Here is a 71,278-nt window from a genome sequence, read left to right on the forward strand (position 1 = left end):
ACTAGTCCGTATGAAGTTCTTTAATTTAATTGCTTCTTATCCACAATTTTTGTCCCAAAATAGTATTACGTGTAAAACATAATTAATAGCGATACGACATTTTATAACCAAATTAATCAAATGAATGTTTATGATTTAAATACTTCTTCCGCTTTCCCGCGTATGAATATGTCCAATATCGAGTTACAGTTTTGATCTTAACCTCTAGGTTTAAAATTTTGTATTAAAACTTCATCGAACCCTTCGTTGTGTGTTCCTTACTTCCTTGTAACTCTTTTTTTTTTTTTTTTTTTTTTGGCAACAATAAAGAAAGGTTCCTTACACAATGTGTAGCTGACTCTCCGAGCTAAACTTTATTATTACATTATTTGAAAAAGAATGGGGTTAGCAAATAGAAAAGACTTCTTGAGGGGACGACCTGAGTTTGCCAAATGAGCGAATTATTTCCTTGTAACTCATTATGGTGCAATTCTATAAATTATGAGTATTGTGTATTTGTGTGTAGTACTTGAAATAGCTTGAATTATTTAACATAAAAATGCTTGCATGATATCGACGTTTAGATGTCAGCTAATTAAGCAAGTAATGTCATTGACATGTGATCAAAGTTTAAAATTTGCTTCCCTTAATACTTGTAAGTTGTAACCATGAAATATACATGACCGAACTTGTTTTGTCATCGGTTTTTAAAAATTAACATAATTCAAATAGGAAAGGTATTGTCCGTGTTTATGACTAAAACAACAACAATGACCAAGACACTACAACCAAATTACAATAATAAAAAACCAAAAAAAAAAACAAAAAAAAATCCCATGAACACAATAATACTGCATATACTCAGTGTGTTCATACACGGTACGTACTATTTGTCTTAAATTATTATCAAATCAAGCATAATAATTTTATACTATGATTTGCAATGCGTAAGGTAAGCTAATTATAGGATTCTCTTAATCAATCCAAATACTTGATTTTCCATGTCATTTTCATTAACCCCACAATAAACACGGGTAACCCCGACCCGGCCCTATTCTAAACATAAATAAGTGGGTAATTTACCAAAATTATAAACAATAGATAAAGGTAAAAAATGTTGGGTAGTCAATTTCGTGCAAACGACAAATAATAATCGACCAAATATTAAAGTATTAATACTTCATATTTTTATAATTAAGGGTATTGTTGTGTTATTATATACGGAGTATATCTTAATGGTCTCGTATTAGGTACGATCTAGCTAATCATGTAAATCGATTTATTTTATTGTTTTTTTTTTGTCAAATAAGTCGCAAGGGCTATACTTTATCTGGGGTGTGGGGATTCGAATCAGCTGGTATCTATTGTCGATTATATCTCCATTTTAACCACTAAGCTAAAACATCCTTTATTAAACCGGTTTGTTTAAAACCCACAACCATGTATCTTAGACATTTCAATTGCCACATATACTAAATTATAATTGGTGACATGTGAAGCAACCATTGATATAACTAAATGACATCATACTCAAACCCTTTTCCTACTTTAAGGTGGAATATAAGCACATAATAACCTCATATAAACCTAAGGGTAGAGATAGGAGCTTTGCTTCTATTATCATGTAAATAACATGGATTTGTGCTTTGATGAAGCTCCAACCTTCATTGAATGGCTCAAGCCATCTCCACCATTAGAAGATCATCAACATAATCAATCACCATCATCATCATCAACATCACCACCAAGTGATTCATCTTCACCTTCCTCTTCTACTAATTCACCTACCATAACCCAAGAAATCACAAACCCTACTATTACAATGATGGAATTTCCTCTCTTCTACAAACACCATCAAGACGACGAGGAGGAAGAAGAAGATGATTGCGAGACGACCTTGCCTCTACTAAGTAGACTTAGTGAGGCAAGGCCAATGAAGGAAGAAGAGGGTAATGATGGAATTTACAAGGAAGATAGGGTTACAATTGCTTTACACATAGGGTTACCTAATAGTAATGGTAAAAATGGTAATAATTCCATTAATTACCATGATCAAGAGTACTCTAATGATGAAGATGATGGGGTAGTTGAAGCCAAGCCTAATTATTTGAGTTTAAAAGAAGAGAAAAAAAGTATGATGATGATGATTAATCATGATGATCATAAGGATGCATATAACATGGATTATGATTACTCATCATCATCATCATTTAACATAGATAGTGGTAGGTTTTGGATACCAACTCAAGCACAAATTCTTATTGGTCCCATGCAATTTGCTTGCTCCATTTGTAGCAAGACTTTCAACCGCTACAACAACATGCAGGTACGTTCTCTCATGCCTTCACTCTTATTATTAATCTCTTTTCATATATATACTACCACTCTATCAGCAGCGGAACCAGAATTTGAAGTTACAAGAGCGAATAATCAAAGATATGATTAAGCTATTAGGGAATAATTTGGGCTTATGTTTTAAATCGTATTAGAATCTATGTGCTAAATACCACTTCTGTAAGACTATACTGATTAAGTTAGCCGACATCTAGAAACAATTGAAAATATTTGGAAAATTTAAAGCAAATTATTCAATATGATGGTAAGTCAATTAGCATACGAAGCACCATGTAAATACGTACTCAAATTATATTTGAAATTTCCCTAGACTTAAATAGATTATTTCAGAAAAAAAAATAAAGGAAAATGTTTGAGTGAATATTTGTGACTTAGCAAAGTCGGACATATAAAACAAAACAAAAAAAGTAATATCTCTAGGTAGTACTATTAGACTCATCATGCATTCATGCTCACATACCTTACTTTTATTTTCTTGCTTTCACACAGCTTTTATGATCCTCATATGATCTTATAGAGAAATGTAACATAACATTGTATTTTATGATCTTAACCATATGTAATAATCACATCACTCTCTTTTTAATTCGCAAATAAAACATTTCTCGATTTTCAAAGGATAAATAACCTTAATTAGTTGGTCTTGTGTATGGCTATTATCATTGTTATTATTGTTACCAGTAAATAAATACGTAAATGTGCAAGATTGTCGTACACTGTATTACGTTTTTATCTGAGTAATAATTATAAATCTTAATAAATTATGAAATTATTATATACTACAAATAACAGGTTTGAACGTTTAACGTAAAAACGTAATATTATTTCAAATTTTTGCTCATTTGTATCCCCTCTTAATTAAAAATTATGTAATTGCACGTGATCTAAACTAGTTATCAATTTATTGCTGAATTTCCATTAATTATGGCAGATGCATATGTGGGGTCATGGCTCAGAGTATAGGAAGGGACCTCATTCACTAAGAGGTGCACAACCAGCAGCAATGCTAAGGCTACCATGCTTTTGTTGTGCACAAGGGTGCAAGAACAACATTAACCACCCACGGGCGAAACCGTTAAAGGACTTTCGGACCCTCCAAACCCATTTCAAGAGAAAACATGGTATAAAAGGCTTCATGTGTAGAAAATGTAGTAAAGCATTTGCAGTTAAAGGAGATTGGAGAACACATGAGAAAAACTGTGGCAAGCTCTGGTATTGCACTTGTGGCTCCGATTTCAAGCACAAGAGATCCCTTAAGGACCATATTAGGTCTTTCGGTATGGGTCATTCCCCCCACCCGTCCCTTATAGGGTTCGAGAAGGAGAGGGGTTGTGCTACTACTGGCTCTGAAGATGATTAGCTAGGGCAATTGCTAGTTTATCAGCAAAAGGAAAATGAGATAGCGCCACCAGGTGGTACTAAGTTGTAAGGTCCACGTACTGCATGTGACTTGTGAGAGAGTACAACAGTATTAGTACTGGTACAGAAACTTAGTACCACCAGGTGACGCCCTTTCATTGTTCTTGACAGAAGTTTATCATTAGTTCGATATTTGCATAATTAAGGGTTTGATGTTAAGTTTTTTAGGTTTATATATATATATATATCGATATCAAGGCTTGTGCTCTGCAACAAAAAATTTCTCGACAAGGAAGAGGAGCGGTTTGTTTCAGAGCATTTGCCTATGATGAGTTTGCTAATTATTAAGGAGTGTTTTTGTTGTTAATTAATCAATAAAGTTTTGGATTAATGCAAAATGATGAAGCAGATGAATTTTCTTTTAAGGTTTTTTCTACAAAAATGGAGAAAATTTATCCGCTTCATCAACATTTTGCATTAACCCTAACTAGCTAGCTAAAAATGTTAACGCAAAGTTGTATCTTTGTTCTTATGTATTTCTTCAAAGACCGTTTATATATGAAATGGATTTTATTATGATTTTTATTATTCTTGCTTGCATATGGAAAAATATTACATTTTCAAGTAATTTGTATAAGCGACTCAATTCGACAAACTGTTACAATGTTTCAATCAAATTCTAGTATCATCGGGTGGTTCAAATTCAACTTCCTTTACATATCGAGAATAAGTTCTTTTTATAATTGGGTTACGATAAATAAGTTCATCCAAATAAAACTAAATTTTAGAAGTTGATATCTTAAAACTTTAAAAGCGAGTGTCTTTTATTCAATATTATGATGATTTATGAGGTAATAGTGATATTAAAATTTATGCACAAATAGATTAATAATACTTCTAGAGGTATAAAGTATATTTACTACCGATTCAAAGTCTAATGTTGTTGAGGATTTTAAATATTATTACACATATAGTCGTATAATACTCTGAAGTCGATATATCATAGAAATATACTAATTGATGTTTATAATCCTTATAGACCTCTTTTTTTCTAAGGAGTAAAGTAAGAAATGAGAAATGGGACAATTTTTTTTTTTTTTTTTTTTTTGAATTTCAGTAGGTTTGCGTTCATATTTTTCATGTAATGATTGTTGTTATGATGTACTCCGTATGAAATTCTAAAGTCCTTCACAAAGTAAAGGCACAAGTCAATCACTTTGGGAAAGTCAATATGGCCACAACATCAAAACTTCAAAAGCGTGTTTTCAATTCTTACCCCTAATTCAAGCTTCATTCTGGACCAATTTTCACATCACATATGCTTAGTGCTTTCTTAGAGCATGAATATGGTCAATCCGGAGTATGATTTTACACCTTATATTCTAAACCTGTGACGAAACGAAAAAAAAAAAATTCGTTAATGAATCACTAACAACCAGTTTAATGAATCATTTTACTAGGTAATTTTTCTACAAATGACATCATTGGCGACATTGGAGTACCAAGGATCACATTTATCGCACACTACCTAATAATCGGCTATCACAACTAGGGACGATACATGTTGACATGTTGTGCACAAATAGGATTATACATTCAGTTGTACCATAAGCATGGTACAACCAAGATATAAGAATACGAGCTTATATGTATTCTTTCTGAGCTAATTTAAAGTTTATGTTTTTAATGTGTGAATGGATGAGTTCAATACTTTTTAATAAAGTTCATATTCTTTAACATAAAGCTCGGATACTTTTTCACAAAGCTCAGATTCTACACCGTACAACATATACAACTGGTTGTATAGTCCATGAATTGCATATTGTGGTTCATTCATTAATTAAATGATGAATCACTAATGCATATAGTGAGAGATTGACACCTAATTTCTCGCTTAATTAATAGACAGTTTAATAAATCATTTTACTTTTTTATTTATTTTTTTTACAAATGAAATCATGACAACAATGGAGCGAGGGCCAATATTCATCATACAACTACCTAATAATTAATCAGCTATCAGAATTAGGGACGATAACTCATTAATATCATCTTTTATAATTTTACCAAGTTAGTTGAAATGTTCGATACACAGGGTAAATTAATGAGTATGATGATGAATTAGTAGGTTTGCTTTGATAATCCACTTAACTTAAACAACACTTTTAATTAAGATGATTAAACTAATAGTAATTAATCTATCCAAAATCCAAAATGTAGTAGCTTTAGCTAGAAAAGAAGGGTACCCGAGGGAGAAGTTGGGAAAAAGTCCAAAAGGGAGGCTCCAACAACTCCCAACACTGTGAAATCACACACCCTCGATCTCAACTTAGTTACCTGAGGAATGATTGTTTACTTGAACTCATTAGACAAACTACCATCACTTTAGTCTTCCTTTTTACCCTTTTTTCTTTTCAAAAAAAATAAAATTAATTAATTAATTATGCGAAAATCGAGTCGTGTACAAATGCGTTATCTCAAAGTGATGTTGCTATTGTGGATTTGTGGATAATAAATTGCAGGTTTGAATAACCTCCTCTTTATACTGTTGTGTTACTCTTGTAACTCAGGTGACACCAGATGGAAGAGGCGAAACATATAATGGATATAACTATGGATTCTATCATACCAAGTACTCACACGAAATGTAAATAATTTCTATACGTTTTTATCGACCAATGATGTGACCAATTGTGACGCTAGGATAATCTCCGTTTACAAGAGAGAAAAAAAGTAATGTTATAATAAATCAGCTAGTTCAGTTATTAAAATAACACATACGTGTGATATGACACTGTCGTCAATTTTCAAAAACCATATCAAGTTTCAAATACCATTGGCATTTCTTAACACCATTTTGAATTCATTAAAAAATATCAATATTATTGACAAAGATCCATCAAAAAAACATAAAAAGCCAAGACTCAAGAATGAGGACAATCAAATTCTAGTACTCTACTATAAAATGAGAAAATAAAACAAAATAAAAAAGGTTGAAAAAAGAGTGAAATGAACACAAAGAGTCAACTAAGAGGGATCCGCCACTAAATAATGTCGGAAATATAGAAAAGTATGTAAAAAAGATGAAAATCAAAGCCTATCAATCTAACATTTTTCCCAAATTCTTGTTTCATACGAACCCTTTTCGTTTGAAGCTTCAGACAGAGATATATAACCATTTTATAATTAAATGTAACCACAATGGAACAATCAGTGTTACAACTTATAATATCTTATTTTTCAATAGTGGTCACATGTGACTGTAAAATGGTTATAAAATCCTGATTTATTGCTTCAGACCAAAATAACCCGTCTAAAGCAAGACCAAGTAAACATTTTTTGTAAGGGGTTAGAAAACAAGAAAAAATAAAGTGATGAAGGTCTTACTTTACATGCAACAAACTCTTAGTTGAAAATGATGAAAATAGAAAAGTAAAATCAAGCTACTTTTTATTCACTTTTCTTGCTTTTTCTTTGTAATTATAATGATTATAAACAGGAAAAAAAAAAGTTTAGTTACCTTGATTTTCAATTAAGGGAATATATGGGGATGTTGGGCGTGGTCTACACACTTATAGACGTGTATAACATGGTAGGAGAAATTGACTTAGAAATTATAGTCGGATTAGCTAATATTAACTAGCTTAATTAATAAAGTCGAGGTTGCACTTTGAATTCGAGTCAGCATAAAAATTACCCTTGTAACTCACTGTACACCAAAAAAATATTATAAAAATAGAATCAGATTAGTAGCATAAGCAAGATCGTCCGTTCAACGAATCTTGAAGATCGGTTCGGTCAAATCTCACCTCGAACTTAGAAATTAGAATCAGACTAATAGCATATAAGTAAGATAGTCCGTTCGAGGAATCTTAAAGATTAGTTCGGTCAAATCTTAGCTCGAGTTTGATCAAAACGATTTCTAATTCGGTTCGAGTTGACTTGGGTCAGAAAGGCTAATTTTGGTAGTGTATTTGCTTCCAATCATTCAACTTCTGAGTTTGTGTTTCCTTGCAAACTTTTTACAAGAAACAAAGAAGCCAAAATCGACAAGAATTTTCTACAATTTTCGAGTCAATATGAACTCGGGTTTTGGCTTTTCCAAGCCAAATATAGACTTCAAACTTTTAGGCTTGACGAGTTTTGAGGCGAATCGTCTTCAAATTCAACATTCCGAGACAATCATAAATTCATAAGCCAAAGACCGGACTATTGATCACGGTTCATGATACACAGTTGAAACTTTGATAGAAGAATCATCAATTGACAAATGCAATGGCCATTAACCCATAAAAGTACCAAAACAAATGACCAGGGCAACTGAGTCCGAACCGGTTCCAAGGAACAACAAGAGCGCAATCTGAATATGTTCTAATCAGTCCGGACTAGATTATGCACACCCCTACATACCAAGGCACTATGACCAGTGATAGATTTTGAAGCAAAAAACTAGGATGGGCCAAGGTTCGAACTATTAACCTCGTCTTTAAAATATTTATAATTCAACGTCGAGCAGACATCAAAAAAAAAAACCATTGAGCTAAGGGGGGGTAAACTAAACTACCAATTTATGTACAAAATGTACAGAGCAACAGAGTCTACAGAACATATAAAAACTTGCAAATGTCAAAATTAACGATGACACGGAACACAAATACCACATACAAGAAAAACCTCGACATAGGAGGATGCACCTCATTCATGCTGCTTGTCCGGCTTTAATGGGCGTTTCTTGTCGATCAAAGGGCTGTAATTTCTCTTGCCCGGAGGTTGTAATATAAATCCCAGGCATATATAGGGGTCGTGATTCTCGTGATACAACTAACGTTGCAGGTGTTTCTCTTGCCATGTGCTATGATACTGCGTTGGTGTTGGCCCTTGAAATACACTTGGTACTACATTGTGAAAATGTACAGGGAACATATTATGTAAATGAGCAGGCCTTGTATTTTGAGTTTCCTGTAGTGTTGAGTGAGTCTTGATGAGAAAGGCAATCGTAAAAAAAATCACAAAGACCACTTTCTGTGCCCTCGCCTCTAGCATGAAAAATATGGTTTTGCGGCTAACCTAAGCCTTTTAAGACTAAAAAATCAAGAAATAATACACCTCTATACTCCCATCATTCATATGGATTCAGTACATTTCCGCAAGGCATGAGTTTTAAAAGAGAGGCAAGTGAGAAGGGTATGTTTTTTTTGGTGACAAGGGAATCCGCAGCCGCTACCTTCGGTGCGCACTGGGTAAACACGTGATAGCCTGCAAACCACGTATACCTGGTAGCCACCCAAGGGTGACAGGCTCAAAGTCTATTAGGCATGGACTCAGGCCAAGAATGCTTCACAAGATTTTGCTCTTGGGGAGGCTTGAACCCAGGTCTCCTGAGAATTTCACCCAAGTTTTAACCACTAGACTCCACACTTGCGGGCGAGAAGGGTATGTTTGTCAAGTGGATTTAGAGCATAAGTAAAAGTTAAGTGAATAAATAGCGGATCTTATAAACTTTAAAAGTGGTATTTTTGTCTTTGTCAAAGTATATTAAAAAAGGGAAATGCAGTGAATTGGTCGAAAATGCACTGAAACCAAATGCATGGAGTCATGGACAGAGGTATAGAACAACACAAGTATATAGGTCCGTCTGACATACCATTTGAGTAAAGCCGTCTTGTGATTCAACAGTCGCTTTATCTTTGTGCACTGATCCCTGCAAAATACAAAAATCAGCATTTAGGATTCACTAACAAATCCAGATTGAAATTTATAGGTTAAGTAAGAACATACTAATTTTTTTATAAAACTCACCCTCACGGGCCCCACTCTGGTGTTTACGTTAATCCTGTCACTAACAACCTCGTTTCCAACCTCAGGTCTCCCTGAAACTACACAAGCCTCATTCATTCCAATATATGGATCCCTGACAGATATCCTTGAATGGCTAGCTTGAATATCTTCCTCGTCATGATGAATGAAGAAAGAGTCGGATCTCAAATCTTTTTCAAAACAACTATTTGCACTAGTGCACCGCTGAAACGCATCTCTTATGGCAGATACTGCCGCATTATAACTCTCTGTAGATAATGAGCCTTCTTCAGCCAAGATTATGGCTCTTCGACAAAGATCATTGTACCTACGAACTTTAGCCTGAACTTCATCCAACTTTTCACTGATGACATGCCTACTCCAAGCAGCATTTGTCCAGCGCTGTAATACATATTTAAACGGAATGCTAAACACACCTGAAACGGAATTGAGCAAAATTGACTCATGGGAATAGGCAATGCATATATAAAGTAAAAACCATACTACCCAGTGTTTTAAAGGCTGGTTTCAGCTGTGTTATTCAGACTCGTTTAGGAGTATCTGATATAGAACCGTGCTCAAGGGTTGGGCACGGATCATTTTCATGAAAACATCAGCCACGGGTACACGAAGAAATAAAAAGAGTTGGAGTAACATAGGTTTTCAGATGACCCGTTATGAAAATTGCGGCAAAAATGCATCAAAAACTACTTCATGTCATAAGAAGCGGCAAGCACATAGAGAGTATTGAGTCATTCTGCTTTATTCCATCTTGCTCTAAAGCCAAACTATATGAGTCTCTGACTCCATTAAAAATAGAAAAATACATAAGTAGTTTGCAGTTACATCTTGCACTATAGAATCTGTTTATATGCATGAAAAATTATCATACAGCCGCTGCACAACGTCACGGACTCACGGCGTCACATACACCATATCCAATGAGAAGCCTCCTTTTTCATTTCACTTGGATATCATTTTGTTACGTGTGCGAATTCTTGTAAATCAAATATTCTCATTGGCTAAGGCCCTAAGGGTGTATAATGACGCCAGACACTAGGTGGACTTAAAAATCTCTCTAGTAAACATATATTCTGCGTAAATAGTGTTGACGAAGCACTAGAAGTTTTGAGCATCAATGAAAAGCATATATTTACATTTAAAAAATTAAATACACATACCTGACATCTGAAGAACAACAATAGCATGTCGACAAAGATAGCCTTGGTACTCAAACAAACGGCACAAGCAACTGATATCTGAATTTGACTCGTTCCATTCCACCGTAAATTCTTGATCTTTCTCAAAATCTTTAACAGTATATGTTACAATGTTGATGTCTTCATTCTCTTTCTTAAGATGGCATGCCGCAGCTCCTAATACCTCTACTTGGAACTTCTTGAAGATTTCATGTGTGTACACCCACGCCATTTGCTTCTCAAAGGGCGAAGGTGATTTAAACTCAGGAGCTTCATGCCATGCTTCAAACTCCGCCTTTGCCTCTTCTTCAAATCTATTACCCAAAAGGACCTTATATTGTTCAATAAACTCTCTTACAGAAGTCTCGGGATTGACAAATTTATCAAAATAAGAGTTCACAGAATCACATCGTGATGAAGTGGACAACGCTGCAAAAGATACACCCTGTGTAAATACAGGCACCCAGTGCATGCGAGCTTCATAAATAGATCTTAGCCATTCATTGTCTTGAAGCTTAAACTTCTCAAGCAACTTCCACCATCTCTTTTCAAATATCTCTTCCGTCCACGATCGACACATGCACTTGCTAAATTTCTTCATGAAATCTTCAAGCCAAACGCTTATTGCTTCTAAACGCTTTGGAATCTTTTCCAAAATATGCCACAAGCAAAAATAATGACGACTCTCAGGCATAATTTCTCTAACAGCCGTTTTCAACGCCTTACTTTCATCAGTAAGGACGACTTGAGGAGGTCGACCACCCATTGCTATGAGCCATGTTTGCAATACCCAGAGAAAAGTATGTACTGTGTCATTCGCAATCAGTGCGCATCCAAGTAATGTTGGTTGAATATGATGGTTGACTCCAACAAAAAGAAGTAGTGGGCTCTTATACTTGTTTGCGAAGTATGTTGTGTCAATAGATACGACATCGCCAAAGTAAGTGTAATCAGTTAAGGCTTTCGTATCAACCCACAACACATTTCTCAGTCGTTGCTCCTCATTCAAATCAACAGCATAAAAAAATCTCGGATCATCTTCCTGCATTTGCATAAAAAGGTCTAGCAGTTGTTGTGCATCTCCATATTCTAAAGACAAGCTTTGGCCCTTGTTATGCTGACTTCTCATAAAACTATCCGAACACCCGACATTTTGATAGCTACTAAACTGTTTGGACAGAGAAGCTAAAATTTTGCGTTTCCGAGCACGGACATCGTTGTTAAGCGAATCGCTATTCCTATGGCTTCGGAAGAAATGAGCTTGCTCGGGTAGTAGTTCATGATTATGCTCCTTAATAAATTTATACACATACCACTTCCCATTTGGTTTTCGTTTAACATGCAAGCTTGCCTTGCAACCTATCTTTGGAGAAGGTCGCGGATTTATGGCATCATCAGACTGTTGCTTGTTTCCATACCGAATACATGAAAACTTTGCATCTATAAATTCCTTTGAAGCTCGAGAACGACGACTGCTCAGCTTAGCAGTTCCAAACCCCACAGACTTGGCATATTCTTTATAAAACTCATATGCAGCCTCATGGGACTCAAATTCCATGTCTGAACCAGGCTCAAAGTCTCCATTAATCGCTACGAAATTTGAATCCATTTAGCATCTGAAATCCAAGCCCGCCCAGTAGTACACCGTTAATCCGTTATCAATCAACCTAAAAGGTGTATCAGATAACAGCAACTTCCTTGGACCATAATCTTTCTACTGGAGTTCCACAATCGTCATAAATTTCTTCCCATGACCAAGCTGAAAGAGGGAAGGGGAAAAGAGAGGCGTATTTAATTAAGATATGAAACAGATAGAATAGGTACTCACACAAGTTCAGAAACGAGAAATAGTAAATTTATCGGAGAAACAACAGAAACAGAAGGTCCATGTATTTCTAAGAAAAACTAAAGCAACAGTATAATAAGTCCACAAAAATGGGGACATCAAGCAGAAGATAACAGCGTCACAAGAAGCTATCAAAGCTCACCAACTAACAGCCGTTGATTTAGCACTAGTACTGTTGAATGGTTCACTCGTTCGCTTAATAAGTACTCCGTCCTTTAGTTTTGGCACAAAGACCAAGGAAAGGGGAAGGAACCAATTATAAGATGACAAGTGGACCAAATTGAGTGTGAATGATCAAATTGCTCATCAAATGCAATCTCAAAATAGAAAGGACAACAATTGACTGAAACACCTCAAAATGGAAAAGGACAACAAATGTCCTGACCGTGACCGGGACAGGGACAGGGACAGGGACAGGGGGAATACATCTTTTCTCCCTCCACAGGCATGGAATGGGAGAGACATGTTTGCAATTGATGTACGAAAAGAAGGTCGTACATAACTTTAGATAGATGCTACAGTTTTACCACTCATCCCATAGAGCAATTGAACACCTTAACGGCTCACCATCGAAAATATTTCTCCATACTTCCAACAACTACGGATCTTCCTCCATTCCTCCACCAATTGACCGCCTCAAGATCAGAAATAACTGCAGTGTCCATACTACCCCTACACAGCCCCCTCCACCTCCCCCTCCCCCCAACTCTGACATTCACCGCAAAGTAGACAAATTATCGATTAGCGACAACTTTGCAAGGGGAGCAAATAAAATAAAAGCTATTATACTCTACTTCTTGTCCAGTTTTCCCCTATATTGATCATTTGAAACGAACCCGAAAAAACAATGGCATATAAAATCAAATCACCCATTCTGATATACCTCACTTGTCTAACTCATTCAAGCAACGACATGAACAATTGAACACAAAGAAACTATCTTTTCAAAATCACCAATAAATCAAATTGATCACAAATTTAACCACATAAGCTAATTCATCAATCATACATAATGCTCCATATACTTCCATATATTACTTCCGTCCCAATCATTTGTTTACCTTTTTATTCTTTGGGGATGGGGGTATTTTAATCAAAGGTAAAAAAATGACTGGGACGACCCGGAACATAAATTGTAAGTTTAAGCACTTGAACTCAAGCTTTTGCTCAGGAATCATGATAATTGATTTACAATAACTATTCAATAACATTAAACTTTAAAAAAAACATAAAAAAAATGATCAAAGGAGAGAGGAAGGAAATACCTAGTGAGAGCATTGTTGAGAGGTTTTGGGGACAAAATTGGAGGAAAGTGGGAAAACTGGAATCTCAGATGGGTTAAGGTCGTTTGCGGGTAAAACGGGTTCGGGTCGGATTATGAATGAGCTGACTGTGAAAATTAAAAAAGAGAGGGGTTTTGTTCGGGGAATTGAACCCGACGTGAATCGAACACGCAACCTTCTGATCTGGAGTCAGACGCGCTACCATTGCGCCACGGATCCCTCTTGCTTATCTCTCAGCAATATAAATATTAGAACCTTCGTACATAATATCTTAAAGAGCTGAAACTGCATACTTGCATATTGCATACAGGCATACAGTGATACAGCACACATTGTGTGACGAACTCCGGAGTCCGGACCATGGGAGTATTTTTATTTTCTTTTTTCTTTCGGAAATGATATTGTAGCTACTATCGACTTTACCGAGTGTTTTAAAGGGCCATAAAAATCGAATATATTTTCATCGAGGAAAAATGACATATCAATGGCTTTTAGTTTTTTTTTCATAATAACGAAACAAATTAAAATGACTTACCAGGTGGATAAATTGGGTGCGTTTCATATCTTATAAATCATAATGTCAAGTAGGTCGATCACTTGATCCAGTTTTCACTACTATTTTTATTATTTAAGAATTTCAACCATTTTAACGGCAAGTCTTTATATATTGACAGCATTTGTGATAGGGACTTGCTAAATCCCGCACACCAATTTACTCAATCCCGCACATTTTTTCCCTTTATTCCGAATATACCCCTCTCATTTCTCGCCCAAACAAGAGATAAACAAGAGAGAATGAAAAACCAAAAAAATGAGAAACGCCAATTTAGTGAATCCTTCATCGCCTCCCAATCACGACTTTTACCGATTATAATATAATCAAACAAGACAATCATGATTAGACCTTTCTCCTTCTCCTCTGAAACTATCACACAACCTTCATTAATGTGAAGTGCAAGCAATTTAAGAACACAATTCAATGAACTGGAAAACAAAATTAAAGGATGAATCCTCTAGATATTCATTAATTAATTATCGTTATCGAAAGACGAGTACAAATTGTCGTCGCTCCATTTACCGCAGCCTCCAAAGGTCCAATTACACCTGCTGTAAAAGCCACCGAGAAAGTGATCGCCGTCGTCGGAAGAGGGAGGAGGAGATCGGCGGCGACGTTTGAGGAGGGCGACGACCGGAGGCAACGTAGCGGGATTAGATGTTACATTGTTCACGGAACCCAATAACCCATGATTTAGGTTTTTTTTGGGAGAAATGAGAGGGGCAAAGTCGGAAAATCGGGAAATTTTGTGTAGGATTAAGTAAAAATGTGTGTAGGAAATAGCAATTACGTTGTGATATGAAATGTATCGTTAGAGAAAAATTGCTTAATATGATCGGTGGAAGTGAAAATGTAAAAACAAAAAGAAAATGTAGTCCGCAATTATTTGTCAGGTTTACTCAGGTATCGTATAACGGATCTCAAGCGTTTGCAAACCAACACAACCAATGCCGGACTAAGAGCTACTGTCTATGACTGCTAACCATAATAAGCTACAATTCGAAGTTAGATCAGGCACGACACGAGTTGCACAAAATCGTACATGAAACTGTAACTTGAGAACATCATAATTATTTGCAATTCATATAATTAAATGAGATCTGCAACCGATTCTCCAATATAGTATCGCGACTCCATGGGGATCCTGACCCTAGCAATTGGCAATGGTCATTTCTAAAGAAAGAAGTCTCGTATGGAGCACAAAAAAAACTACAATGAAACGCTCGTAACATGTGAGACCGTTTCATCCAACACCCCACTTGGCACTAGTAATGCTGCAACCGGTACATCCGAGGGAGAAGATCCTAGCTCTTCACGAGGCTTTATGAAGTGAGCAAACTTTTACACTGCCAACATATAAAAAACTAATCTTACAACCGTTCCGTGACATGGGGTTCTAACATACATTCGGCAAAGATGACATAAAATCATTGAAACAATCGACCTACCAGTTGCTACATCAAATGTATTGAACTTCCATTCATGCAGGAACTGCTACTTTCTCCTCTTTCTTAGCAGATGTTTTCGACGACTTTCCAAGTAATGGTGCTTCTGCCTTGTCAACCCCTTGGATGTTGGTAATTCTCAAACGGGTTAATTCCTGTAGAATCGTTTGTGGGTTAGCAAGTAAAGGATTGTGGAAAGACTTTGAGAGTAAATGAATTTCATGGTTGGTGCCTTACCTGACGGTGACCTTTTGTCCTCCGGTAATTCTTTCTCCTCTTCTTTTTAAATATTATCACCTTGGCATCTAAAGCCTGAAAAAAAGGCATGACTTGAGCTATTTAGTACTCGTAATGTAATTTTGTTGCACAATTTGAGATTCTCCAGGCACAAACATTGCTAATTAAAAAAAAAATCGCTCGTTTTGTGGGCTAAAACTTCATCAAAACCACAAGTGTTTCTATTATATACTCTGTAGTAGTTTCTGATAAATTTGTGAAAATGACCAAACATGCAACGTTTGAGCTAGAACAGAAACTGCTTCGAGCAGAAAAAAAAATTGAAAGAACAAAACGTCCACGAAAGATCTTACATGTTCCTCCACAATAGCATGAACTTCCGCCTCTGGCAAGATAGGCCTGCCAATGATGGTCTGAGTCGGTGAACCCACCATCATCACCTTCTTTAGGATCAGCTGAAACGCACCAATGTATAAAAAAGGCAACTTATTAACAGACTCAAGTTTTGATTCAATGAAGACAAAAGTAAATACAGAAATTACTAGAGTAATGTTAAAAAAAGAAGAGGGGTGGGGGGACACATGCGCAGAATGGTCTAAAATGTTCGTCACAAGGCTAGCATAGTAGCATATGCATGCAAACGAGAGAAGTTAAAGGCAGACCTGTTAGCGAGGTTTTGCCAGCTAGGAAAAAGTAAGGCTTTGAGGTTAAAGACACAATTTTCGTCTTCAAGACATGATTTTTATGTTGAGGAAGCTCACTAGCATCTCATTTCCACAGGTTACTCACAACTTGAAAACGTAAATAAGTGACTAGTTCATATCAAGCTATAAGGAAGATCATTAAATGCAACAGAAACTTATACCAAAAATGGACCACTGGCCAGTATGCCAAGTTTATAGCACTACAAACAGCTAGTTTCATCTGTTGCCAGATGCAAACACTGCGTTACTACACAACCAAATAGAGAACAAAAATGGTGTAACGCCTAAATTATATACTCCGTACCTCCCAATCTCCTACTCAGAAAACTGAAAACAATCTCGTTTAGAAGCAAACGGACCTATCAGAATCTTTGTTTCTGTTTAGAATTAGACTCGTATCCCCTCCTTAGTTTGAGAAGGCACAAGGCGCACTGATGGGATGGGGTCTCAAAGGGATAAGGCGCAAGGCGCAAGGCGCAAGGCGCAAGGCGCGAGGCGAAGGCACACTGATTTTTCAAAAGAACCTCATATTTTACAATCAAATTTTGGGCGAGAATAGTCCCTTTTTTGTTTTAAAGAGGGCTAACATGTTTTTAAAAGTGAAAATTAAGGATAAGGGGGAGAAAAGAAGGGTAAAATAAAAGAATTTTGAAAAACAATATGGAATTGCACACTAATGCGCCTTGGGTGCGCCTCATGCACCTTAGGTGCGCCTTTTGCACTACATGCGCCTCATGATGCGATCTTCTGACGCTATCTGGTTGGCGTCTCACTGCGCCTTGCGCCTCAGGCGCGCTTTTTTAAACTAAGATCCCCTCGCCAAGTCTTTTTGCATCCATGGCTGAATGGTCATAGACCAAAGAAAGGGATATCACACTATGAACGAAAAGATGCACAAGCTAGATCCATTATCCAATCCCTTCACTGTTTCTTAAGTCATAGCACTATAATGTCACGCTTAACTTTCCTAGTAACTCAGCGGCCAGGGCACATTTCAACCAGGAACTACAATACAACATACTAAACCATGTATCAAAGCAATTATTTTTTTCCTGGAAACTTCTTAGTCTCGGATAAAATGCTACAAACTAAACTGAAATCACAATGTCAAAGCAAGTCAAAATAATGGTCAACAGAAAGCGAAAACACTGGCCACTGATCAGATGGTATCATGGTATCGGAACACAGAAAAAACAGTGTCATCTAAAAACTGACTAGTTCATTAGTAAACAACCCGGTACCATCCACAATCCATGCCTCCAATACTACATTGATCTAACAACAATAGCAACAGCAAAAACAGTAAGGGAGTCGAATGTACATTGATCCTCGGATAAAAGTCTTAACTTATTCAAATCATGCCAATCCAAAGAACATCACAACCATAACCAAAATGAAGCTAACCAATTTCGAAAAAAGCGCAATGCTTATATTATTCGAACAAGAAATACCTTATCATTAACCTCGCAATACTTGAGCTTCTCAACATAAATGACATCTCCATTGCTCACCTTAAACTGATGCGACCCAACCTACAATCACAATTCACAATCCACACATTACCAACATCAAAAATCAATCCGACAAAAAACAAAAACTCGAAACTCAAGACCGTATTTATTACTATCATTAAATGAGGTGTAAAAGGCGAAGTAACGGCCCATACACTATACAATACATTATATTACGGAATCAAAGGTAAACAAATGATTGGGACGAACTCGGTATTAATTACTTCGGAAAGACGGACCCACCTGAACAATAGCAAAAGCAGCCTCATAATGCTTAAACACACGATCATCAGGTTTTAACGGCCCAATAACCTTGTACCCAATATCAGCAGCTTCAAGAAGCTTATCTTCGACATAATACGATCTCTCCTCGAGCCGAGCCGGTTCATTTACGCTTCGTTTTCCGACATTTCCGTCAATTTCTTCTTCCTCAGCACTCGAATAATCTTCCTCGTCATCGTCATCCTCGTCCCCATCCTCATCATCATCATCCTCATCGAGGATTTGGGTACGATTGATTCTAGGGTTTTCAGGGGGTTGGGATGAGAATAACCGGAATTGTAAAGGGTAAAATTGGAAATTGGGGGGAAGATGTTGGAGCGAAGAGAGGGATGGAATTAGGGTTTTGAGGGATTGAGAATAATGTGTTGAAGTTGATGATGATGAGAGGAAGGAAATGGAGCTATGGCGTTTGAGTGTAGTGAGCAATCTTCTACACGCCATTTTTAGAGATCTTTGATTCTTCTTTGTTGTTGTTCTTCAAATTGGGGATTTTTTTAGGGGGTTTAGTTGATGGTAGTAGGGTTTAGGGTTCTTGGACTTGTTTAGTTGTTTGGGCCAACATGATGTTGGCAGGGGTGGTAAATGGGTTATTCGAATTCGGACCGAGTGATTTGGACCGAGCGATTTTGGGTTAGTTTAGGTCATTTCAAGTTAAGAACTTGCCTTAGAGGCTAGGGCATTCGCAAAGGTGGGAAGTTAACCTCCCCATATACCCTCTCTCTCTCCTCAAATGGGGAACCCCGTTATTGCACACACCCTCCCAACAAATGGGGCTCCTCTATTTGTAGGGAAGATCCCCAAAGAAAAAGTAAGGTCTTTTGAGTTGTTTTTGGGAAGCCTCCCAAATTTTTGGGTGTGAATTAATATTGTTGGGGAACCTCATTGTTGCATAGATGTAGATATAAATTGGGGAGTGTAAATGGAAAAGCTAGTGGAAAATGAGGTGGACGAATAAGAGAAGGAAAGAGAAAATATAGGGAGCTTCACCTTTGCGGATGCTCTTAAGACTCTATTAAGTCATTTCGGATCACATAAGTCATTTAGGTTTGTCTATTGGGTCACTTCGAGCCAGTCACTTTCGGATCGGATTACAATTCAGGTATATCCGTCAAGTTCGAGTCATTTTTGTGTCTCGGGTCAAGTTTACTGGGTTGACACTTTTACCAGCTCATTTATTGAAAAGACAATGTTTTTTAAAGGTCCTTGCATAAAAGAGGATAAATCAAATAGAAAAAAAAATGAGAATGAATTGTATTATTATAAAACTTGTTTGCTTTCAGTTAAGAACCTATATATTATGAAAATGAGTGAATACAAAGAGATGTTAGACCAACTAACTAGTGTAATTCGTTTCTCTAGTGAAGTTGTAAAAGGAAAAGGAATGATCATCGTATATGGAGAGATTGTTTGAGGGCTTTTTTAGGATCGATTATCTAAAAATATGGCAATTGATTTGCTGAGTATGATTGTTGTTGGTTGGTGAAAATGAAAACAAGGTCTTATGATGAACCATCATATATCATAGATTGAAGGATAAAATATATTCGACGGTATATTTAGAGTATGTTTGGTTGTGAGTCTTTAATAAAAGCAAGGAAAATAGGGGAATGAAAGTAATGATTTCGTTTGTCGGCTCTTGTTTGCCTATTTCAATCAAATCTCTTTACTCCTTTCTGATCTGCAAATTACTTTAACTCCTTACTCTTGAGCTCTTTCACCCACCAGCCAATTTCACTCATTATCACTACCCACTCGTCAACATGCGATCACCACTACTATGATTGCCTCACCATTGTCGGCCAATAACTCCTCTCTACCTCCCTGTAGCTACCTCTCACCACCCATTATCAATTGGACCCATCACAACCACCAACATCGCTACCAGTACCATCCTACCACCCTGCAACTGATGATGTGCCGTCGAAATGACTTTGATGATGATGGTGGCGACAATGATAGGCCTAATTCTACTCCTATCACCTTATTCACTCCCGTGCATTGATTAGTAGTTATTAGTTGGTTTATGGACTTATTTAACTTTATTTGTTGAACACGTATTTAGTTTAAGTTTGTTGTGTACTAAACTTATTTAAACCTTTTATTTTAAGGTTATGAGAAAACGTTGTTTGGAAATCTCGTCTTGAACGAGTTGTGAATTTGTCGAATGCTGGAATTTTCTGTGTGTTTGCAGGAACCGTATGTAATTGATTTTGAAGCTTTTTGGGGGAGCTGAAATGGTTGTGAACCACCTGGAACATTTTATCTTGCGACGGAAAATCCGTCGCAAATATTGACTTTTAGTTTGACCTAGACAACCACGTGGCTTCTATGAACAGTAACTTGCGACGGAAAATCCGTCGCATATATTGACTTTAGGTTTGACCCGACAACATGGTGTGGGCCCCATGTACAGTGCGTTGAGACGGAATTTCCGTCGCAGGATAACATTTTGTGACGGAGTTTTGCGACGCCTCTGTCCGTCGCAAGAATTTATTTGCTACGGAATTTCCGTCGCAGGATTTGATTTTGCGACGATTATTTGCGACGGTTGAATTACGTCGCAAGTCCGTCGCAAATTCTATATTTGAAACGGTATATCGGTATTTGCGACGGATTCCGCCGTCGCTATGAAACCTTTTTTTTGTAGTGGTCAATACGACCAACCTACCATCAACAATACTCTTTATGCCCACCTGCATACAACCCTCGTTCCATAACTTTGAAACCCTAGCCTCATCACCATAACCACCACTTTAAACCCCTAACAAACCTCCCTCTTCCTTAAGAAAAAAAGAAATTCCCGCCGCTTGTCAACATCCATCCTTTGTTACCACGCTTTCCAGATCATATTCCTCCTTCCTCACATCAATTATCAAGCAAATAAATCGCACCCTTTATGATTTAACCACAACCAATCAGTGGCGTTTCTAGGACTCCAATAAAGGAGGTTCGAGTTTGACTTATACTTTTTCTATGAAAAATTTATATTGCACTTACAAGTCTATGTTACTCCGAGTCTCCGACACGTCTAATTTCCTCGCGTACCCGTGTCCGACACTTGACACTCGGACATCTCATTTTACACTAAAATATGCATATTTTTCAAAAATATAGCCGAGTCCAACACTTGGGCTCGCACCCGTGTTGGATACTCCTAAACGAGTCCGAGTAACATATCTTACAATTTTTTTTTTTTGTAATGATGGTAGTTTTATAAATTTATAGGTAGGAGATAATAAAATGAAATAAATAGAGTAAGTTATAAGGTCAAATATCGAGAAAACTAAAACAATAACACGTTGACGAATTGACGGAAAACTAACAAAAGTATGGGGAAAAAAGAACACTAAAAAAGAGATAAGGGATTGAACCCCTAGACCTTCATAAGGAAATACCTAATCTTTACCAACAAACCAAGCTGTATCTAGTGAAAAGAACACCAAAAAAAGAACACTAAAAAAGAGATAAGGGATTGAACCCCTAGACCTTCATAAGGAAATACCTAATCTTTACCAACAAACCAAGCTGTATCTAGTGAAAACTATTTAACATATATTCTCTATATATTTTCTAACGAGGGTTCAATTGAATCCCATAAACCCCCGTTGAAAACGCCACTGCAACCAATCCCTATATCTATAACCAATCACTAGCCACCTAAACTTTGACATCAGCCGAACACGACCAACACTTTTGGTACACCTCCTCCCCATAAAATGTTCACCAATTATCTCCTAATCTTCCCTAATACCTTTCGTTTAGGATCCAATAACTACGCCAATAAAATCACTCGATAAAAAACCCAGGTATATAAATTTTTTGACATGTTTTACATTTTTCACTTTGCCCACTTTCCCATTTCTCCTTTCACCTTACATTTTTTCACCCTTTTTTTTACCTCCTTCACCTACACATTTCACCTTGACACTTCCTAGTTCCTAGTAGTCAATCCTTGATCAAACACAAAATCTCATTGAAGACGGGCGATATCCGTCACAAGCTTGTGACGGATACCGTTTTCTCTCACAAAATACCCATTGAGAGGTGAGTGAGAAGCACACGAGGGGTGCCCCACCTTGTCCCCTCTCCCTTTTTTGTGAGAGGTCTTCAGCTTGTGACGAGATTAGCCCGTCACAAGCAAGACGCTTTGTCAAACACAAAATCTCATTGAAGACGGGCGATATCCGTCACAAGCTTGTGACGGATACCTGATCAAAACATGAAAAGTTGAACGGTAAAACAAATTCCACACCCCCTCATTTTCCCCCACTCTTTCCTAATACCACCACTAATTTATTCCCCACTAACCCCAAAGAACCTTCCTCCTTAATCCCCAATTTCCCGATCTCTAACCCCCGTCTTCATCATCATCATCATCAAAATCCCCAATTCCTCTAACCCTAACCCTAATTCTCCAAATCAAACCCCAATTATGTACAGCAACTTCAAAGAACAAGCAATCGAATACGTTAAACAAGCCGTAACCGAAGACAATGCCGGAAACTACGCTAAAGCTTTTCCTCTTTACATGAACGCTCTCGAATACTTCAAAACCCATCTCAAATACGAGAAAAACCCTAAAATCCGCGACGCAATTACTCAAAAATTCACCGAATATCTCCGTCGGGCCGAAGAAATCCGAACCGCTCTCGATAACGGTGATGCAGGGACTGGGTCGGGTAACGGACCGGCTGGAGTTGATGCCGCTGTCCAGGCCCGGCCCAAGGGGAAGCCGAAGGACGGTGGTGGGGATGATGCGGAGAAGGAGAAGCTTCGGGCCGGGCTTGATTCGGCGATTGTTAGGGAAAAGCCGAATGTGAAGTGGAATGATGTTGCTGGGTTGGAAAGTGCTAAGCAAGCTCTTCAGGAAGCTGTTATTTTGCCTGTCAAGTTTCCGCAGTTTTTTACTGGTATAATTGTGAATTCATTACTTTATGTTGTGAGAATTGTTGATTGGTTTGTTGAATTTTGATGCAGTTTGTCGGGTTTCGATGAATTTAGCTTAATTGTAACATATTTGTGTTTCTGTGATTGCGAGATAGTTGATTGGGTTGTTGAATTTTGATGAATTTAGCTGAATGTGTGTTTTTGTGACTGTGATGGTGTGTTAGATGGAATTAAGGGCGAAATAGGGACAAAAATTTGCTATTTATTGGTATTGGATTATGTTGGAACAATGCAAAATGACTCGCTAAATTAGCTTTCTTGTGATCTGTGAGATAAGACTGAGATTGTTGGTTGGTTTGTGGAATTTCGATGAATTTTGATGAATTTTGTGTGTATGTGTGATTGTGATGGTATGTTAGATGGAATTAAGGGCGAAATAGAGGCAAAGATTTGATATTTATTGGTTTTGGATTGTGTTGGCACAATGCAAAATGACGCGCTAAATTAGATTTATTGTGATTTGTGAAGTAGTGGTCTTTCGATACAATTCATGATGCAATTTTTATTATGGGTTGATAAGGTCATCCTGAAAGAGCGTTTATGTGTTGCAACTCTTGTAAATACAGAGATAAGACTGCGTACATGACCTACGATACAATGCCATTTGTAGGAGCCCTTGAGGAACTAGGTTAATAGATGACTTAGCTTCGGGGGATTACCTTACGACCAAAACTTGACTGAATCTTTGAGTAGACTACTTCCATGGACTCTTTGTTTAGCGATTTTGTGGGTGATGATGCCTAGTCTTGCCCTGTGTGTTGGTATTCTTCCTTGTCCCAAAAGGTTGGGTGTGTGCTTTTAGACAGGAATTTCCTGTAAAAAGAAAGCTGTAACTGTTTTTTGGTAGCTTGTATTGTTTTTCTGTTGCATTGGTGTGGTCAATGTCATTTTCTTTTCAAGAGCAAGATTAATTTTGACAATATTTTTTTAATTGCCAAGCGTTAGGGCATGCACCCTCGTTGAAAAACTCATTGTCCAATTAACATCTATTGAATACAGATGATTCTTTTTCTTCACAAGCTGTTATTAAAAGTCCAAAGTCGAATTTAAAAGAATGTGTAATTGGACTTTTTGCAGTCTCAGCAATTTCTATTGCTATATCATTAACCCCGTTACCCCACGAACCTTCCTCCTTAATCCCCCAACTCATCTTTTCAATCTTCCTCCTCCTTTTCATCATCATCTTCACAATCCCCAATTCCTCTAACCCTAACCCTAATTCCCCATATCAAACCCCAATTGTGTACAGCAACTTCAAAGAACAAGCAATCAAATACGTAAAACAAGCCGTAATCGAAGACAATGCCGGAAACTACGCTAAAGCCTTCCCTCTTTACATGAACGCTCTCGAATACTTCCGAACCCATCTCAAATACGAGAAAAACCCTAAAATCCGCGACGCGATTACTCAAAAATTCACCGAATACCTCCGCCGGGCCGAAAAAATCCGAACCGCCCTAGATAATGGTGCGCGTAAGGTCAGGTCGGGTAACGGACCGGCCGCTGTCCAAGCCCGGCTCAAGGGGAAGCCGAAGGTCGGTGGTGAGGATGATGCAGATAAGGAGAAGCTTCGGGCTGGGCTTGATTCGGCGATTGTTAGAGAAAAGCCGAATGTGAAGTGGAATGATGTTGCTGGGTTGGAGAGTGCTAAGCAAGCTCTTCAGGAGGCGGTTTTTTTGCCGGTCAAGTTTCCGCAGTTTTTTACTGGTATAATTGTGAATTTATTACTTTATATTGTGTGATTGTTGATGGGTTTATTGAATTTCGATGAATTTAGCTGAATTTTGGGTTTGTTGTAATGTTTGTGTGTTTTTGTGATTGTGATTGTATGTTAGATAGAATTAAGGGCAAAATAGACACAAAGATTTGATATTTATTGGTTTTGGACTGTGTTGGAACAATGCAAAATGACTCGCTAAGTTTGCTTTATTGTGATTTGTGAAGTAGTGGTCATGCAATTTTTATCATGGGTTAGTAAGGTCATCGTGAAAGAGCGTTTATGTGTTGTAATTACAGAGATAAGAATGTGTACATCACCTCCGAACAATGCTGTTTGTACGAGTCCTTGAGGTATTAGGTTGATAGATGACTAACAGACTAACCTTTACTTAGTTTTGGAATGTTACTTTACTGGATGTCGATTGCTTCTGGATACTTCTGTTTAACATTCTTGTGGGCTATGTTTCTCTCACTCGTTTAGAAGTTTTCGACACGGGTGCATGTCCAAGTGTTGGACTTGGCTATGTTTATGGAAAATATGCATATTTTGCTTTTAAGGTGATGTGTCCAAGTGTCGTACCCATGTTCGAGTGTTAGACACGGGTACGCGAGAGAATACAAGAGAGAATCAGAAGAGTCCGAGTAACATATCTTGTGGGTGCTGATACCTAGTTTTACACTTTTACCTTGTATGTTGGTATTCCTTCTTGTGCCCGGCACGCTGGATGTGCTCTAGAGCCACCAATTCGTGTAAGAAAAAGCTATAATTATTTTGGTAGCTTGGTGCAAATCTACTTAAATGTATTGAATTCTGTTGAAATAAGGTGGCCAAAAACCTAGTTTTACCTTGTATGTTGGTATTCCTTCTTGTGCCCGGCACGCTGAAAGATTAATATTGACAATATATTTTTACAATTGCCAAGAAACAGGGCATGCACCGTTGTTGAAAGCTCGTAGTAGAGTCCAATTAACATCTATTTGAATACAGATCCTATTTTTTCTTCACACGTAATTGAAAGTCCAAAATCCAATTTAAAGTAGCGTGTAATTTGAATTTTTGCAGTCTCTGTTGTTTCAAATACCGTTCTATTGACCAATGGTTGTCCATGGTAAATATACTGAATTCTGCTATTCATTTCATCAACTTGAGGGTTTCTATGATTTGCATGTTTGCACATTCAACAGGGTGTATTTCACATCATAATGTGTCTTTCCAAATACAATGAAAGCATTTTTTTTTCCTGCTTGATTTTTCAGACATTTTAGTTATAACATGGTCGGCATTGCTCAGGTAAGAGACGACCATGGAGGGCATTTCTTCTGTATGGACCACCAGGAACCGGAAAATCTTACTTGGCCAAAGCTGTGGCAACTGAAGCAGATTCTACATTTTTTAGGTGAATGTGTATGGTGCATTCTCTTATAGGTTAAGTGTTATTTCTGCTACATAGATAGGTAGTTACTGATGCAGCGTTGTGTTGCTAATAGTATTGAATGGCGTAACCTTGAGTAAATCTTTACTGATGCCAGCCTAGTGTTGCTAATAATGTTGAATGCCGTAACCTTGAGTAAATCTATAGGATTCATGTAGGACATTTGGCAGCTTAGCTCTTTGCAAGTCAATTTTTGTGTTCTCGAATGGGCATGGGCACGGAAAAATAGGTTTTTATCTGTAAAATATAGTCAGGCACAAACATCTGTAATGTTATCGAAGGATCAACTAACACATGGAATAGTATCACTACTTGGGGGAACTGGCATAGGCACTCATTCACTGTACAGGGAGCGCTAGTCTGCAGTTGTATGCTTCTGTTTTTGGCCGTCTTTGTATTACGGTGGTTCAAATTTTCTTATTGGATTCAGCAATGAGGAGAAGCCTTAATAAGAACTTGTGGTCTATTATCATGAACAAAATCAGACACGAGGAAAAAAGAAAGAGGTGCGAGGAAAATTTGAACATAAAACAAAGGGAAAAAAGAAAAAGATTCGTATATGTTCATGCTGTATAACCAGATTAGCAGTTTTTTTTTTTTTTTTTTTTTTTTTTTCCCTTTTCGTTTTTCATTTTCTTCTTTTGTCATGCCCTCTTTTTTCTGTGGAACATATATTTGAAATTTTTTCCATCCTCTCATGACCTTCAACTCTTCATTGCTGTTCTTTTCAGTGTTTCTTCTTCAGACTTGGTCTCAAAGTGGATGGGTGAAAGTGAAAAGTTAGTTTCCAACCTTTTTCAGATGGCTCGGGAAAGTGCCCCTTCAATTATTTTTGTTGATGAAATCGATTCATTATGTGGTCAGCGAGGAGAAGGGAATGAAAGTGAAGCTTCCAGGCGTATCAAGACAGAGCTCTTAGTTCAAATGCAGGTGAGCTCGCTATAGTTTGAGCTGGGTAGATTGTTCAATAGCTTTGCAGTTTGGTAGTCATATGTGTAATTTCCCATTTTCAGAGACGGTTGACCTTTCTCATGCTAATATGATCAGACTATATTGTATGGGATGCATGTGCTTACTGCTCCAGGTTTTGGAGCGTTTTCCTTGGAATGGTCTCAATTGTTTGACTACAATTTTAATTATTACATGCATATCTCTTTTGACCGTGAAAGCTCAAAATTCGTGTTTATCTCATCGGCTTTTTGTCTAATAGATTATTTAGTAAGTCTTTTCAGCAAGCTTTTGATCTGCTAACATGTGATCTTTGCCTTTTGAATCTTTGGCTTAAACAAGGATAAATAATATAACACCTTTTCATGGATTTCCTGTATTTTAGTTTTCCGTTTGCTTCCCAATTTGCTGGAAAAGTTCTGGATAAGGGAAATGGATTTTTATCACATTCTTTTCTACTGATATTTGTTTTTTGTTTATTTATCTTATAGTTTCTGACCTTATACCTCTTTAGGGTGTTGGACACAATGATGAGAAAGTTCTTGTTCTTGCAGCAACAAACACACCGTATGCTCTAGATCAGGTAAATTTTCCCAAAAGACAATTTCTTTTCACAACCTGAATAATATCCCTTTTGTTTTTTATGTAAGCTGCTCTTAATTCGAGACACTCTCTTCAATCTTTAATATCTCTTGAAGTATATGAAAATATTATAAAAGTATACTCTTATAAAACTTTGCTCACTATTTATCTAATGATAGAAGTTTTAACAATTGTCCTCAAAACTAACAACCCCCTTGAAAAGCAAAAGCAGCATATATAAAACCGAGGTAGTTCATTGCTGGATAAGCGTATGGTTGTCATGTGCAGGCCATCAGACGACGTTTTGACAAGCGAATATATATTCCACTACCAGATCAAAAGGCTCGGCAACATATGTTCAAGGTTTTTGATTGTTATGATTTTCGTCTTCTCATCTATTCTTCTCATGTGGGGATAATCAACGTATTTATTGAAAATTTTTGTTCTCCATCATTCAGGTTCATCTTGGAGATACGCCTCACGACTTGACTGAAAGCGACTTTGAATTCTTAGGTTCGAAAACGGAAGGGTTCTCTGGGTCAGACATATCAGTTTGTGTAAGTGTGCTATATATATTGCTTTAGACCTTTGGCTATGCACCCTCTTACACACTTTTTGGAGTTGTGTAGAAACTTAACAAGTACTTAATCTGATTCTCTGTGTTATGGTTTTTTCAAAATCCCTTCATTGAATCAAAGTTCTAAATCCTCGCAGGTCAAAGATGTGCTTTTTGAACCTGTTCGTAAAACCCAAGATGCCATGTTTTTCATTAAGACGAAAGACGATATTTGGATGCCCTGTGGACCCAGGCAGCCAGGTGCTGTGCAAACTACCATGCAAGAGCTTGCAACAAAAGGACTCGCTGCTAAGGTATGTAGGCTCTCATTCTCACCAGGCCTGTGTATGCATGTATGTACATAGATAAATGTCATTCATAGCTGATTTTCTCTTCATAACCATGAATTATCTGCCACCGTGTTGCTATCTTAGTTCCCCTGGATCTGCAATCGATTGTATCAGTCATACCAGCCGGGAGTTTTGTGCCATTTTTGATAATCCTAACTTCTAGCACCTTTATTGATGATTTTGTGCATGAAATGATTGCACACGGTACTCACTCATCTATTAAAATGTGCTATATATCGTGGTTGTGGTGTAAGGAACGTGAAATATAGCTGGTATTAAAATTTGGTACCTATCACGGTTGTGGTAGGGGACGTGAAATATATGTATTCGGACATCCTGGTTGTAATGTCATGCATCTGTGCTCTCTTATCGAGTGCTATATAGCTGTGATGGCATAATGGCAGCTTTGAATTATGTTACATTACATAATGGTAGCATTTTCCTATCATGAACTAACTTGACAAGTAACAAAATTTATATGGTTCCTGTGGTCCACACACCAGAAAAACAGAGGGTTGGAAGATACTGTAACATAGTTTATGGGATGGGTTCGGTTGGATCATTTTCGGTTTGGATGTGTTTCGGGTGCGTGTTTATCTGGTCATTTTGCATTCAATTCGCTCTGGGTCGGCTCATTTTTGGGTTTATTGGTATGAATTAGATCATACGAAGTCTTGGACTCTTGTTTTTTTTTTTTTTTTTTTTTTTTTTTACTCTATAAGTAGATAGTTTTTTATGAGATTCAAATTTGCCATTTTAGATCAGGTCGAGTGCACTCGGTCAGGTGATTTGAATCACTTTAATATTAGGCCTGTGTTCGGGTCATTTTGTGTTCAAGTCATACTTGGGTTGTTCTTTTGAAGTCTATTTAAGGCCTTAGATTCTAAGGTAGGCTCTTTGGGCTTGTAAATCTAGCCAATTATAGATTGGAATATATGGAATTTCCAAACTTCTGATTTCCGGTATTTACGTCTATGGTTCTCTCATCTACCCCCTTATACCCGCTTCTTTTTCTTCAGTGTTAATCAGTCTCTGACTTGTAATGCGGTTAGCTAGTTGCTTGGAAAATCTTTCCATTGTTTGCAAAGCATTTATAAATTTTTAATTATGTCTTTCTCATCTAATATTTCAATGTACATTAATAATCTGTACAGATTGTTCCACCCCCGATTGCAAGAATCGACTTTGAGAAGGTACTTGCTCGGCAGAGGCCTACAGTGAGCAAATCTGACCTTGGAGTACACGAGAGATTCACACAAGAGTTCGGAGAAGAAGGCTAAAAGTTTTCTCACCTTGCTATCCTGTATTGCTCTAGTACAAAAGGCTTGATATGTAAATCAATATTGTTTGTCTTTCCTCTAACTTGGCCAAAAACAGAGCTCTATTCTTATGCATTCTATAAAATTTTCGTGTACCTTACGTTTCAAAAGCCGCCTGCTTCCACTTCATGATACATTGTATATGTAATCTATACCAATTTTAGTTTTGAAAATTTTCCATTTGTGCTCGTTTTCACGCTGTTCGGATTGATTCCATTGTGGCGCCCAATCGCCCATACACATCACGAAGCCAATAATTGAAATACAGATGTGCAGGTGCAGCACACGGAAGACATACAGGTCCGCTAACATTGTACTATACAGGTACTTGATTTTGTCGTTGTCTTCTACTCGGACAGTATGATTGATAGCTACTTGTTTTCAAGCATCTCTACGACCTTGGTCGTAGAGATGATCACCTTATTTTATTATAGGCGAGAATGTTTGAACCGTACAGAGACGTTCTGATTTGGGTGTGAACGGAAAGAGAGGCGCGACAAGATTTGTAAACCAACTACGCGATTTTGTATGTTATTTTGACTCGACTTGTCGCGAAGGATAGCACGCTAACAAATTGAGTGCCTCAAGTGTATGCATATAAAAGTCATATGGAAGAGCTTCACTAACACATATATGTAGGTTAACATTATTTGTTGATTGAAATTTGGAACTGTCTCATTCTATTTGACCACCAACTCCCTTTATTTGGGTACTTTTTTATACTTAAAAAGGAGTTAAAAGAGTACAAGAAATCACCTATGAAGATTAGAAATTATAATGCAGTAAATCAAAAGCATCTCTACAGTAATATTTTCATCTTTGAAACTTTCTTTCTTTTTGGTGTAAAGAAATCCGCAAGGGCGAATAATAATGTTGACCAGGTTTGAACTTACCCAGGTCATGAGTACTGTCTCTCATGACATTACTACTTAAGTTAGCTGACATTTGCAATAATGTACCCTAAAAAGGGTGTTTATTTAAGAAGTCGGACATTTTCAAATAATTTCGCGGACTCGTAACTAACGTGACTTTTACATTTACTACTTTAGTTTCATCATATTATATTATATACTCTCTTCGTCCAGGTCATTTGTTGTTCTTTGTTTTTGGCACAAAGACTAAGGAAAGAGAAGCGAGTCAATTATAAGATGATAAGTTGGACCAAATTGAGTAGCATTACTTATTTGACCACAATAATATCAAGTTATCATTATTATACCCTTTTGATATTTGCATAAAATGGATTACATACCCACCTATCAACCCACAATTAAACCCATAATTACATATTCCATCTAATTTATTCCCTTTTTACCCCTATTTTTACCCTCTTTTTTTAAAAACTCTATTTTTTTTACCATGTTATAATTGATCTGGTATGAAAAGAGTATGAGTATTTAACAAGTTTTGTAGTGTTATATACTCCGTATATATAGTCATTGACCAACCTACGAGCACATAAAATACAGGTGGGTAGTATATGGTATTGGTGAGGGTTTGGTGAGCAGTTATATGGTTAACGAGCTACTGGTTTAATTTTAGATTCTAGTGCTTTACCGGTCAAAATTAAGATAAACAAAAATCCTTATTGCTTTGTACGTAGGATAAGAGTTCGAAATTTCGAATACATGTACTTGCTTTGTTTAAGTTAATTTCATATGTTTTATTCAATATTCACATTATATATACAGTATGCTAAACAAATATAAAGATAATAATACATCTTTCGTCCTGATCATTTATTATTGATTGCTTTTTACACAAAACCAAGTAAGGAAAAGAAAAGGGATGAAAAGTTATCGTAAAATAATTACCTCAATCACATAAAAATATCCAATTACCAAATTATCTAAAACTTACTCCGTACTAAATATAAAAATAGATAACAATTAATTGATTAATACACCTTAAATTAAAAATAGATAACCATCTGAATTATGGACAAGGTAGGTTTTTGGACAAAGACTCCACTTTGATCCCATGTGCGTAAAATAAATACTTGTACGAGTACATTGTATATATCATATATATGTGTGTCTGAAAATATAAAGCAAAATCAATAATTTTTCTTGGATAATTTCAATTTCTGCATTGAAATTGTGTGATTCAAACTAGTTTTGTACCAAATATTAGGTGCATTAAATGAATACTCGTACATACATTGTTATGTGGACGAGCAATTTCGACTTTTATTTGTCCACATGGCGAATTTAGAACTATTTCTCACTTTAGTTATCTGAATATTTTTCGTGTCTAATAAACGACAAAGACAATTTAATATAGTAACGGAATATTCAAACCTGAGAGTTATCATTGTTCACAGTATTTTCATTAGACTAAGACATCCTCCCTAATAGTTATCTATATTTCACGACCCATTTCCATGTTTTGGTATCCGTTTTACTTTATATTAACATAAAACAATCCATTGTGCCAACACAACATTCATCTATTCTAATTACCAAATTCATCTATAATAAAGTGTAAAACTAAAATAACTTTGGGATTTTCTACGATCTACCCTTATATTTTCTCAAATTCTAACATATATTGTTATAAAAATAAGGATTATATTGTTGGATTTACGAATTTTGGTTGAGTAATCAACAAAAACTGCTCAAATATAATATTTAAAATCGTAAAATTTTAGCATTTAGAGCATTTGTAAAACAATTTATTGAGTTTAGGGATATCTAGTGTAAATCGAGGGTATATCGCAGAATCAAGTGATACACACAGGACTACATCGTAGAAAAACCAATAATTTAATATGGCTTTCACAAAGAGTAGGTCAAACAAAATACCTAATTAATAAATCTATCAATTAATAATACTTAATATATGCACCCATGATAAGTCATTCCTTACCAACTTTTTACCAAATAGGATCATAGCTATTTAATCATAACATAAATTATATGCATACTCCCTGTATCAAGGATTATTGTATGGACCATGATCATATCTGACCACCTCACCTCTTCCTTAAGAAGGAACAATAATATATAAGTGTTGAAAAGTTTTGAAGTCGGTGAAATAATTCATCCGACAAAAATCTAACTCAAATTATCAAGAAAACAACACTCTATGCCCTAAACCATAATCTTGCATATAATCCATTGACTAAACAAGTTTTCATATGTCGAGACACCGTAAAGTTTACCTTTTTTTTTTTTTTTTAATTTTTTTTTGTCTCAGTCATTTATTCATTTTTGGCTGAAATTGAGTAATTTGGAGATGTTTGGTAAACGGCACATTGACCGATTTTTAATATATTCAAGGGCTTAACATATTGGTTAACATATTCTAAAATAATTTTTTTTACTCCATTTTACAAAAAAAAAATAACAAATTACTAATTTGCCAGTTACCAAACACCCAAACACCCAAACTAATTTACCTAATTATAATATGCTATTCAAACTTTCTGATAAAATCTGTCATTTATAATAATTTGCAATCTACTCATACTGAAACTGACCCGCCTTTTACCAAACAGGGCGATTAGGGTATCTATTATCGAGTAAATCCATAAATGGCGAAAGTTCTGAACAGGAAGACCTTTCAATTTTCATGATCAAACGGGGACATTATACTTTCTTGCATAGTTTTGCATTAATTATGGTACGTAAAAATTATTAAATTGATAAGTCTATAGTTTGAGACTCTTAAGTCTAAATTGATAGGTCGTGGAGGGGATAAAGTTTTTAGGGTCGAATGCTTTTATATTTGGTCTGATGTTGTATGGCTGCTTGTAGCTCTATTTTGTTTTTTCTTTTTGGGACTCTACTCGCTGTAGGTCTTCGAGTTAATCCCCTTTTTTATCAAAAAAAAAAGTTTATAGTTTGAAATATTGACTAGAGGGTAATAATTAGAACTTAATCATATATATGAGATACTTGAATTTTTTGAAAATTTTGCATAAATGCAACAATAATAATTCGTATTATTATTCAAAGTATTTCAACAAAATAATGTTTTCGGGGAAAAAAAACATATATAATGGGAATGAAAAACGGTCAAAGAATGCCAATAGAGACCGCAGAAAATGAAATGAAAAGAAAAAGATGTAACATCGGAGTATTGTTTATGAGTTCAAACATGACAGAGACCACATAAATTGTTGTGTGTAATTATTTTTTTCGTAAGTCCAGGTCTTTATATCGCGGAAAATGAAATAAAAAGAAAAAGATGTAACATCATCGGATTATTGTTTGAGTTCAAACATAACATTGACCTCGTAAATTGTCTCCTGACGAATTTACCATGAATAAGTCTTTATATATAATTTCTTTTGACATACAATAATTTCACCTAACTATCCCTTCAAAAGAAAGTAATATTACATGCAATTCCAAAAAATTAGCCAACCAACTTATATCAATCTATCTATCTATTCCCTAAAATTAATCCACCAATTTTACTAGCGTGTACTCTACCATATCTTATAAAGAAATTTAATTTTAACTAGTTACGTACTACGTGTACCTCTCTATATATGCATGCATTTCATATGATCATATAGTTTCATAAACCCCATATTATTTCTACTTAAACACTTCATTCTCTAGCTTCAACACATACCCTTTTCATATTTTTTACAAAAATATTTTTGTACTTTTTATTTAATTTTGCGAGCTATTACTACGATAATGGAGTCGAGTAGTCTTGTTAAGTTTTTGGAAAATAAGGCTATTTTAGTCACAGGAGGAGCTGGATTTTTAGCAAAGAGTAAGTAATTTATTTATATCTTTTCCATAACATGATTTTAATTTGATGTTGAAAATCTTAAGTAATGTATAAATGTATGATAATGAATTTATTGATGTAATTTTTGAATAGTTTTCGCGGAGAAGGTATTGAGATCGCAACCAAAAGTGAAGAAGGTTTACCTACTGCTTAGAGCAGATGATGATAAGGCAGCTTCTCTAAGGTTGCAAAATGAGGTATATATGATCCCTAAATCAGCTTCTACTCTTTGAAGGTAGCGGCTGTAGATTTCTTCGTCATTATAAAACCTGTTTTTCTAACACGTGCCCTAAGAATATACGATAAGAAGCCATTTAAGGAAATAAATTTTAAGCTTTAATCAAATTGAAAAATATATTCATTCTGACCATTTTAGTGAAGGAATCTTAAAAATATTGCCTTATACTCCCTCCAAGTTTCTTATATCTTCCCCTTTCTTTTGGGCACAAAAATTAAGAAATGGGAAGAAAGAAGGAATAAAGTAGAATAAATTATTGTAAGTTGTGAAATTTATAGGTGAGAGAAAATAATAAAGAATGAATGATGAATAAAGAATAGATAAAGTAATGAGAGTTGTTGATTTTTTAGGAGAGAGAAATTAATAAAAAATGAATGAAACTTACCAAAAAAGGAAAGAGGGAAGATAATCAAACTTGTGTGAAAAAGGAAAGAGGGAAGATATAAGAAAATTGGAGGGAGTATATATTTCCTATCATGTCCCTTTAGGGCACAGGTTAAGAAGACCGTTATAAATAATTCAGAAGTCTATATTTGTATACTTCCATTTATAAAGGGCAGAAAAACAACATGAAAAGGTCTCAGTTTAACTTCCTAAATTAAACCTTGTTGAGAATTCTATAGTTTTTTTTTTGGTTCAAAGGAACGCATTATGTCGCGTGTAAGAATCAAACCCCCAATTTCATAACATGTTATGGTATATTGGTATGTTAATAGATATTAGGGAAGGATTTGTTCAAAGTATTGAAGCAAAAGATGGGAGCAAACTTCAATTCCTTCATATCAGAAAAGGTAACCGTTGTGCCTGGTGACATTACTTTGGAAGACATGGCAATCAAAGACCTTAAATTGAAGGAAGAATTATTAAGTGACATTGATGTCATTGTTAATTTGGCTGCAAACACCAATTTTGATGAAAGGTACGCGTTCTAGCCATACGTAGGTACAACTAGATAGCTTAGCTGGTTAAGTCATGAGCTAGGTGTTCGTGGTATTACTGACCTCTGTTCAAACCTAGTCGGTATTATCTGCCCACATACACACAAAAAAAAAAGCAATACGACGTACATAATAATAATAATAATAATAATAATAATAATAATAATAATAATAATAATAATAATGATAGGTCGCTACTGTGTGATAATTAAGTTTTTCTTATAGGTTCAAAAACCTTATAGTTATATACTTATATTCAATATTATTCCGTATATGATAGTGATAGTACTGATTCAGTATCATCCGATGATGTCCTATTATTTTCGAGCACAGGTATGATGTCTCATTATCTCTTAACACTTTCGGAGCTAAGCATGTATTGGACTTTGCCAAGAAATGTAACAAGTTAAAGGTGCTCATCCAAGTATCAACTGGTTAGTGAACACGAATATTCTTCCGATTACAATTATAATACTTATGCGATCAATCAATATGACCGGTAAATAACATCGAGTATTATGTATGTTGTTATTTCAGCTTATGTATCGGGTGAAACGGCTGGACTAGTAAAGGAGGTGCCTTATGACATGGGAGAGTCTCTTAATGGAAGACCTGGCCTTGATATTCAACTAGAGGATAAACTTATTAAGGACAAATTAGAGGAGCTTCATTCCGAAGGTGCCTCTCAAGATGTCATTAAGCTTACTATGAAGGATTTGGCCATTGAGAGGTATACATAAATTTGTATTTACATTTAATTTAACGGGTTTATAGCGAGACCAATCAAAAGCCTGATAAAATTGAGTTAGTAGCTCGAAATTCGTTAACTTATTATGATAAAAGCGAGTTTTATAAGAGACTGTCTTCGGTTAGTTGTTTAGTTATCAACTCTTACATATTCGTAGATGCTACGAGTATTATATACTTTTTAAATTTGAACTAGGTGTAAAAATTTAAAATATTTATGAGAATAATATGCATGACTTACAAATGCGGGTGCTAATTAGAATAGTTGACATATTTAAAATCGAATATGCTGAAAATTTGTCAATCAGGTCAAAATAGAGCGTCATCTATTCAATAACAAAGTCAAAATTTATGCCGTATTAGATTTGTAGGTAATCTTTGCTAAAAGTTGGTCAGCTGCCCATAAGTACTCAGATCATCTCTCAAAGGCTCAAAGCAATTGATTGATAAAATTGTGTAATGATGTATTGATGTCTACCAACTATATACAATTGTCAACTTCATGATTTGTGTAACTCTATTAATTAATTTCAAAGGCCAAAAAGAAAACTTAATGGTAATAGATTTACGTCTTTTTCGTTACGAGATTTAAGAAAATGTATAAGTTCTCTAAATTCCGCAAAGAAAAGATTATAGCATGACTTAAATAGTTATATCCGAGTCGTTACTTTTGTCTTAGGTTTAATTTGAATTACGAGTAACAATAATAATAATAATACGGAGTAATAATTATATACTCGTATTATTTTCCCCGTAAACTATAAAAGGAGTCACAATAAGTCAATAACAAATATATTCTTAACAAGATTTGGACTTAAGTCACGAATATAATTTCTCATAACTTTATCGGCTAAGCTGAGTAACATTTGCTCATCTTTATATATTTAATAAAAACACTTTCAAAATATAGGGCAAATCATTGGGGATGGCCAAATGTATATGTGTTCACAAAGGCACTAGGAGAAATGTTGCTAATGCAAGAAAAAGAAGACATTCCTCTTGTCTTTCTTCGTCCTACCATTGTCACTAGCACTTTCAAAGAACCCGTTCCCGGTTGGGTTGAAGGCATCAGGTATTTGTTTATCTATTCTATTTTTTACAAGACGTGTTTTAGTTAAAGATAAATAAATAGATATATGGGAGAAAAGGAGTGCCTTGTAATTTATTCGGATGGTTAGTTTATCAATCTCACCTGTAAGACCGTCTTACATAATATGATTGGACCGATTGCAGAACAATTGACAGTTTAGCCGTTGCTTATGGCAAAGGAAGATTGCCATGCTTCCTTGGTGACCCTAATTCAGTTGTTGACCTGGTAATTAATACTCTTCATTTCTTACGCAAAACTACTTCTCTAAAGATTAGTCTACGTAAACGTTTTTTAAAATACGTATGCATGGGAGTAATTTAAGTCGTATTAAACACAATATATTAACGTGTATGAAAAAAGTTTACATGGTCCAACTTTAACTTGTAGGTTAAAATCTTACGTATCTTAAGGTTAAAATCTTACGTATGTTATTAACTTTATTAGCAAAAGACGGGTTAAATAGCAATAAATAAATCAAATGCAGAATGTCTAAATATTACGAGTACAAAAAAAAAAAAAATTAAGATGTATATATCTGTTTTAAGAGAGACTAATCAATTTATTACGAAATATAATATAATCTGAAAAATCGAAATGTCGAAAATTTACTGGCCTAGCAGATTCCAGCTGATATGGTAGTGAATGCAATTCTAGTAGCAGCAATGGCTCATGCAAATGACAAAGGTAATCTGACGATTTACCATGTTGGTTCCTCGGTAAAAAATCCGGTGAATTTTAATTCACTGCATGAGGTTACCTACCAATACTTCAAGAATCATCCATGTATCAACAAAGATGGAACTCCTGTTATTGTTGGACATGTCAAGGTCTTAGGCTCCATGGCTAGCTTCAAAACTTACCTTTCTCTTCATTATTTACTGCCCTTAAAGGTAAATAATCCTTGTAAAAGCTTTTTCTACGTACCATTAATATTAATTGTTCATTTAGTATTTAATTTTCATAATGTTAATTAGTGATATGAGATTTTATGTATAAATCATGATAAAATTAGAATCAGACCGAAAATGTCTCAACTTGGTGGTTCGAATCCCCACGCCTGATATTACACTGCCCTTGTGCTATTGTTGGTTCATAGTCGTTCCTAGAGTTTTTTTCCTACTAAATATTAACGTTTCAGTCAAAATGTATATACTCCCTCTGTCCCAATCATTAAAAAATGCTTGTTTAGTGGGAAATTGTTTATATTATCCGTTAATTGTAATTCTTAAAAACCCGTCTTTAATTAGTTGAACTAACCTTGCTTGGTTATTTAAATTTATTTATGTTTTATAAAGGGATTAGAGATTGCCAACATGATGTTATTCCAGTACTTTAAAGGGACGTGCATGGACATGAGAAGGAAGTTAAATCATCTGATGCGGTTGATTGAGATTTACCGACCATATTTGTTTTACAAGGGCATGTAAGTTTGCTGAACACTTACTAATCCTAGGTTTTACTATAAACAATTTGAGCAAATTTCCTGTAAAATGGTTTTATAATATTATCTTGTAAAATTATATAACGAAAGAACTTACTGCCTTTCTCATGGAAATTGGTAATTGGCAGAAATTATTTTAGTGAGATTTTTTAGGTAAATAATCACTTGGTTTTACAATAATAATGCTTATTATGTAAAACGGTTTTATATAAAAAATTGTTATTTCAACATATGGATTAGAGTGTATGTCGCCTTTTAAACCAGAGTTTAAAACCCGTCTAGTTCTACAACTATGACCTTATTTGGTAATCAGCGTAATTTCAGCAGAAATAGATTGTAAAAGTAAATTATAGCTGACAAATTTTATTAGAAGGTTTGACAAACATATTATAATTAGCAGAATTAGTTGAAGTGTTTTGTAGTTAGCAGATTAAGATTAGTAGTTAACAGTTTTCTTTGTAAAATAGGGTAAATTTTCCTATTTTAAAATACGTTAACCAATATGCTTGCGTAAGCAACATATAAATTGTAAAACAACATATTAACTCGAAATATGTTGTTTTAATATGCTGTTTACCAAAAATACTAAAATTAACATATTGATTGGTCAACATGTTAAAACCCTTGAATATGCTAAAAATCGGCTAATATACCCTTTACCAAACAACCCATATATATGGCTCCTTTTAAACCACAATATTGATTATTATTGGGCATATTATCTCACATATAATTTGCTTATATGATTATTGTAGATATGATGACACAAACACTGAGAAGTTAAGGATGACATCGAGAGAAAGAGGAGTAGAGACGGATATGTTCTACTTTGATCCTAAGACCGTTGATTGGAAAGACTACTTCATGAACACTCATCTCCCAGGAGTTGTTAAATACGTTTTGAAGTGATAGATCATATAACACCAAGAACAAACAAAATTTGATTTAATAACTCTCAAATGAGTTAATCAATAAAGATAATATTCATTTCTTATACTTATATTTTTAAGCTTCTAATTTATTGTGTGTTCATTTTTATAATTATTAGATTAAGGTTGTAATTAAGTTGTAATTCTATCTTTCTTGCAATGTCTTCACAGCCTGATCAATTCAATTATATATATTTAGTTTGAAAAATATATATTAATGTAATTATTTCCCGAATGAGTATGTATATGAACCACATCAAGCTGTCAACGGTACTCCCTCCGTCCCGGTCATTTGTTGTCCTTTTCCATTTTGGGTGTCTCAGTCATTTGTTGTCCTTTCTTTATTAGGAATGCATTTGATTAACAATTTGGTCATTCACACTCAATTTGGTCCACATGTCATTTAGTAATTGGCTCTCTCCTCTTTTCTTGGTCTTTGTGCCAAAACCAAAGGACAACAAATGACCAAGACGGAGGGAGTATTTGATTAATTAATTATGCAATCAAATTTGGTTTGAACTTTATCGTTGATGGGTTGGAGTCAGAATTTTTTGGCTACATAGGGTTATTTAACAAATTACTTAGATATTTGGGGTTGGTTTCAAAGTATTTGGGACGAATGGGTCTACATCATCATATTTACGGAATATTTATTTTTCCATTTTTTATATGAAGCCGCTAAACTCCTCAGCGGCTTGTGTCTTTGGCCAAAAGAAAGCTGCGGGTCGCCCCAACGGCTTTGTTCATTGCAATTTTCAGAAACATGCATGCTCTAACTTGTAGAAAATAGAGGATGGGAGATGCCGCTTGTCTCCTCAGCAGTTTTACGCCTTGAAATTTTCAGAAACATACTATAACTTTTATAGTTTTATATGATAGAGAAACCACTAGATTTTCAAGCGGCTTATTAGGCCAACACATTGAAGATTTTATAGACGCTACTGGTCTTGAGTAACTAGTAAAGCCACCAAGTACTGAAGCGGCTTCTTCTAAAACACGAAAAAAAATTAAACCGATGACGTGGATCCATTGACGTCAAATACTTTAAAATCAACCCCAAATGTCTAATTAATTTGTTAAATAGCCCTGTTTAACCAAAAAATTCGCTTTAGTGCCCTCTTCTAGATTAGGATTGTGGATTGTTTGTTGCTAGATTAATATTTTGTCATTATTGATTAGTGGCTAGATCTCCTTTTTATATCATTTAAGATTCAAACTTTATCCAAAATTATGCTAGGATTTTATTATTGGGAAATGATAATTACAACCCAATGGATTGTATTTATCATTTCCCTTATTATTTCCCCGAATTTAGTTTGATTATTGATCCAATAACGAGTAGGATAATTAATCTTTGTTCACTAACTCGTGAGTAGAGCTGGCCATCAGCACGGGCTGACCCGGCCCGGCCCGCCTTCACCCGTTATTTTATGCAACTTGGCCTGACCTGGCCCGGGTCCTGAAATTCCAGCCCGGCCCGCCATTTTAGCAAAAATAAAAAATAAAAAAATTAAATGGTAAGGTCAGCCAGCCCAGCCCGCCACTAGCCCGGATCAAGCATGTCTCAGCCCGGGCCGGGCCCGGCCAAGCCCGCCCCTCCCCTTGGCTTGGCCCGGGTCTGATTAGGAGAGCCCGACCCGCTCCCTGGCCAGCCCGGCCTGACCCTAGCCCGACCCGAGTACAGGTCTACTCGTGAGAGAATAAATCCAGAGTTGTATTGACTTATTTAGGGAGTGACTCACATCCTTTTTTACATCATGAAAATGGGTAGATATGGGGTTGGTTAAGTTGATTGACTGAGCTCTTGACCCAATTGAACCTTACCCAGCCATTAATTTAGTGGAAACAACCTTCTACTCTTAGACCATCCCCAAGCAAAGGTCACGCTAACTAGGCCACGATCCGATTTTACTCTTAATCCCACCTTATTAACCTTGACCCATTTTCACCCTCCCAAGCAGAAGGTCGTGACTTAGGTCATCAACCCAATCATTAGAGTTGTCCTTTTTTGTATCCAACAAATCAGAAATTGACACCTACTGGGTCATGGAAGAGGTCACAAGAATGAAGCAGAGGTCACAAATTGACCTGCAAAGGTCACAAATTGACCTTTGGTCACAAATTAGCAATTTTGGTCACCAATTAAGTAGCTTAATTAAGTTACTAACCATGACCAAGCAAGGTCATGACCAAGCAATTGACCTTGCTTGGGGATGGTCTTAGGAACCGCGTCAGAACCCTTGTCTCATAAGCTACCTACCGATTTTTCCTTCATATTTACCTCGTTAACAGCTAGTTATCGATATTTACTTTTACATTATTGTATCTAGTCTACTCTTCATTTTAGACTTTTAGTTTCAAAAAGTCAACATATTTTGATCCAACCAACTAGACATAGCATACACATCCCCATGACCGTCCCCGTGGACCGACCTCTTTACCACTACTGCATGTAGGTATCGAGATTCATAAATCTTCTTTGATAGAGGTTAGATGACTAAACCTCGTTATCATTCATTCATTCATCATGTTTTAATTTGTGTAGAGTTCATCTTAATTTGGGCTCATTTTAATTATTCTGGGCTTATTTTTTTAAGTATGGTTGTTTAGAGTAGGCATTGTATTAATTTTGTTGTCCAACCCTATTTTAATTTTGGCTAATGAGGGTGTTTTGGGCTTATGTGCATTTCATTGTTGAGCTTTAATGCTTTGTCAGTTTTTCTACTATGGTCAACAATAATATCGCGTTATTTCATTCTCGTCTATGTTTAGTTTACAAAATTTATCTTTCTTCTTTATATCGATTTAAGTTTAATATTAAAATATTGTTATTTTCAGTAAATATATACAACTTCAATTAATTTTACTTATAACTGTTGTAAATTATACGAAAGGGTGTATTACCCTATCACCCCGAAAAAAGGTGTTGGTTGGGGTGAATTTATACCTCCGTTGTAAATAATAACGGATGTAAACAAGAATTTGTGATACAACTTTAAATTGGTATTAAAATTGTTTATAATATTGTTTTGATCAATGAGCTATGGAATTATTTAATATACATTTTTTAAAAATAGTTTACACAATTCAACTAGACGTAAGAAATTATTTACTATTTGTAATTTTTTTTATATTACTCGTATAATTTGTAACATGAATTTCATCAGCTCATATAGTCATATTGATAAGTACGTTAACTTATATTTAAGTGAAATTTATTTTTCAATACTTTTGAATTTAACAATTGCGAAATATCTAATCCTGCAAAATTATATTCACAAGGAGTTAACCTATAACAATGATATTGTTATTTATACATCGTATTATTCTATTATTACTTAATAATATTACCTCTTGTTATATTCACATTAGTTAAACACAATTTTAATATCATAATTTTTAAACAACTTGTATATTTTTGCCCGGTCTAAAACGAGTAAAATAAAAAAGGAAGTTAATAATATTCAAGACTATGGTTTATGAATTTATGATAGGCAATTAGTCACTCTTAAGACAAATATATGCTTACGAGAATTGACATATTGGGAATCATGAATCGCCATGGATTCAATGATAGCATGAGCAATATCCGTATCAATTTGATCAAATCTCCTGTTGTTAGCGGAATCCAAGACGCGAGGGGATTCGGGACAACAACTATTGTAGAATGTAATAGCAAGAAACCATGGGTCCAACCCACGATAAGGATATTCTCTTTGCAACTCCTTGTATCTTTCCCATGTTTCATACAAGCTTTCATCTCCATTTTGACGGAACCCCGTGATTTGGCTTCGTAATAAAGCGGTTTTCTCCGGTGGAAAATACTTTGATAGAAGGCAAGAGCCAAAGAATCTCAATCGGTGATACCCATAACAACTCTGTCGAGGCTATTGATCAATAATTTTGCCTTATCCTCCAAAGAGAAAGAGAAGAGCGTCTCCCTAATTTGAGCTTGTGTGATCTCCGTTTGCCTAGTCATAGAACAATAATCACAAAAAATTCTGGATATGCAAGTTAGGATCTTCCAATGGACCCTCGCCGAATTGATGTCTCTAAACAAGGCTTTTGAAAGTCGGCTTGATCTCAAAGTCTCCCGCTTTCAATATGGATAGAAGTTAAGGATTGCATCAAGAGAAAGAGGAGGAGAGACATTTGTTGTACTTTGATCCCAAGGACATTGACTGAAATGATTACTTCATGAACACTCATCTCCTAGAAATTGTTAAATACGTTTTAAAGCGATAAATCACACTCTTGGCTATAACATTAAGAGAAAACAAAATTTTAACTTAACTCTCAAATGAGTTAATAAAGATATGTTATTAATTTGCATATGTATTTGCATGTGTATTCTTTTTATTTTGATATAAATTTGTAATCAAGTTGTAATTGTATCTTTCTTGCAATGTGATCACAACCTGATCAAGACAAATATATTTAGTTTGAAGAATATATATTAACAAATAGAGAGGAAGTGTTCCTCTTTTTTTTTTTTTTTTTTTACATTAACCGCAACACTATAACCTTCAATATAAAGAAAAAATAAAAGAAATTGATATTATATGACAAATATTGATTGATTGAATGACACAATTGCACAAGGGCCAATGCATACCTTCTTCTAAAATAAGAGGAAATGCTCTCCATCCTCCTTCTAAGAGTACATTTCACATTAGTTTCACAATAAAGAGGATGTCTCGTAGATGAGAGAGAGAGTGCGCTAAGAGAATGACTAATCATCTTTATTGTACATGCTCTAGTATAATATACTTATATTTCCCCCCAAAAAAAATATTATATCAGGTATTAGATGAAAAATACTTATATGTATTTGTATTTTAAATTTCCTTGTCCCCGTAATTTGAAATTATCATTTGTTCATTACCTATCCTCTTTTCTTTTGCCATTTTACCAACTATTAGTTATTTTTTCATCTATTTTGATAAACGATTTAAAATTAATCAGAGATCGTATCTAGGTTTGTGCACCAAACTGGATTGAAACCAGATAAGTCTAGACCACACCTTTAAAACTCTTATCCAACGCCAGTCCGGACCAGTAAGACCGAAATATCTCAACACTCACTCACGTAACCTGTATCATTTTAACATAGTCTTTTAATAACCTGTAATAAATGTTTTACAACTTGGGCTTATGTATTTTTTTTTTTTGGGGAAAAGTAAGCTTCTCATTACACCTGGGGGTGGTGTCAAATAGGCAAGGGTGCGCTACATCTTCTAGACCCGGGTGTAGTGAAAAATATGCAAGGGTTCTTAAGTCGTCGCCCAAAACCGGCGCGCCAACTCGAAGTATGGGTGTGGTGTCAAATAGGTTTGGATCTAGGAAGCATGGTCAAGAGCGGGTAAAGAAATCAGGACATGACTTGAGGAAGGGTAGTAGGTTACGTTTGGTACTTGGAATGTTGGCTCTTTGACAGGGAGATTAGCTGAGGTAGAGGAGGTTATGAAAAGGAGGAGAGTGCATATAATGTGCCTACAAGAGAAAAAGTGGGTCGGAGATAAAGCAAGGGTGATAGCGCCTTGGAGTTATAAGCTTTGGTACACGGGTAAAGAAAAAAGTCGCAATGGAGTGGGTATTGTCATTGATAAAGATTACATCGATGATGTGGTAGAGGTATCAAGAAAGAGTGATAGGATTATGAGCATTAAGCTTGTAGTTGGGGATGAGGTGGTGACTGTTATAAGTGCTTACGCACCTCAAGTAGGTTTGGATGCTTCTTTTCGAAGAGCCTTCTGGGAAGATCTGGAAGAGGTTGTAGAACAAGTCCCTATTGGAGAGAAATTGATCATTGGTGGTGACCTCAATGGGCATGTGGGTACTAGTCGAGTTGGCTTCGAGAACATTCATGGGGGTTTTGGGTTCGGGGAGAGAAATGAAGCGGGAAGTGACATATTAGATTTTGCTTTGGCATATGACTTGGGTGTAATGAACACTTGGTTCGAGAAAAGACATTCTCATTTGGTGATTTATAGGAGTGGAGGAAATGCTAGTCAAATTGACTTCCTTTTGGTAAGGAATGCGTGGAGGAAAGAGTACACCGATTGCAAGGTCATACCCGGGGAAAGTGCCGCAACACAACATAGACTAGTGGTGCTTGATTTTCGGGGTAAGAGAGACTTGAGGAAGAGAAAGATAATCGGTGAGGCACGAATCAAGTGGTGGAAGCTACAAGGGTAAAACCAACAAGCGTTTTTGGATAAGGTTGGAAGTAGCGATATTTGGTCGGATTGCAAGGAGAAAGATATTGATGCAACGTGGGATAAATTGGAGCATGTTGTAAAGGATTTGGCGAGGGAGGTGTTAGGGGAATATAAAGGGAATAGACCATCAAGTAAGGACACATCTTGGTGGAACGATTAGGTGAAACAAACGATAAAGACAAAACGTGAATGCTATAAGGTTTTGGGAAAATGCATGAGTAATGAGAACTTTGAAAAGTACAAGGAGGCTAGACGAGCCGCTAAAAAGGCAGTACGGGATGCGAGGGTAAAAGTTAACCAAGTACTGTATGCCAGGTTGGACACGAGAGAAGGAGAGAAGGATATCTATAAACTGGCTCGTATAAAGGACCGAAAGACGAGAGATATTGGGAGAGTTAGGTGTGTGAAAGATATGGACGACAAGGTTCTGGTTCAGGATAGCGAAATAAAGGCTAGATGGAGTTCTTACTTTGATACTTTATTCAATGGACATCAGGAACAAGGTTTTGGGATGTAGAAGTAACACCAAGCATGGTTAATCGAGAATTTGTGCGTAGAATACAAAAGAGTGAAGTTCGAAAGGCGTTAAGGAAGATGGGGTTAAAGAAAGAAGAGGGTCCAGATGGTATACCCATAAAAGTTTGGAGGTGCTTCGGGGAGAAAGGGATCGAATGGGTAACCATGCTCTTCAACAAAATTTGGAGGAGCAACAAGATGCCATCAGCTTGGAGGAGAAGCACTCTTGTCCCTTTGTACAAGAACAAAGGTGATGTTCAAGAGTGTTCCAACTATCGGGGAATCAAACTTATGAGTCATACGATGAAGTTATGGGAGCGGATAATCGAGCAAAGGCTTAGGAGATGTGTAGACATCTCGGATAACCAATTTGGATTTATGCCCGGGAGATCGACTATGGATGCGATTTTTACTATGAGACAGTTGATGGAACAACATCGGGACAAGAAGAAGGACTTGCATATGGTTTTTATTGACTTGGAAAAGGCATATGATAGGGTACCAAGAGAATTACTTTGGTGGGCTTTGGCGAGAAAGGGTGTGTCTCGAAAATATATTGACTTCATAAAGGACATGTATGAGGGGGCTAGTGCAAGTGTTCGCACAAATGTTGTGAGAACGGAAGAATTTCCCATTACCATCGGGGTGCATCAAGGTTCCGCACTTAGTCCTTTTCTCTTTACCATAGTTATGGATGAGTTGACGAGGGATATTCAGGACATCCCTTGGTGTATGATGTTTGCTGATGATATTGTGTTGATTGATGAGACGAAAGAGGGGGTGGAGAGAAAGTTGGAACTGTGGAGGCAGACTTTAGAGACTCGTGGGTTTAGGTTGAGCAGGAGTAAGACTGAGTATTTGAGGTGTCCGTTCACTAAAGTGGCGGGGTTGAGATCGACAGAGGTGGAGAGTATTATTTTTGATGGGAATGTTGTTGAGGGGTCAGATTTCTTCAGATATCTAGGATCTATTATTAAAAAAGATGGGGAGTTAGACGAAGATGTGGCTCACAGAATTAAAGCGGGATGGTTGAAATGGAAGGGTGCTTCGGGGTTTTTGTGCGATAATGATATGCCCCAAAGATTAAAGGAAAAATTTTATCGCACGACAATTAGACCTGCCTTACTTTACGGTTCCGAGTGTTGGGCCGTGAAACATTGTCACATTCAAAAGATGAGTGTGGCGGAGATGCGTATGTTGAGATGGATGTGCGGACATACAAGGAAAGATCGATTAAGGAATGAGGTAATTAGGGAAAAGGTAAAAGTGGCGCCAATAGAGGACAAGATGATGGAAAACCGACTAAGATGGTTTGGCCATGTGAGAAGGAGACCTATGGACGCCTTTTGGTTAGGAGGCCGGAGACTTGGAGAACAGAAAAGGTCCCTAGAGGTAGAGGAAGACCGAGACAGACATGGTTGAGAGTGATAGAGCACGATATGAGATTTGTGGGGCTTGAGGAGAGTATGGTGACCGAGAGGGCACAATGGAGGGAAATGATACATGTTGATTTCTAGTATTTGATATTTTTTTGACATATTTAGTGTTTTTATTTAATTTAAAAAAAATTAAATTATTTGTTCTTCTTTCCTTTATTACATTTTTTTTTACCGACCACTTTCTTATATATTTTACTTGGTTCACTTTTAAGGCATTCCGGATCCTTAATTCTATTTCGGTTTTCAAAATCGTTTTAATCTTTTCTCCCGATTTAAATTTTAAGTTTTTATAAAAGAAATCTGAAATTCGATTTTCAAACCTGTAAGTTTACCTTAACTTTCCATTACATTTTCGCTCCCCCTTTGTTTTTTCATTTTCCCTTTTCTATTCGCTTTTTGAGGTGTGCGTTCACCTATGGATGGTTCTAAAGGATGATTCATGTCAGCCGACCCCAAATCATTTTGGGATTAAGGCTCTGATGTTGTTGTTGTTGTTGTTGTAAAAGTAAGCTTCTCATTAATAATTAAACTTCATGTCCCTTACAACATTTTATAAGGTAATTACCACATCACCTTATTTCTTACATATTATGTTCACTCATTGCATAACACTCTTCTTGTTACTTACAAAATTCATGCTAATAAACCTCAGCCTCACTTCATTTTTCACTTGAGCAACTAGAATCTCAGGCCTAGTAAGCAACATTTCCAAACCCGCTTTTATTCCTGGTCCACCAAATTTGTGTCATCAGGCTTGCTAGGATCACTGCAATTCCCTTCTTTCTGCCCCTGCTTCTATGTCTCCCATTGATCTGCCATTCAATGCAATGCTGTCTAGGAAGCTGTACAGTGCACCACCTGCTTACTAAATCCCTGCATTTACTGCTGCACACACACTTGAAGAATAAATGTTCATGGTCTTCCTGTTCCATCCCGCACAAATAGCAAATATTGCTCTGAATTATCCGCATTCTCTGCAACCTATCTTGTGTTAAAAGCCTTTCCTGAGCAATAAGCCAGATGAAAAATTTATGCCTTGGCATAATCAACCTTACTGTCATCAGAGGAGCCCAGGAAACCTCTTGGGCTTATGTAAAACAACTATTAATATGGACGGATAAGTACTATAAAAATGTAATAATAGAAAAATTATGCATACATAAAAAAAATCCATATACAATTCTATTTAAATTAATCTAAGGGTAAAAGGTGAACAACCCTAATCCGAAAATACATGTCTTTGCGGTTCAGGCTCTTATGTGTCTTTAGAAAGCACCTAAACATATACGTCGTATGTACTAATATTTAAAATTTGTAAGAACATACGAAATGACTATGAAACAAATGTTCTTATTAAATTATAGCATTCCAACTTGTACTTCTTTTCCATGATTTGGTGTCTTTACACTTAACAGATTAATTTAATAAAATCAAAACAAAAAACAAATATGTCTGTGGTGATATCTTTTAATCCCTTTTCACCAAGAAAAGCATGCATTCCTCAATAAATATTGTCCTCTATTAATTTAAATTGACAATTCGAGCTATTAATTTTTTCAATATATGCAAAGCACAAATTCTCATTGAAGACATGACATATCCGTCACAAGCTGAAGACGGATACCATTTTACCTCACAATGTACCCACTTTTTCTCTCTCTGCAACACTATTTATGTGGTCCCCTTTCTCCACTAACCCATTTTGTTACCATTTTATCTCACAAAATATCCGTCACAAATGGTAACCCGTCACAAGGGAGACCAATTGTATGCAAAGTTACATTCCCATTTGTCACGTTAGATTTATTAAAATGATTATCCGTTTAAAAAAAAAAAAACTAAAACGTAATTATAAGCATTATATGTCGTGAGAAAATAACGATCATAATTGACTACCGAAAGTCAAATGGGGACAATATAAATGATATTTGGAGAATTTTTTTTTAATCAAAATTGAATCACAAATATTACTATAAAACCAGTTGTATAATAAGTGATGGGGCATATTCTGCACCCGCTGACCAAGTCAACATATTGAGCAAGGTCAAAGATATCCACAAGCAAGTCAACGACTTAGACAGCCTAACCGACGCACTCTGTCGGCCTGTCTCTTGGGTCCCGGCCAGGGCAACTAGCCAGCCGGGGCACACATCCGCGAACTCATATCCAAGACCCCTCGGCGGCGAGTCAACAGGGCCCGCCGGCCTGCCATGGGTCCCTCGGCCGAGGGTAGATAAGTCTTTCCACCTGCTAGCCACTTGGCCACTTGGCCACTACGTGACAAAAGGTGAAAGTCTATAAATACTCCTCAACTCTCATTGAGGAAAGGATCCACAATTTAACCTAAGAATCACTATTCATCTGGTAATATCTTCCTTATCTCTCTACAAAATACATTTCGCCAAGTAATAACAACTTATCTCTCTAAGTTTACTGACTTGAGCGTCGGAGTGAGTTCGCTCGGCCCAAAGCCGAGCCCTCAGTTTGTTCACTGTTTCAGGAGACCGAAAGGAGGATTCAATCAAAGACGTCATTCTAAAAGCACGGGTGGTAACAAATAACTGCTCTGGAATTACACCCGGAACAATTGGCGCCGTCTGTGGGGAAAGATACTAGAAGCTAGTCACATTCATTCTCAAAAAAAAAAAAACAAAACAAAAACCCACCCAAAAAGCTAAGATGTCGAAACAACAAGAGGTATTCGTGACTGACGAAACCGAATTCTACCAAGATGATACCGTCCACAATTCTGGAGTTGCGCAGCCCTCCACCGGTCGGGTAATTCAACCGGAGTACGGGATGCCAATAATACCAGATACGCCGCTGCCCGCCAACCAGGTCACCATCATGGGACATGTGGTTGATGCAGCAAAACTGAAGCAACTCCTGGACCTAATTGGTAGTACGCCGTCTCACACTGTCACACCGACAAGAGCGGCGGAACCCGTCCAGGAGACCAGGGCCCAGAATGTGACTCCAAGAGACTTGAACGGAGCACTAGAGGAAGCTGGCCCTGTCAAGACGCCGGGGGAGCCCAGAGTGCTAGTGGTAGACCTGAGTCCTTCCCACACTCGCGGGAGGACGGCGTCGCCGCAGCACCGACGAGGCATGCCCAAGAGGAGTGAAAGAAGTCCGACTCGCCAGAGTCGGAGAAGGAGTCCGACTCAACGGAGTCAGGGAAGAAGCCCGACCCACCAGAGTTGGAGAAGAAGCCCTTCCCGCCACGGGGAGAGGAGCCGGACTAGGAATGCGAGGAGCCGATCGCCGCGTGTCGTTCGACACGTGGTCAGACAGCCCTCAGTGCCTACGTCCTTGAAACCACCGTGCCAACCAAGCTAAAATTGCCGGCATTCACATACAAAGGGGATAGCGACCCCACCGACCATGCCGAGGCCTTTGAGTCATACATGTCGGTGTGGGAACAACCCGATGAAGTCTGATGCCGAGTCTTCCCAACGACCTTGCATGGGATGGCTCAGAGTTGGTACAAGGGGCTGCCCGACGGCTCGGTATACTGTTACGCCGACCTAAGGGACGCCTTTTTAACCCAGTACTCTTGCAATAAGAGAAGGGCCGTGGAGACATCGGATCTCCTGACTATCAGACAGGAGGGGAGCGAGTCTCTACGAAGCTATGTGAAGAGGTTCGACGCCAAGGTTCAGCAGATTCGAGAGCTGAACCCCGAACTGGCGGCCTTCGCGCTGATGAAAGGCCTCCTAAGGGGAGACTTAAAAAACGAGCTCATCAAGTACGGAGGCCTGGGCCTAGACGCCGTTAGAAAGATGGCCGACCAGGCCATCAAGGTGGAAGACTATCACAAGACCTGGGTAGGCCCCAGCGAGGCCGGGCACTCAGAAAGAAAGGGCCGCCGGGAGGACAACCCGGATGAAAGACGCCGTGACAATAATAGGTCATGGTCTGAAAGGTCCGCCAGGAAACAGAGCTCGGTGGGCGCCGGGGGGAGTTCGGGAACGTACTACCAAAAGCGGTACAATGATCACACCCCCCTGGTCGTATCTGCCGCCGAGGTCTTCGCCCTGAGCAAGAACGAGGGCCAGAAGTGGGAAAGGCCCCCCAAGCCGAAGGGGGACGGTGACACGAGCCAGTACTGCGAGTACCACGGCTACACCGGTCACCTTACTGACAACTGCCGGCATCTGAAGAATGCCATTGAGGAGCTGATCCGGAAGGGGAGCCTCGACAAGTATGTTGCCAAAGGCCAAAAGACTGATGCCGGCGGTTCGAACAAGAAATCCGTCTTTGAACGGATAGGAGTGATCCATGTTGTCATCGGGGGCAACGAGAACGGTGGGTCCGCTCATGGGCACAAACGGCACCTGAACGAGCTGTATCAGGCCATCAACTTTGTGCCCAAAACAGCGGTCCCCGCTTCCAACATCCCCGACATGACTATTGGGAAGAAGGACTACGAGGGAGTCATCGCCCCTCACAGCGACCCATATGTAGTCCACTTGGACATATCCAACCACCTGGTCAAGAGGTGCCTGATTGACACAGGCGCCTACACGAACATCATGTTCAGGGAGTGCTTTCTCAACCTCGGTCTGAAGGTTGAAGACCTGAGCCCCGCACCAATCCGTTGTACGGTTTTTCCGGGCCGGCCTGGTACCCCGGGGTCGATCGGTACCGGTGATGTTCGGCGAGGGGGATGCGGCTAAGAATGTCCTAACTGAGTTCGTGGTCATTGACGGCTCGTCCGCCTACAACGTCCTCATAGGCCGAGTCACTCTGAGCGAGGCCGACGCAGTGATGTCCATCCGGGCCCTGACACTGATGTATGTCTCGGATCGGGGGGAAACGCATAAGCTCGTCTCCAAGGACGAGAAGGACGAGGTGGTCAACGTCCAGATATCTGCCAGAGGATGCAACATGCAATCCCTCAAAGTGGCAAAGAAGTCAGAGAAGGGGAAAAACCCGTCCTTACAACAGGAGGGCGACCTCATGGATGCAACTGACGGCTAACTGGGAAGGTCCCTACAAATTGGTTGAAGAAATAAGGCTGGGTACACACCGGCTGACAGACATGGAGGGTGTGCCTTTGATGAGCCACTAGGACACGGACAATCTCGGGAAAAACCTTGTATAGCGGCGGAGGTGCCCGAGACAACTGTGGGCACCCCGACGCATGTTTATATCTAATGAAGAATCGTCCAAGTTTTCCATCAGTGTTCATTTCCCCCCATAGTCACTATCAAGAAGCAGACGCCACGGCAGTCACCCCAAGAAGTAAACGCTACGGCAGTCACCCCAAGAGGTAGACGCCACAACAGTCACTCCAAGAGGTAGACGCCACGGCGTCACCATCAAGAAATAGACGCCACGGCAGCGATCCAAGAAGTAGACACTACGGCAGTCACCCCAAGAGGTAGACGCCGCAGCAGTCACTCCAAGAGGTAGACGCCACGGCAGTCACCATCAAGAAATAGACAACATGACAGTCACCCCAAGAAGTAGACGCTATGGCAGTCACCCCAAGAGGTAGACGCCGCAGCAATCACTCCAAGAGGTAGACGCCACGGCAGTCACTATAAGGAAGCAGGCGTCACGAAATCACTACCAAATAGCTTGATACTCGCGAAAGCGATCAACATGCCTTAGAAACGTTAAACACAGTTGAGATACGCACTCTAGACTGCCTCGGCCAGGCCGAGGCGGAAACAAAAGAAGCGCTCAATTAATAACGTAAGAAGACAACTCAGACGAAAACAAGAAAAGACCTCGGCCAAGCCAGAGGCAAAATAAGCAAACTCTTATTAAAAATGATAACAGGTTACAAGTGAGGAGAATACAGGCGACGGCCGTCCCCATAAGGATAAGCCAAAACACAACCTACCAAAGTTGTACAAAATACAAGGAAAAGGAAAGCAAAAGGTTACAGACATATCATTTGAAGCGCCAAAAAATGGCAGGGAGGAAAGGCTTAATAATTGGCTCCCGAACAGCTAAAGCTATCCGAGACGCCGGGTGAGCCTGATGACGACCGCCCGTCTCCCTATGCCTGTTGCTGCTTGTCATCAGCAGTGTTAGCAGCATCATCTTTGATGGGCGACCCAGAAGCTGTCTTGGCCGCCTCAGCTTCAGCAGCCTCAGCCTCAGCTTTCTTAGCAGCCTCAGCTGCCTTCATCCTCTCGGCTTCCTCCTTGGCCGCCTTAGCCTTCTCAGCAAGGGCTGCCTTCTCCGCGGCCGCCTCTTCCTCCTTCTTCACCCTTACCTCCTCCTTGGCCTTCTCCTCCGCGGTTTTCTCCTTAGCTTCGAGCTTGTCGTCAAACAGCTCGTCAAATTTGTCCCACGGAAAGGAGCCATCAAGAGGGAAGAGCTCCCCAATCACTTCCCTGGCAGCTTCTTCGGCCAGGTCCCGGTATTGGGCGCACATGTTAGGGAGGATAATGGTTTGGAGCGTCTCAATGTCCTCCTCCCTTTGGGTGATGATAGCATCCTTGTTCCGAACCACCTTCCCCTGGGCCTGAAACATGCCCCTCCATTCGTCCCTCTGCGTGCGGTAAAGGTCGGCGTGCTTCTGAACAAGGTCACGCCCCTCCAGCAGCTTAGCGGCCCGCTTCAGCCGCCGAAGCCTCGGTCTTAGCTCTCTCAGCAAGGACCTCTTTTTCAGCGTCCTCCCTGAGTTTTCTCTCAGCACGGACTGCCTCTTCAGCCTCAGCCTTGGCCCTCTTAGCCTCTTTGTTCGCCGCGTCGAGTTCAAGCCTTAGCCGCTCGAGCTGTGGGGCAGCTTCAGCCATGGTCTTCTCTTGCTCCACAATAAGAGCATCGGCCGTATCAGCCCACTTCGCCAGTAACTTGATCAAACTTAGGCCCTCCGACTTAATTTGGAGGGGGGTAGGCTTCGGGAAGGAGGTGACAACGGTGGCGTCTTGACCACTTGTCTGCGCCGTTTTCTCCTCGGCACGCCGTTCAATAGTGTGACCAGTAGACGGCAGCGGTTGATCTACAAAAATTCAATTAAAGCATCCGTGTCAATATACATGGACATACCGGAGAGCCTGTCATCAGGAACGCCTAATGAACCGGTTAAGTCTGAGCCACAGGATAGATCTGTACCATGCTTGGCCTTCTTGGGCGGAGGACGCATTTCCTTGCCGGCAGCAGCAGCAGCAGTAGCAGCGGAAGCATTAGCGGCAGGAGCAGGCTCTTTCCTCTTACGGACAAGGGGAGATCCCTCCGCATCGGAGTCCCCCTCATTGGTAATGTCAACAATCACCACTGTCTCCTTCTGGACTGAAGGGATGGGAGGTGGAACGGATGTCGACGCCGTCGTCGCCGAAGACTTTGTTTTCCGCGTTCGGCGCGGCATGTTACTAGCAACCTTCGCCTGGGCCGCCTCCACATTCAAGCCTTTCAGCTGCTGATCCATGAGATCATTCGGCGACGTTCTGCGATCACGGGCTAGAGCCTTATGATGCAAATCAGCAACGGTCTTATCCTTGTGCAGCCCCATTCTCCGGAGGATATCCTCAGACAGGTCCGGTCCAAAGTGGTCTGCAAAGGAAACAAAGCAAGAGTTAAGTAGAAGAAATAAATCAAAATTCAAGAAACAGAAACATTGAGAGCAAAGATGGGCCTCACACCGACCCCACTCACCCTGCGCTAGGGCTGGTATGAGGCCGACATGGCAGAGCAGCTCATCTTGAAGAATGATCTGCGTTGGGGGAATCCATCTTTTCGGCACCCCACTCTTGTCCGCCTCAAAAAGCCTCATCGCCAACTTCTCATTCGCATTAAGAGGGACCTTGCTGACGTCCATCTTAAGCTTTTTCCGGGTGACCCATTTGTCATGCTCCGCCTTAGTCTCGCACCACAAATTAACTTGGTGCTGGAAGGGCCGGGGCAGCGGATAGTCATCCGGCACCTCAACGTACACCCACCGATCTTTCCAGTCTTTGCAGGAAGAAAGCTTATCAACGGAGACGTACCCCGGCTCCATTTGCACGCTGTACCATCCGACGCGACCAGCAAACGACGGCCGAAGGTGGTGAAGCCGACGGAATAAATTAACCGTTGGGACCTCCCCCTTGAAAAGACAAAGCCAGACAAAGCCGACTATGGTCCTAATAGCCAACGGGTGCAGTTGGGCCACGGCGACGTTCATGGCTCTAATGATGGCCATAACATAGTCATTCAGCGGAAACCGGAGCCCGTACTCCAAGTGTCGGATGTATACGCCGGTGCAACCCGGTGGAGGGCAACAAACGGCCTGACCCTCCTCAGGGATAACAATTTTGTACCCCCTGCCGAAGTAGAAATGGCCCTCGAAAAATGTCTCGTCGGAACAACTGGCGAACTTATGGGTCCAAGCACGGTCAAGGCGGACCTTACATGCCTCGCCGTGATCCATGACGTACTGCCTCCCCTCATTAGGATGAGCCCTTTCAGCATCATCACCGTCATTGTCACCGTCATCATCAACATCGTCATCATCCTCCCAATCCTCCAAAGCTTTTGGATCGACTTCGGGAGAAGGAGACCAAGGGCCCCAGACCTTATCGGGACGGCGTCTAGTATCTCCTCCTCATCAAGACGCGACGGGAAACCCCCCGGCGCACGGTTACTAGTTCCGGCATCAGCAGAAGACATGTTTACAACAAAACTTACAAGTTAAAAAGTTGAGAAAATTTGTTTGTTTACCTTGAAGAAAAGCACTAGCCGAAGTAACGACTCTGAAGATTAGAAGAGAAAGAAGCCCTTGAAAGTTTAGAGAGAAGAAAATTTTAGAGAAAATGAAATTGGTGGCCAATTTCAGGGACTAACTGCCCTATTTATAGGGGAAAGCCCATGAAGAAGGACCAATCAGGGCACAGCCCATAAAACGTCAGCCAATCGAACGAGCGTTACACGTGTCAGACATGCAACCACGGAATGTCAATCGTTGCAACAGTTGAACGTCAATCAATGCAACAGTGACCAATCGTCTTCAACACGCCCCTTCATATCTCTCTGCCTATTAATCTTCCTCAACAAATTCCTAAGTATCTGTTCTCCGCCGGCCACATGATCAACCAAGCTAGGTAGCACCGGCCGGAGGCAATCAAAAACAACCGGCACTCTCAACCCTGGTCTCGGCCAGCGTCACTCTCTTTTCCACATCAGATGCCCTTTGCACATCCATGTGGAGGGGGGATATGGTACGGCCTAAGCAGAACCAAGCCGAGGTAGAAGAGGCCGAGAAAGGAAATTTTTACTTGCGCAGAATATACGCTCAACATACATCGGAGCCCATACCACGGCATAGACTACGCTGGGGGCAAATTGATGGGGCATATTCTGCACCCGCTGACCAAGTCAACATATTGAGCAAGGTCAAAGATATCCACAAGCAAGTCAACGACTTAGACAGCCTAACCGACGCACCCTGTTGGCCTGTCTCTTGGGTCCCGGCCGGGGCAACTAGCCAGCCGGGGCACACATCCGCGAACTCATATCCAAGACCCCTCGGCGGCGAGTCAACAGGGCCCGCCGGCCTGCCATGGGTCCCTCGGCCGAGGGTAGATAACTCTTTCCACCTGCTAGCCACTTGGCCACTTGGCCACTACGTGACAAAAGGTGAAAGTCTATAAATACTCCTCAACTCTCATTGAGGAAAGGATCCACAATTTAACCTAAGAATCACTATTCATCTGGTAATATATTTCTTATCTCTCTACAAAATACATTTCGCCAAGTAATAACAACTTATCTCTCTAAGTTTACTGACTTGAGCGTCGGAGTGAGTTCGCTCGGCCCAAAGCCGAGCCCTCAGTTTGTTCACTGTTTCAGGAGACCGAAAGGAGGATTCAATCAAAGACGTCATTCTAAAAGCACGGGTGGTAACAAATAACTGCTCTGGAATTACACCCGGAACAATAAGTATTGTACAACCCTATACATTAATCCGAGCTTATGTGCAATTTTATTGAGTTTTGTAAGAGTTTATTTTTTTATGTTGAAGTGTGTGAGTTCAAAAACTTTAAAGCACAGCTCAAATTCTTTTTAACAAAACTCAAAAACTTTAGTACACAACTCGAATTCTATACCATACAACCATATACAACTGGTTGTATAATCTACTAATTCAAATTGAATAGCATAAGAAAAGCATTGTCGCTTGTTGTAAACTCGGAAGCGTCTGGCTAGATTGAGCATCATCCCAAGATTAGAAAAAAAATGCAATTCATGGACTATACAACCAGTTATATATATTGTACGATGTAGAATCTGAGCTTTGTGATAAAGTATCCGAGCTTTATGTTAAAGAATATGAGATTTATTAGAAAGTATTGAGTTCATTCATTTACACATTAAAAACATGAACTTTGAATTCGCTCAGAAAGAGTACATATAAGCTCGGATTCTTATACCTTGGTTGTACAATGCTTATAGTACAACTGGTTGTATAATCCTATTTTTGAAAAAAATGTTGCAACTAAATACATAGATAGTCAACTAAATGGCTGAAGGAATATGAATCATTTACTAAAGCAAGTTAGGTAATTGTCAATGTATATTGTTTTTCATTATATAATATGATAAATTAATATTAATGTCTTAAGATTATTTCTAAATTTTCCTTAATGGCCCCAAAAATTTGTTCATCGTTGTAACATGTTATTTATGTTAAGATGAAATCTTATACATTAATTATAGAAGATATACATTAATTTGGTCTAGAATGTAGGCTCGATTTTTGTGAATAACATAATTTATCTGATTAATGACAAAGTTGTTACATGTTGAATTTGTTTTTCAGTTTTGGAAAAATTCTGACACATTAATGACAAAGTTGTTACAAATTGAATTTTATTTTCATTGTTGAAAACATCTTATCTTTATTAAAACATAAACATTTAAAGCCATGGGGTTAAACCACGTCACACATTTGCTTTTTTACACAATTGTTAACTTCCCATCATGCACAAACAAATCAAACAATTATCCACCGCCCTTTGTATTCTTTTCCTTTATTTCAGCCTTGCAATCGGTTTTTTTTTTCATTGTTTGTAAACTAAATCTTCACAACAGAATAAAAAAAATTATCATCATTTTTACAACAATCCCCAACCTAACATAATACGTTAACCAAAATTCAGAAATTATTTAGATTTTTAAATTAAATAATTAATCACAAAATTCCGTTTTTTTAAAAGACGAAAATAATCAGTCTGAAACAAGGATTTGTGCTAGAATATAGGTTAGCGTGGTATCTATAGACAAAGAGAGATTGTCATACGGTAATAATATAATTGATATTGATATTTAGGTGAGTTGTGGTATTGTTGGGTCTCAATGTTATTTGTATTTGATCAATATATAGCAGGCCAAAAATTAACATAAACTATACCGAGTAGATGGTTGTTATTATAGGGGTTGTTATAAACCGTTGACAAAATACTATACATAGTTATGCGTTTTTTCCCCACTTTCTTAAATTTTCCATTAATTTTAAAATCTTCTTTTTTTCTTTTGGGGGATTAATTTTAAAATCTTATTCCCTCTGTATCGGTCATTTATTTACTTTTTATATTTTTAAGGGATATTTTAGTCAAAGATAAACAAATGATAATTGAGATAGTGGATTACTTTTCATCTCATTTTCACTCTTCCAATAAAAAAAATTAAAATCAAATCAATTGAAAGAATTAAAAATCTATACAGATTAAAAAAAATGAATAAATTCGACAAATGTCAATCGCATTGGCGATAATTCTAACATTTATAATATATAACAATGACTGGATGTGGGGGGATCCACGTCTAAGAGTCTAAGACTGACTTGGATGCGAATCTCACATGTCCCTGGGTCAAAATGTGTGAGATCCATGTTTAGAAGCAGATAACTATTTAAAAGAATTTAAAAGTTAACTGTTTGAATTATCGTCATTGATACATGAAAGATGGAATGTTCGTAGAAATTGTATGGAGTACGGCTTGGTAGGAGTTTATTAATTTGTTTAAGGGAGTTAGGTTTTTTGTATGGCATACAGGTTAATAAAAGGGTCCTGTTTTACACATAAATTCAACCCAATTATATCGTTTATGTTTTGTTAATAACAATCAATTATACTACATTTTCCTAAAAACATCCCCGTGCAATGTTGCACGGGTGTAAAACTAGTGCTAATATATTGATGACGACATAATGGGGAAATTACCTAAATCCCGCGCACTCTTTTACTAAATCCTACGCAATATTACCTACTTTTTCCGACTTCGCCCTTCTTAATTCATAACCAAAAAAATAAACCTAACTCAAATCTCATCCCTAACCACTCCCTCCCCCACCCCAACCCACCATAATCAGGCGCCGCTTACCGGCGATGACTACCGTCAACGGCGACGACAAGGGAGAAAGAGATATTAAAAGGGCGGCAGTAGTCGCATAATCCACGGTGTCGTAATATATCGACATAGATTAAGGTGAGATGCAATAAAAGAGTAAAATCAAACGTTTTTATGAATAAAAAGACGAAAATCTCTCTCTTGTTTGGGTTCATATTAATGTGTTGCAACGGCAGTGGCAGATTACTCAACTTTTTCATATACTATTATCTTTTTAAAATATTATGGTGATTTTTTTAAAATAGTACTTGATTATGGATTTGATACATTATCTTTTTCATATACTATTTATAACTTCATCGTTTTATTATAATATTTTGTTTTTCATGTGGATTGTGCTGACAACATTGAACGCCACAAAGTGAACTGAATTACATTATATTTGTTTTGATCCGTAATCGCCAATGTGAGCTGATAACTCCGGCTATTATATTGTGCAGTCGATTGATGGTGGGTTCAACGAGCCATAAGTCAAACGGTTGATTGATCGATCACAGATGCGAGATTATAACGATACCTCGTAGGACAACTTTTTGTGACAACGTAATGGAGTCCTAAATGTTTAATAACATTCGGTGCCAGGTCGTGGATAGGACATCCATTGTTTTCCTAGAGTCGATTCTTTTGACTATCGACTGTCTCTTGAGATTAAGGCAGTTTTTGGGTGACTTTGGTTTCTTTCTCACGGTCTGCCGTAACTGGAGGCTAAGTAGATTTTTTCTGGGTCATTTCATACTGTGCTTACATCTGCAGGATTCGAGTTGAGGAAAATATCCAACCCTTATCAGGTATAGTTACAACTCTTCGAGTGGCCCTGAGAAATAACATCATATTCGCCTTCATGACTCCTTTTCTAGAAAAAACCAATATTAATATCGGATACGTACTACGGAGTACTATATATACGTACCATATGATCATATAGTTTCTCACACTCTCTTTCGCATAAGCCCCATATTTCTACTAAAACACTTCATCCTCAAGCTTTATCACATATACTATTCATTAATTTATTATTTAAAATATTTTTGTACATTTACTTTATTTTATTTTTGCGAATAATTACTACGATGGAGTCGGGTAGCATTTTAAAGTTTTTGGAAAACAAGGCTATTTTAGTAACAGGGGGAGCTGGATTTTTGGCAAAGAGTAAACAAATTATTGTTTATACCTTTTTTTCATAACATAATCCTTTTTTTAATGTTGAATTTTTTTTAATTAATGTATAATTGTAATTTTTGAATAGTTTTCGCGGAGAAGGTATTGAGATCGCAACCAAAGGTGAAGAAGGTTTACCTACTACTTAGAGCAGATGATAATAAGGCAGCTTCTCTAAGATTGCAAAATGAGGTATGATTCTTAAATTAGGTTTTACTCTTTGATTTTAATATTGTCACCTTTATCTTATTAGACAAATCTTTTTAAATTTTACATCAAGAACATAAAACAAATTATCTAAATTTTATGAAATACTCCGTATAATTTCACAAATACTACTATAAAACCTGTTGTACAAGAGCATTGTACAACCATCAAAAATTTAATCGAGCTTGTGTGTATTTTTTTCGAGCTTTTATAACTTTTGATTTATATTTAAATTTTTTTATGTCAAAATTAAAATGTAATTGAGTTTATATAAACTATTCTTGAATTTCATTATAATTTTTTAAAATCAATATTTTTATAATGGAGCTCAAGTTCTTTCTAATAAAGCTTGTAATATATAAGTTTAAGCTCAAATAATTCATTATAAAGCTCAGATTCTTTACTGTACAACCAATACAACTGGTTGTATAGTCTAATTAATGGTATAATTTTATATATACTTTTGTTCACACGCTTATAAATTCTCAACCTTTGCAATTAATAATATGTGTGTGTATTATTATTGCCAACAATGTTGTACTTAAAATGAAATGAAAACATATAACTTTGTATTAGGTTAATTAATGTATTTATAAATAATTCTTGATGACCCGACCCAGTGCCATTATTGCATGCTATGTATAAATTTTTTAATATATTATTTATAAATTTTCAACTTTTCATTATATTTTTTATCCTTATATTTTAATATATATGGAGTAAAAAAAATAAAACAAAAAAAAAACCTAATTAAGAGGGTTGACTAATGTTATGAGATGTGTATTTTAGTGAATTTGAAAAAAAATGTCATTAAGATAATAATGATGTACTCCCTCCTATTCTACATAACCCTCCCCTTTTATGGAGGGCACGGGAATTAAGGGAGGGGAGTATTATATGATAAAGTATTGGAGTGGGGTAGGAGATTGGAGAGAGGAAAGGTATTGTGTGATTAAAATAAGTATTATTGTGGGGTAAGGTGATTAAAATAAAGATTGTTGTGGGATAAAGTGATTAAAATAAGATAAAGTATGAGTATTGTGGGGTATTGTTGTGGGGTTGGGTGATTAAAATAAGTATAAAAGTTTTCCAAATAAGGAAATAGGGAGAGTATTGCGAATAGACGAAAAAGGAAATAGGGAGAATTATTTAGAATAGGAGGGAGTAATTGTTTTCATCATAAATTGATATATAACACATTTATTAATGTGAAATTTCCTTTTATATGTATAAGTTATCTATTTTTTATATTTCCATTTATAAAGGGTAGAAAATAACGTGAAAATGTCCTAAGGGTAGACCTTGTTGACAAAGAGTATATCACTTGCGAGTTGCGACCAGTAGATTTAGACACTTGTTAATGTACCTTCTAGAATTATATTTTCTAGATATTATAAATTGTATGTACCAAAAAAAAAGATATTATAAATTGTCTAGGGTTTATCCATCCTAACCACTAGGTTAAGACATCTATGACCATTTCGTAACGAGAAAAAGGATTACGCATCTGAGGTAGTATCTCAGACCTTGTAGTTTTTGAGCATATACACATTTTTTCTGAGCATATTACCATTTATAAATATAGTTTTTGAGCAATATTATATTTTTTTAGTATAATATTTTAGTAAATGTACTCAAAAACATTATACTAAAGCAGAACTCAAAAGCTTTAAAATAAAGCTCAGAAAATAAACAATAAGAGGTATCACCTCAGATGTATAGTCTATGAACTGATTTCGTAACCTGTTACGGTATATTGTTATGTTAGGTACTAGGGAAGGATTTGTTCGATGTATTGAAGCAAAAGATGGGAGCAAACTTCAATTCCTTCATATCAGAAAAGGTAACTGTTGTACCTGGTGACATTACTTTGGAGGACTTAACAATTAAAGACCTTAAATTGAAGGAAGAATTATGGAGAGACATTGATATCATTATTAACTTAGCTGCAATCACCAATTTTAACGAAAGGTACTCGTTCTAGCCATACTTACAGACCTTTTTTTGGTTCAAATTAGCGCATTTATAACGCGTGTGGGAATCAAACTCCCAACTTTATGGTTGGAGTATGAGAACTCTTAGCCGCGTCTTATTATTTAAGCTAACTCTTGTTCTCACACATACGTAATTATTAATAATGATGGATCACTACCGTGTGATAGTCTAATTTCTTATAGGTTTAAAAACCGCTATAATATAGGAGTATGATAGTATTCATAGTAATAGTATTGATTCAGTATCATTAGTTGTTTTCCTATATACTCTATTATTATCTTTGAACACAGGTATGATGTCTCATTATCTCTGAACACTTTTGGAGCTAAGCATGTACTTGACTTTGCCAAGAAATGTAACAAATTGAAGGTGCTCATCCAAGTATCAACTGGTTAGTCCAAAATCATAATAATATGTTCAATCTAGTTTTAGTCATACTTGCAGTGGTAGAGCCAGAATTTTTCATTAGGGGCGAGAAATTTCAGCAGAGACGAACAAGTAATGTCATAAAAAAATTTGAAAAAAATTCAAAAATTTAACAACTTTTGGATTTTTCATTTTTTCAGCGAGACTAGAGCCTCTACTAGCCCCCACTCCCCTCTCACTTCTTTATTCTATTTTCAAAGGTCATTTATTACATACAACTAATGCAACGACATTTTTCAACACTTTCTTAATTCATGTGTAATCTTGCGGACAATTAACGGTAGTTATTTGACCTGTTAAACGAGTCAGATGGGTGAGGTCTCAGGTCGGTTCATACGCGTTATGAAGTAGGCTAGGGTTAGAATACATGTCAAAAAAATGTTTCTAACGCTTTTTTTTAGCATTTTTTAAATCGAAAAAATATTTTTTAAAAATTTAAAACATATTTAATATTAATATTTTATTCATATTCAATGCTTACATCAATTATATTGAAAGAATTATAGTATAAATTAAGTTACTTTAATACTTCCTCCAATTCACTATGATTTTCCACATTAGTTTTGGGGTAAAATTTAGTGGTATGGTGATATGTGGATATAAATGAAAGTAAGAGAGAGAATGCGGGGTCACAAATTACTATAACCACAAATGATAGACAAATAAGGAAAGTGGAAGATCTTAGTGAATTTGCCGTTTTAGGAAATGTGGAAGATGTTAGAGAATAGGAGGGAGTAATAATTTTGTTATTAAATTAAAGGTTATAGAAGTTATATAAAATTGATTTTTTAATAGATTTTGAAAATAATATTTTTTAATAATTTTTTCAAATATAGTATATAAATATTAGGTTTTTTTTGGTAACTACTCTCAGTTATAAACATTTTTCTTGTAATTGCTCCCTACATAAAAACTTTAAAAACTGCTACCTTAATATTTACTTTGATTAAAACTTGCTACAAAAATCCATTCTAAGGTACCCATTTTTCGAGAAAAGGATGCTGATGCATGTTTGCGACGATATTTGCCGAGGTCGTTGGATGGTCAAACGATAACCAAAATACGAGTTATTGGATGTTTTGGAATCCTGAGACTGCAAATTTCATACTAACCTGAAAAACTATCCTAAATCTTAGGAAATCGTGCCCAAATTAGACCCGCAAAACACCACGAAAATGCCCCTATTTTCACGAAAACAGAGTGCAAGACCATGCCTTATTCACGACCATTTTTACACCATTTAGGATCACCTCATAGCACCCCTATTTCAACATTCAAAAAATTTACATTATCTGGATTCCAAAACATCCAAGAACTCTTATTTTGGTTATCGTTTGACTATCTAACGACCTCAGCAAAAACCGTCGCAAACAAGCATCCTTTTCGTACTTGAGATTGGATTTTTGTAGCAAGTTTTAATCAAAGTAAATATTAAGGTAGAAGTTTTTATAGTTTTTTTTAAGTAGGGAGCAATTACAAAAAAAAATGTTTGTAGCTGGGAGTAGTAACAAAAAACCCTAAATGGCTAAATATTAATATTCTAATAGAAATCTTGATTTATCTTTGACTTAATGGGTCGACCTGTTCGGATTGGGTTTCACCCTAAATTAACGAGTCATTTTAGGTTGGTCAAATGGATCACATGTCGAGATTTTTGGGTCTTGAGCCTGAAAAATATAGGTCGGGTCGGGCCGGACTTTGATACGTCTATGGGTTAATAGGTTATACAACGTTGTGTGTTTAGGTGAATGTTTAGAAAAGAATATGATAATATACGGTCTTTTATTTCAGCTTATGTATCGGGTGAACCAGCTGGATTAGCAAAAGAAGTGCCTTATGAAAGACCCGGACTTGATATTCAACTAGAGAATAAACTTATTAAGGACAAATTGGAGGAGCTCAATTCCCAAGGTGCTTCTCAAGATATCACTAAGCTTACTATGAAGGATTTGGCCATTGAAAGGTACATAATATGACTAGTAGCTTAACTTGTAATGTTATGAGGGATAATGCTCATGGTCTGAGTAGAATCCAATCAACCGTATATTTTTATTTATGACTCTTTTTATACCAAAGAAAATAAAGACCATGCAACCAATTAAAACACTTGTAAATCCAATCAACAGGCTTTGATTGTCATTGTGCTATTTCTAATTTTTGCACCTCTTACATAAATTGTATTTAAATTAACGGTTCATTCTACGGCGAGACCAATTAAAACACTTGTAAATTTAAGTAACTAGAGAGCAAGAATTATTATGATACTTGCGTTTATAATTTCATATCACGGTAAAAATATTTTATAGGAGATTATGAGAGACGGTTTTCAATTGATTATTTTCATTTTGAACGAGGGTGGTGAAAGATATACTCAGGGGCGAGGCCACTAAGGGCTTCGGTGTCGCAGCCGCTACACCAAAGGCGAAAAATTCGGTTATAATTTTGTGATTTGCTACACCAAAATTTACTACTTCCATGCTAATTATCTATACATTTTGCCTTCAGTATATATTTTGCTACACCGAAATCAAAATCCTGGACTCGCCACTGGATATACTGACTAAATATTGGAATATGAATAGTGTACATTCTTATGTTTTATGACAAAATAAATAGACATATTGACTAATAAATATGATACTCCCTAAAATATAGGGCAAAGCATTGGGGATGGCCAAATGTATATGCATTCACAAAGGCATTAGGAGAAATGTTGCTAATGCAAGAAAAAGAAGACATCCCTCTTGTCTTTATTCGCCCTACCATTGTCACTAGCACTTTCAAAGAACCCTTCCCTGGTTGGATTGAAGGCATAAGGTACTTTTATAGTTTTTTCAAAATGTTTTCACTCCGAAATAATCCAAAAAATTAACTCTTAAAATTTAATTATCTCAATCAAATATTGAGACTTGTGTAAAACTATTAATCCAAATATTTATATACTCATAATTTATTTATCTTGTTAATGTATTAATCTCACTTGTAAAAACGTCTCATATTTATATGATATTGACCATTTGCAGAACGGTTGACAGTTTAGCATTTGCTTATGGCAAAGGGAGACTGCCATGCATCCCTGGTGACCCTAACTCCGTTATTGATGTGGTAATTTAATTCTCGACTCCTCTATCTTGGATCTCGTTCGAATGAAATTCAAGATAAAACACAAAAATAGGACAGAAAATTCGCTCTCCTTAAAAGTAAAACCTAAAACTTTAAAAGGTTTTTTTTTTTTTGGGTTGGGGGTTGAATCCCCGGGCTCATGCATTTCTGCATCACCACATGGACCATGTAAGCCACCCCCTTCGGGGGCTGCAGTGGCCAAGTGATCATCGCCCCAGCTAGTAGTCGAACCCTGAACCTCTCAACTCCTTCATTTCTGCAAGTTTCAAGGTTTAACCCGACTACCACTAAAATAAAACCACTTGGTTAAAACTTAAAAAGTTATTCTTCATTTCTTCTAATCAAAGTTTTGACATTTGGAAAATGTATTCGGCTGACAGATTCCAGCTGATATGGTAGTGAATGCAATGCTAGTAGCAGCAATGGTTCATGCAAATGACAAAAGTAACCTGAAAATTTACCATGTTGGTTCCTCAGTAACAAATCCATTGAATTTCAATTCATTGAATGAGGTTGTTTACCAGTACTTCAAGCATCATCCATGCGTCAACAACGATGGAACTTCTGTAATTGTTGGAAATAGGAAGCGCTTAGACTCTATGGCTAGCTTCAAAACTTACATTTCTCTTCATTATTTACTGCCCTTGAAGGTAAATCCTTGTCAAAGAATTTTCTACGACGATTATTAATTAGTCATTTAACATTTTCATAATGGTTAACGATATGAGAATCAAGGAGAGAGAAGGGGTCAATTATTAGATAACAAGTAACAAATTAAGTATGGACGATCAAATTACATCAAAAGTATTTCTAAAATAGAAAGGTAAATAATTGACTGAAACACCCTTAACTCATAAGACATGATAATACTAGTGTATGGTACGGTACCATCACAACATCACTCAATGGTGGATCTTAGTTGATCTTGCCAGCAAGGCAAAGTCGGGATTTGAAAATATAAGAGGCTAATAAAATGTAGTAGTACTAAAAAAATATTTTCGAATTTTATAAAATTTATTACCTGGTGAGAACTTTTACTAGCTCCCTCGCTCTGTCTAATTCTCAAATGTTTTAACTATTACGACGTATCTGTTAATTATATCCCTATGTTCCAATAATGACTTTATCCACTTATAATTCTTTGTGATAAATATTTTAAATATAAAGGTTTGAATAGGAGTCTGGAACGGAGGGGGTAATTCGTAAGAATCCGTTTTACTTGAATTAACTCTTCACTAATTTATTTTATGTTCTCTAAAGGGATTAGAGGTTGCTAATATGGCGTTATGCCAGTACTTCAAAGGGACATGCATGTACATGAGAAGGAATTTCAATCATATGGTGCGATTGATTGACTTTTACAGACCATATTTATTTCACAAGGGCATGTAAGTTTTTTTTTTCTTTTTTTTCCGAAAGAAGGGGCGTGTAAGTTTCGCTTAACCCTTTTTTTTTTTTTTTTTTTTTTTACGCTTAACCCTTCTTAATCCTATCTATTTTCATTATAATAATTTAGACCCCGTGCAATAAATACACGCCATATAGAGTTTTTTATTTTTTAATAAATTACCTATATAATAGTGTCTCAATAATTGTTTGTATTTCTCGTCATTATGTTTTGTTTTGAGGAAGAAAAGTTGAAATGAAAATTGATTAAGAGAATTTAGTTATGTACCAATGATTTCAATTTATAAATTCTCTTAATTTTTTTTTTCGCAAAAATAAAAATTAGTGATTCACCGTTTTGTTTGATACGCGTGGTATGAGTCAAGTCATTCTTAAATAATAGCATCAATAAAATATTTAACAATTTATAATTTTGTATAAATTTTATAAATATTTAATTAAAAAGATTATAGTTTAAAGTTTAGTGAAAACAATATAACTTGATGAAAAGATATATTTTAATGAAAAATTAAAAATTAATGAAATAAATTATAATATACAAGTAGATTCCTTAATTAGTGAATTGATTAATTGTGAGTAACTTCCTTATTGAAGAATATGCTTTTTGGAGGGAAAATCATAAGTTCACCTATTCTTTTAGTAGATACTAGTGTAAATCCCGTGCATAAATGCACGGTTTTTTTAGATCAGGATGTTAAGAGCTTAGCAAATAAAGATGATAAAATTTAAAGCGAATTTAAATATTTCACACTATAGATAAAAGATATTAAGTTAAAGGGAAATGAATAAATATTTATTTTGTAAGTTTATAGTAGTAGAAGTTAAAGCTTTTTGTGAATATTTTCCATAAACAATCTCAATTAAAATTACATAAAACATTTAGCAAATAATATATGAATTTTCATATTTTTAAAATTTAGATTAAATATATTCTTACAAAGTGTCCTATACGACATGCTATTAGTTACGAAGTAGCGATTTGTTGTTTTGCAATCGTGTTTCATAGGTAGACTAATACATCATGTATAATAATAAGATCATATAAATCAGATATAAGGCCCAAATTTTACAGAATAATAGCAATTAATAAGGACCCAACCCCTACCGAAAATAGTTGAGTGGGAAATTTTGGAGTAAGACTTATTCTTTTAGTTAAAGTGAGATTATTTACAAATTTTCAATTGTCAATTCATTAAATTTTCATATATCTCACGTATTTTGATTTGAAATAAAAATTAAAATAAAAAAATAATCAAGAGAGTCGACTAATATTGTTATGAGATGTGTATTTTAGTGATTTTTTTATATCAAATGACATCATTTTTTTCTGAAATTTTTTTAATGGTCTTTTTATCACAAAACTAATAATAATAATAATAGTGTATAGCGTTTCATTTTAATTCGCAAATCTTCTTACTACACCCTGACCAACATCAATGTCTTCTCCAACCAGTTAAGAAGACATAATGTTCACAATTATAATTATTTGCAATAATTTGTATTAATTGATACTATATACTGTATGATTTATGCATTTATTAGCAAATAGCAATAATATAGTTTCCTTTTTTAAATTGAGTACTTTGGAGGGAAACAACTAAGAGAGTTTTTATTCTCTTAGTGGTAGGGGAGATGGGATGAGATGATGAAAAGGGATAAAATCAATATCTATATCTATATATATATAATATAAAAAGGTAAGACAAAGCATAATATTTCACCATCACTCTTTTAAAAGTGTTTTACGAAGCTACATCATCATCAATTATACTCCCTTAGTCCTGGTCAATAGATACCTATTTTCATTTTGGGATGTATGTATCAATAAAACAGTTATCTATTTACATTTTGATAACCTTTTGTGGTCCATGTGCATGCGAGATTAAGTGATTTGTGTGAT

The 71,278-nt window shown here is 36.9% G+C and overlaps 6 protein-coding genes, 1 non-coding gene and 1 pseudogene across 9 annotated transcripts in view; 5 read left to right on the plus strand and 3 right to left on the minus strand.

The window, feature by feature from the left end:
- Positions 1-1,403: 1,403 nt before the first annotated feature.
- LOC141591650 (zinc finger protein WIP3-like) lies at positions 1,404-4,256 on the plus strand. Its single transcript, XM_074412053.1, has 2 exons — positions 1,404-2,305; positions 3,266-4,256. Exons 1-2 carry the CDS (start codon positions 1,613-1,615, stop codon positions 3,692-3,694), a joined length of 1,122 nt encoding a protein of 373 aa, XP_074268154.1. The 5' UTR covers positions 1,404-1,612; the 3' UTR covers positions 3,695-4,256.
- A 3,984-nt stretch (positions 4,257-8,240) lies between these two features.
- Positions 8,241-13,889, minus strand: LOC141591649 (protein FAR1-RELATED SEQUENCE 4-like). The gene is made up of 5 exons (XM_074412052.1): positions 13,800-13,889; positions 10,671-12,447; positions 9,493-9,926; positions 9,338-9,394; positions 8,241-8,652 (listed from the first exon to the last, which is right to left on the minus strand). Exons 2-5 carry the CDS (start codon positions 12,295-12,297, stop codon positions 8,515-8,517), a joined length of 2,256 nt encoding a protein of 751 aa, XP_074268153.1. The 5' UTR covers positions 12,298-12,447; positions 13,800-13,889; the 3' UTR covers positions 8,241-8,514.
- Positions 13,890-13,964: 75 nt separating this feature from the next.
- On the minus strand, positions 13,965-14,036 carry TRNAW-CCA (transfer RNA tryptophan (anticodon CCA)). Its single transcript has one exon. It is a non-coding gene; the product is annotated as a tRNA-Trp (tRNA).
- A 1,365-nt stretch (positions 14,037-15,401) lies between these two features.
- Positions 15,402-19,104, minus strand: LOC141591651 (large ribosomal subunit protein bL21m). Its single transcript, XM_074412054.1, has 6 exons — positions 18,514-19,104; positions 18,211-18,291; positions 16,409-16,510; positions 16,056-16,130; positions 15,822-15,973; positions 15,402-15,719 (listed from the first exon to the last, which is right to left on the minus strand). The coding sequence occupies exons 1-5, from the start codon at positions 18,991-18,993 to the stop codon at positions 15,854-15,856; spliced, it is 858 nt and encodes a 285-aa protein (XP_074268155.1). The 5' UTR covers positions 18,994-19,104; the 3' UTR covers positions 15,402-15,719; positions 15,822-15,853.
- Positions 19,105-22,761: 3,657 nt separating this feature from the next.
- LOC141591652 (protein SUPPRESSOR OF K(+) TRANSPORT GROWTH DEFECT 1-like) lies at positions 22,762-30,579 on the plus strand. 3 transcript variants are annotated; one of them, XM_074412056.1, is made up of 9 exons: positions 22,822-23,462; positions 24,577-25,206; positions 26,510-26,615; positions 27,383-27,581; positions 28,114-28,182; positions 28,470-28,544; positions 28,640-28,738; positions 28,896-29,051; positions 30,242-30,579. In XM_074412056.1, the coding sequence occupies exons 1-9, from the start codon at positions 22,985-22,987 to the stop codon at positions 30,365-30,367; spliced, it is 1,938 nt and encodes a 645-aa protein (XP_074268157.1). In that variant the 5' UTR covers positions 22,822-22,984; the 3' UTR covers positions 30,368-30,579. The 3 variants fall into 3 exon arrangements, with proteins under 3 accessions (XP_074268158.1, XP_074268157.1, XP_074268156.1); XM_074412055.1 differs by having other exon boundaries at positions 22,843-23,462; positions 24,499-25,206; XM_074412057.1 differs by lacking the exon at positions 24,577-25,206 and having other exon boundaries at positions 22,762-23,462.
- A 4,171-nt stretch (positions 30,580-34,750) lies between these two features.
- On the plus strand, positions 34,751-40,744 carry LOC141591653 (alcohol-forming fatty acyl-CoA reductase-like). Its single transcript, XM_074412058.1, has 10 exons — positions 34,751-35,137; positions 35,249-35,352; positions 36,110-36,312; positions 36,665-36,765; positions 36,869-37,061; positions 37,989-38,150; positions 38,312-38,393; positions 38,789-39,058; positions 39,464-39,591; positions 40,365-40,744. The coding sequence occupies exons 1-10, from the start codon at positions 35,059-35,061 to the stop codon at positions 40,516-40,518; spliced, it is 1,476 nt and encodes a 491-aa protein (XP_074268159.1). The 5' UTR covers positions 34,751-35,058; the 3' UTR covers positions 40,519-40,744.
- Positions 40,745-44,231: 3,487 nt separating this feature from the next.
- Positions 44,232-44,330, plus strand: LOC141593329 (small nucleolar RNA R71; annotated as a pseudogene).
- Positions 44,331-62,013: 17,683 nt separating this feature from the next.
- The window catches only part of LOC141591654 (alcohol-forming fatty acyl-CoA reductase-like), a 10,987-nt gene continuing 1,722 nt past the window's right edge, over positions 62,014-71,278 (plus strand). The window contains exons 1-9 of the mRNA XM_074412059.1: positions 62,014-62,211; positions 62,309-62,412; positions 64,196-64,398; positions 64,713-64,813; positions 66,640-66,811; positions 67,504-67,665; positions 67,872-67,953; positions 68,352-68,621; positions 69,232-69,359. Coding sequence (XP_074268160.1) covers positions 62,133-62,211; positions 62,309-62,412; positions 64,196-64,398; positions 64,713-64,813; positions 66,640-66,811; positions 67,504-67,665; positions 67,872-67,953; positions 68,352-68,621; positions 69,232-69,359 — 1,301 coding nt within the window. The 5' untranslated portion in view covers positions 62,014-62,132. The remainder of the gene's footprint in view (positions 62,212-62,308; positions 62,413-64,195; positions 64,399-64,712; positions 64,814-66,639; positions 66,812-67,503; positions 67,666-67,871; positions 67,954-68,351; positions 68,622-69,231; positions 69,360-71,278) is intronic.

The sequence above is a fragment of the Silene latifolia genome, chromosome 7 (assembly GCF_048544455.1).
Source record: "Silene latifolia isolate original U9 population chromosome 7, ASM4854445v1, whole genome shotgun sequence".
NCBI classification, from domain to species: Eukaryota; Viridiplantae; Streptophyta; class Magnoliopsida; order Caryophyllales; family Caryophyllaceae; genus Silene; species Silene latifolia.

Coding starts and splice junctions, on each gene's coding strand:
- LOC141591650 (XM_074412053.1), top strand. CDS start 1,613: ATGGATTTGTGCTTTGATGAAGCTCCAACCTTCATTGAATGGCTCAAG. Junction 2,306..3,265: donor ACCGCTACAACAACATGCAG/GTACGTTCTCTC, acceptor TAATTATGGCAG/ATGCATATGTGGGGTCATGG.
- LOC141591649 (XM_074412052.1), bottom strand. CDS start 12,297: ATGGATTCAAATTTCGTAGCGATTAATGGAGACTTTGAGCCTGGTTCA. Junction 9,927..10,670: donor TGTTGTTCTTCAGATGTCAG/GTATGTGTATTT, acceptor ATTCCGTTTCAG/GTGTGTTTAGCATTCCGTTT. Junction 9,395..9,492: donor CCAGAGTGGGGCCCGTGAGG/GTGAGTTTTATA, acceptor TGTATTTTGCAG/GGATCAGTGCACAAAGATAA.
- LOC141591651 (XM_074412054.1), bottom strand. CDS start 18,993: ATGGCGTGTAGAAGATTGCTCACTACACTCAAACGCCATAGCTCCATT. Junction 18,292..18,513: donor CTGCTTTTGCTATTGTTCAG/GTGGGTCCGTCT, acceptor TTGTGATTGTAG/GTTGGGTCGCATCAGTTTAA. Junction 15,974..16,055: donor GGACAAAAGGTCACCGTCAG/GTAAGGCACCAA, acceptor ACGATTCTACAG/GAATTAACCCGTTTGAGAAT.
- LOC141591652 (XM_074412055.1), top strand. CDS start 22,985: ATGTACAGCAACTTCAAAGAACAAGCAATCGAATACGTTAAACAAGCC. Junction 25,207..26,509: donor GTTTCCGCAGTTTTTTACTG/GTATAATTGTGA, acceptor GGCATTGCTCAG/GTAAGAGACGACCATGGAGG. Junction 26,616..27,382: donor GCAGATTCTACATTTTTTAG/GTGAATGTGTAT, acceptor TGTTCTTTTCAG/TGTTTCTTCTTCAGACTTGG.
- LOC141591653 (XM_074412058.1), top strand. CDS start 35,059: ATGGAGTCGAGTAGTCTTGTTAAGTTTTTGGAAAATAAGGCTATTTTA. Junction 36,313..36,664: donor AACACCAATTTTGATGAAAG/GTACGCGTTCTA, acceptor TTTCGAGCACAG/GTATGATGTCTCATTATCTC. Junction 38,394..38,788: donor CTAATTCAGTTGTTGACCTG/GTAATTAATACT, acceptor CTGGCCTAGCAG/ATTCCAGCTGATATGGTAGT.